Source organism: Diadema antillarum, unplaced genomic scaffold (assembly GCF_040938485.1).
Source record: "Diadema antillarum isolate AM-2024a unplaced genomic scaffold, OU_Dant_1.0 scf00000068, whole genome shotgun sequence".
Classification (NCBI taxonomy): Eukaryota; Metazoa; Echinodermata; class Echinoidea; order Diadematoida; family Diadematidae; genus Diadema; species Diadema antillarum.
Genome location: NW_027270957.1, coordinates 417551 through 489639, shown reverse-complemented (window position 1 = coordinate 489639; position 72089 = coordinate 417551). Strand labels below are relative to the sequence as shown.

The 72089-nt window shown below is 37.0% G+C and overlaps 1 protein-coding gene across 1 annotated transcript; it reads right to left on the bottom strand.

Moving 5' to 3' along the window:
* Positions 1–39925: 39925 nt before the first annotated feature.
* Positions 39926–60750, bottom strand: LOC139716616 (metalloproteinase inhibitor 3-like). The gene is made up of 4 exons (XM_071628143.1): positions 60568–60750; positions 41991–42230; positions 41089–41216; positions 39926–40553 (listed from the first exon to the last, which is right to left on the bottom strand). The coding sequence occupies exons 1-4, from the start codon at positions 60719–60721 to the stop codon at positions 40326–40328; spliced, it is 750 nt and encodes a 249-aa protein (XP_071484244.1). The 5' UTR covers positions 60722–60750; the 3' UTR covers positions 39926–40325.
* Positions 60751–72089: the final 11339 nt, after the last annotated feature.

Genomic DNA, 72089 nt, shown 5'->3' with positions numbered 1-72089 from the left:
ACTACATGTAAAGGTAAATTTTTGAAGTTATGGTCAAAAGAAGCAACATTTTTCTTATCATTCTTTTTGTTTTTCTTGACCTTTAATCGCAAATATCTCCATTTGGCAAATATGGACTTATCGGTTTTTGCAAACAAACTCTTCATATGTAGTGACCAATATATTATTTAATAGGTATTATTTTGTGCTTTATGACAGAAACCGTACTTCAAAATCTTCAAAAATGGACTTATTGGTTTTTGCGAACAAGCTCTTCATATCAAGTGTCTATTTTTTCAACTGCCTGTTGTGACTGATTATTCAATAGTCCTAGTTGAAATTGGAGCATTATTTTTTTTTTGTTTCCAAATCAATACTTTTGGAGATTTTGCTGCTTTTCAAGTATTTGAAATCCAAAATAAGAATACACAAACTAGTCCCATTTTGCACAGAAACAGCCCAAATCATGTAACGTGTTCTCCACAAGCTTATTCGTTACAGAAGGTGTTTACTGTGAACGTCACATTTTATGGATCTGCGCCCGATTTTATAGTCAAGGTTTATTGTCAAGATACAGGATGGAGTCCACATTTTTTACATTGTTCTGTCATTTTTCCTTTCCTTTCTGATGTTATATTCTTCAAGATCATGTACATTCCAATCTGATTGAATAGTCTCCAGTATCCTTGATGTTAGTGGTGGGGGAAGTGTTTGTGAAACAGATTCTCTTTGAACAAAGAGAAAATGGAGCTGCAGCTTCCATAATTTCCTTGTCCAGTGATACTTGCGCACTCGTGCAGTCGTGCACGTTTTCACTGGAAATTCGTCCACATTCTTTCAAAGGAATTTTTATGAGGTTCATTTCGTCTGCCCCTGACATACTTGAAATAATTTGGAGTTTCAGCCAGTGCCTGATAGACGTAAATACCATTAATTACTCCGTCTGAAATACACTCTTATTTCCATGGCAACCATTCTGTTTAGCAATCTTGAAGAAGGAGGTTTGTTCACTGTTGCGTCCCACCCCGGCCTCCAACGGTAAATGGGAGGATTTCTGGCATTATCCATAAATCAAACATGTGCACAGTTGTTGAACAATGACCTTGATGCTTCAAGGTGGTGATCTGACCCCTTGGGGGTGGGACAAAATTTACTCAAAAAAATGACATAAAAGAACAAAAAGTGCCAGACTTGCTAAGGCCTAAAGTAGTGAAAAAGTACCCCTGCCTGCTCGAGAGGGCAAAGATAAGATGTAAACACAAGTTTTTAGTCTCTCTCCTGACTCTCGATATGGTTGCATAGTAGACAATCACAATTTTAACAGTGACAAATGGGAGAGATGTGAAGGTAGGTTACCAAAAAAAAGGAAAATATGTAAGATTTCTGTATTAAAGCAAAATATCATGCTTCATTTTAACTAAATTACATCACAAGTTTCTATTGAGAATTCTGACGATGAGAAAGTGATGGATATGGAATCTGACCGCAATAGTCGGATTAAATTTGTTGCGTATTCTATCGCCAGGAAAGGGGTATAAAAAGTTACCATGCAACCAAAGTGCTTTTCCACGTGTCTGTTTGATGCCATTGCACTTAACCCATAAACTGGTATGTTTATACCTTTTTGATAATATCAGCTGGCATCTGGTGAAAATTCATGATATTTTACTTGAACATATTTATTTTCATCAAGGCAATGTAGAAGACATGAGTTTAATCATGAGAATTAAGTTTCACTGCTACAAATGATTTCCAAATATGCATATATTGTACAAAGTACCTCAGGAAAAAAATATCATATGGGACTACACGGACAGTGCAGACATGCTTCACAATTACACAAACATTTTAGCAATGAGAAGAGACAAATACCTAGAAATTTCTGTATTGGCTTCCCAAGATACCAATCTACACAATTTGGTAGAAAATGTGAAAAACTAAACAACAGTAAAATTAGAAAAATATAATTTTTCGTATTTTGTAAAAAAAAAATATGGTATTTTCAACAGGAAATCTTGAGTTTGGCATAAGATATTGTAATAATAGTTGAAATTCATCAATATGAAATTTTATTTGTTTAAAAAAATCAATCTGTCCTCTTCAAAATCATATGTAACATGACATAAATAATAGACATATTATATTTTGGAATAATTTCCACAAATTTGAATCGCGGAGAAACCAGAAATGCTTAAAAGAATATGGTTGTAGGTGTAAAAACATAATGGATGGCAAAAAGACTCATCAAGGTGTGGCATATTGTGATTGTTAGGATGGTGGGGGTGGTTGGAAAATAGACACCACTCATTCCTGCAATATGTATCGTTTGTAATGGGAATGTTAGTCATGTAAATGAGGAAAAGAGCACTCGGATGATTAGTTCCTGTCCCAAGCCGGTCACTAAACTTGATCCAGCGCATGCAGGAAACTGACTTGGTGTCTGTCCTTCTGTGCCAAGATTTCTGACCCCTCTCTCTCTCTCTCTTTCTTATTCCTCACTCTATCTTTAGCTCTTGCTCTCTCTCTCTCTCTCCTGCCACCCCCTTCTTTTCTTTTTATTTCTCTATCTCTCTTCATTGGTTCATTGTCTCAAAAAACAAGCCCGCACTGCCAGCGGGCTGTCAACTACTTTTAGCCAGTGTAAGACAACAGCTCCAAACCACATTGCTCTGAGGGGACAGTCCGTCCGTGCCAGCTCTTCCTGTCTGTCTGTCTGTCTGTCTGTACCTCTTTGTGCTTGATACTAGAACTTTCTCTCTCACTCACTTTCCTGCTCTGTCTGACCAAAGACACGCGATGTCCACCTTTTCCCCCCTTGCTGTGCCAAAAAGTTTTGATTTTCTGCTAAAAGGGGTTAGCTGACCAAACTGGCGCTTGTGGTATGTTGAGTGCATGCCTCGAGAAACATCTTGCAGTGAATGATATGTTGAGGAGTGGGTGTCCTCTGCAGACTTGTGGTTTAGGGTGCATGGGATTTTGTTTCATCACAAATTGTGATAAACACCCCACCAGAAAAGCCACAAGATCGTGCCTGATAACTTGTCTTCTTTTGTTTTTTTTTACTTTGTTTACTGAAGAAGACAGTTGCACTTCATTCCAATTGAACTCTAATTGGGAGTCATGTGGTGTGTTCACAGTGGGACAGCATTCTTCTCTCATATTTGTGGCAAAGACATCATCCAAATATTCCAGATAAACAGGCTTTAATCTCATTTTGTTCTCTATGTTAAAAGTAAGGTGTATATAATCTTTTTTTTTAAATGTGCATGCACACACACAACAATTAAACAGTTTCCATGTTCATACACAAAGAAAAAAATGTATACACACCTTTAGCCTGTAATTGCTGTGATATACTTGCCATTGATCAAGTTTTTGAAAAATTGTTCCTTGTTGATATCAATTTCATGTTTCTCATTATTTTTTCCCCTGTATTTCTTACAAATCATTTTTGACTAGTTTCTTAAGCTATTGTCTTACTGTCAAATTTCAGTAATCGTATCGCATCAGAAAGGTTGTGTTTCATTACCAAAAAATAGTATCTGTAAATTTAGAAATAGCCACTGCAATTTAGCTATCCATGGGAATCATTTTCATTTGTTTGAACATTCACGATGTCATGTTGGGCCACAAACCACAGAAGGAATGTGTTCAAGCTGCTGGCAATCCAGCCTGCAACTCAAAGAGGATGAAAACAAAAATGACAGGGACACAAAATTCTCCCGCTAGTCAAAGTTCACCATGCATGTCCTCTCAAATGCATTTCTAATTAATGTCCGTTTTAGGGGCCTGATGCTATACAAGGCTCAGCGTGACCACTTCGATGATGTCACGCAAACTGTCACCATGGCAGCAAGTCACATCATCTTTTTTTAATGAGAAACACCTGTTGAGTGAGTATGTTGCATTCTGATAAGACCCTTTCGCTTTTGCCCTGCGAAAATGATTCTTCGAGTGATCCTTAAATGCTACATGTATATTTTTGGTGGGTAATGAATGCACTTTACGACACCTAGGTCATGGTGGATGTGAAAGTGTTTGCAAGTCATTCTCAATCAGTGTCTATGAGTTGTTGTTGTTTTTTTTTCCTTTTAAGGATATCTCTTGACATTGTAAGCATTCTGAATGTCAGGAAAAGAAAAGAAGAGTATAATGTTAGCATTCTGAGGTGATTTCTTGGTCACAAACAAAACATTAAAAAATGTCAACCCATAGTTGCTGGAGCTGAGGACACTACCCATCACCCTTATGGAGAATTACAATGTCTTGCAGACAGTGACACGCGAGCAGTAAAAAGAAAGAAAGAAAAAAAAAAAACTTCTTCCAGGCCTGCACACGATATACTTGTCTTGAAAGTATTTTTAATGAAATCAAAATGAAGGACCTGCTGATGGAGATCCACAGTCTGCCAAACCCCCTGTTCAAAGGCAATCCAGTTTATACCAAAACTCGATAAAGAAATGACATATAGAGAATTATCGTATAGCCGACAGATCGTTCAGATGCTAATCTCGACCGTTCTGGAAAACGTTATATAGACGTGCGGTTTCTCACTGCGCGTGCTGTTATGTTTATGAGTGACAGCTATGAGGTCACCTTTCGTGCCTGCTCCCAGCCCCGCCCAGTTATACCATTCTATGGTTGCCATACGTTCAGATGCACAATGGACATGATGGAACGCTTAATCATTATTGAGTTTTAGTTCAAAACGATGCTCTGACCCTCGTTTCGTTATACGTCGTTTCGTTATACGTCATTTCATTATATATCGTGTCGTTATACGTCCTTTCATTAGTCAACGTTCAGACGTATAAATTCATCGTAAATCTTTACCATTTTGGTATAGCTATACCGTTCTGGTATATTTTTTTTTTGCGTCTGAACACTCTGAAAGATGAGAATGGATAGACTATGAAAGATGAGACATGGGACTATAAGAAACTTGATGGTTGTTTGTATGAATTGGTTTCATACCATAAATATCCTGTGAAATTCCTGAAAGCTTGGTGATAAGAAGAAAAAAAAATCTCTGGTCTATATTCAACAGGTTTATAAATAGATTCTTCAGTGTTCGGGATCTTTCGAAATCTTCCGCATCATTATCAACCCGTTTTGTATCTGAAAATGTGATTTACAAGGCGCCAGTGCCACCAAAGTTTGCCTATGTTTGACCCAAGCTTCCTGACAAACTTCTGCTAGAAATCATTGCCGTTTATGGCATGGAAAGGGAAAAAAAAAATCCCCTCAATAAAAAGAAAAGTGACAGAGAACTATAAGTAGGTATCAGACAAGGATATTTCACAAACAGTTTTAACCCCTTCCGTGTTTATATGAACATTGCGGTCCAGTATCTTTCTTTCTCAGGCAGTCCTAATGACATTATACATCACAAATTGGCAATACCAGGATACAGAAACCTTCCTTGTCTTATATATTTCCTTGTTATTTATTATGTGTTTTAAATCATTTTCTTCCTTTTTTTTTTCTTTACTCCAGCATTGCAAAATCAGAAACACAGATTGGAACATGGTTTAAACAAATAGGTTTTTGTCATTGTCTTATAATTTTGATCATTTAAATGAAATTGAAAGTAAAAATAAAAAGAAATGGTCGGGTTTGTGGAAAGGAGATATAAAACGGTGAAACAAATCTTATCAGTAGTGAAATTAGAAATAGTAAAAGAAGGGCAATGTTTTATTATTCGAAACTACACTAGGCTATACCAGAAATCTGGTTGACATGAATACCCATTGACAGAGAACAGAATGTTTTATCAAGAACTGCTCCAAACTTTAAGAAATGGGAAAAATGTAAAGAGATTGTGTGATACAACAAACAGATATTTTTTATAACCAACTGATAAACCAAGGAGTAATCATACCCAGTATTGTTTCTTTTGGATAATGTATCTGGAATGACGATAACTTGGAATTAAAATGTTTTAACTTGGAATTAAAATGTTTTGTAGGCAACTTGGTCAAAATAAAGGATGACAAATTGAAAGAATTTTAAAGTGTTATATAATTTGTTACTGGTGAAGATGAATTTTGTTCACATGGAAAATAAGTAATAATCCCAAATGTGATATTTGTCAAATAGATGGAGATATAACACGCGCCCTCATTACATATAAACTGAGTTTTTGGAATTATATCTCCTGGCTAATCCAAAAAGGTGTCTCATATTCATGGCAATATCAATATTGCACTTTAATTCAAGAGCAATAAAGAGGAGGAAGTAGACAATTTTCTTTAATATAGCATTTTGGTGTGTTCATGGATTGATAATATTAGGCAACAGTTACAAAGGTGTTGATTATAGAGAATGTAGATTGAGATTTATGTTTCAATCAGAAGTAGGGAAAAAGGCTTGAGGTAGATAAATCATGTTTTGGCAGACCTTTTTTAAATCTTCCATATGATTTAGTTGATTTTGTTTAATGCTTCACTTTCCTGCTTTGAATATGCGTGCATTAGATAAAAATTTTGATGTTATCATTGTCACTTGGAGTATGAATAAATGGAATTTGGAAGAAAAAAAGTCACATATATTAATCACCTATGTATGGTTGCAGCCATGACAATATACCTCATAATTGTATTCTATATGGTTGCATTGCTAAACATTCAATTTTGGTAAACATAAATGACTTTGTTTAATCATGTTAAGTAGTGGTTTAACTGTTACAGTGTGCAATTTTCATTCAGTAACTGTTATGTAATAAAGGTGAACTAATGCAGTTAACATTAAGATAGGAATAAGCTCTATGTTCATGTTTTAAGGTACAATACATGTTAGTCCTCATGTATTTTCTTTTCTTTTTTTTTACATTCAACCTTGAGCAATGAGACCATGGCATGAATATTTTTGATTGAAACAGTAATTTACAAAAGGACAAAGTAAAGGACATTTCAAATCTTCAACTCTTATTGGGCCATGTTGTGAATTGATGGTGGTTATAGAGATTTAAAAAAAACATGACTTCATTAACAGAAAACAGGCATCAAAATGCAAGTTAGTAAATATGCACATTTTGTCTGTCTCTGTATTTAGATTTGATTGCTGTCACTAGCTTTGGAGCATTTTGTTGAAAAATCACAAATGGAAGGAAATGGATTTGTTGCTTATTGAGGAAAAGGATATTTGTTGAACAGGGTGGTATATAGTCTATAGTATTGGCTTTTCTCTCTTTCAACTGTCTACCTCTGTATCTCTATCTTTCTGTCTTTATCTATCTATCTTTCTATTTGTCTATCTCTTCCATTCTCTCTCACTTCCGAGCACCGATTTCCTGAAAATTTACCATCGGACAAGCGTCACTGGATAGTGGTCTGACCTTGAACGAAAACTTGGAAAAGCAAAGATCTGCCTGCTGGACACTGCCACAGTCAGGATCAACCTGGTATTTCTTTCAGAATCTTGGGGGGGGGGGGGAGGGGAAGGAGGGTGAGGGTGGTGTTTAGTAAGGTTAGACGGGTTGGACGGAGGTGAAACTCAACCGTCCAGCCAGCAGGCAGGCCGCTGTGTGTGTTTATACGTAGTTTTGGTCTGTACGTGACGTCAAATGGGTCCTGGCTATATTTGGACATGGGACTGCCAAAAGTTCAGAGGAAGAGGGAAAGTGTATATGTGTTCACCGGAGCCAAATTAACCTCGTGCTTGCAGGTTCATGGTAGACTTGGGATGCAGTCAAACTCTCCATTGCTTCACCCCCAGTTTTCCTCACTTCTCGGAAAAGAGCTATATTTTTTTTTCTTTTCTGTTGATTTCTTCCGGAGGCAAATATGTAGAGGACAGACATCAATACCCAGAAATCTGTGCATGTTATGATTTTTTTCTTTCAAAGTTATTAAAAAAGGAATTTCTGACTGAATGCATATAGGTTATGAGACTTTTGCTGTTGTATTTTGAACAGAATAATTAGAACCTATATGTCTAATTTGTGATGCTTCTACACTGTTTATTTAAACACAGCACATCTGGCATTACATGCATGGAATGATTAGATAACCAGTGAAATGTCACTTTGATGATCTGTAAGGAAACAGTACAAAATATAGTGACAATTATTTTTATTTTATAATTGTGAGGCTAAAGCATTTCCACTTCTTCGATTACTACTATTTTTTCTGAACTGCCATACATCTTTTTTAATATGTTTCTTCGTAGGTGCCCATAATGTCATTCATGATAATGTATGTTATGTAAGCCACCATCAACACCCAGCAAGAGATTGATATGACGATCTTCTTCCATTTTTTCAATATCCCACTACAAGATTTCAACATGAATTAATGCAAATATCATATGGCATTATGTTTTGATGCTATAAGCAAGAATGTTGGACTATGTTGTATATTTTTCCCCAAAACAATGCATATAAGCATATATGTCTTTATGTTTGTTTGTTTTTTACGTGCAGAATTCAAATAAATCAAAAATGAGCAATAATCTTCTTCTTCTTTTTTTGTTGAAGGTTGCCACAAACACATGCCTGAACCAGACACACATTCTGTGATTATTTTTGTCACAAAGTAGATGAAAAGTTCGAGAGAAAATGCCTCTTCAAAATGATTATGAAAATGATTATGGAAGTTGACAACCCATTTGCAGGTTTCAGAAAAAATCATTACGTGTCCTATTGAAGGGCGGATTATAATATGGTTAACCCAGGGCGCTAGTGACTAGTGAGTGCAATATGATATGTACCTTGTGGCCAGACTCAGCATTCCTGGTGACCTGTAGCTACCAAGAATTTAGAATGACCATGGGCAAAATAGAAAGGTCAAAGTGTCCAAGTTATTCCTGCTGCAATTAAAGCTGCAATACACTTGTATATAAACAAAATCCTTTTGTTATTTCTGTTGTCATCATAAGTACAATTACCAGTAAGTAAACTTGTGTTTGCAGCAATTTCCAAAATTGATGTGAATGATACTGCTTTGTTTAAGTGTGTTCTCTCATTTCTTAGATTATTATTTTTATTACAATAAAACAAACTTTAAAAGAAAAATGCCGATCAAGTTTGTTTGTTTGTTTGTTTGTCTTTTTGTTCTTTTTTTTCACATGCCTAATACGTAGCAAAATGGATGGAAAAAAAAAACTCCACTGGGCATTGAATCAGGGTCCCACTCATTCATACAAAACACCCATTCCTCAACCACTCTCACTGTGTGTTCATAGGATATCCAAATGCACATAGTTTATATATCCAAGTAAATGTTAAATCTTCTGATTGAAGATAGAAATGCACAAGAAGGCAGACAATTGATTTTATCATAGGTTGCATTTTCCCTTTGAGGAAATGCTAGGAATGGATGGCAGTTTTGAAGTATTAGATATCAAAAGTTAAGTTGCTTTACTTTTTGAGACCACCAAGAACTCCATGGAATTTCATGATTAAAGAATGAAATGTCAAATATTTGTGATGAGTTCATCAGTCAATGAGAAATTGTATACAGAAAACAGCAGTGATATGGGAAGGGGGACAGGGCAGTTGAAGAAAGCTGTGGTATGAAATAACAAAAAATATTTGTTACTTACACTCGGGCCTTAAGAGCAAAAACACTGATCTTATGCATTGCAAATAGTCCCCCAAATTACTTCTCATTCTTTATTTAAACGTGCCTCTGCCCTGACAGGTAATTCTCACAGAAGTTCAGTGTAGACAGAAATTTCATTAACTCTTAGCTTGCCAAAGTTGTAAGTTTGCACCATATGATACACAGAAATCCCATAATAGCAGCAATTTGTATGGTATGTAAAGACTTATGTTCCACTTACAGGAGTTCGGTGTATGGCAGTTCTTGTAGATACCTTTTGATTTAGTAACAAATTGTTAGTCCACTGTCGATCAAAATCAATTCCCACATTCATTTTCATACTTCATATTCATGGCACTATGTGCAATGCGCTTTCAAATGATATGCAAATTAGATTAAAACTACCCTAAAGTCATTACTGAATCCAGATTAGGGTTCTTTTCCACTTGATATAGAAGGTCATCAATTTAAGTCATCAGAAACTTTCAGTGTTCAATCAAAGTTCTTTAGCAAAGTTGAGTAAGTTTGTGCCTTCATAGTGGACTGCAGGTGAACTAGATGAGTGCCTTATGATGCATGGGCAGTCAGGAATTATTAAGACTGACTGAGCTGCAGTTTTCAGGAAAATTCTGCCCACTCTGGTTAAAGTCATGCAGTTTCCCCGTTTCAGACCCAGCAGGATTTGCAGAAAACAGAGATCCATGCTCTCTTCTGACCGAGCCCCAAGTAATGCTGTATTCCTCTTTATCTTACTTGTAATTGACAAAGTATGTCTTGAAATTGCATCCATAGGGTTGCAAACCACTCAGACAGACCTACGCATTCTGTGGTGGAAGTCCAGACTCCCCTGGTCGATGTCACCCAGAGTCTTCAATGTGCTCTCAACATGCCTTGTTATCAAAGACAGTCAGCTCGGAGAAGTCATGGGTGATACACAGGAAGCCGTAACAGCAATGATATGTAGGCTGCTCTTGACACTGAGATCTTGGTTTTTTTTTAAAAAGGAAAAAAAGGAAAAAGAGAGGAACTTGAATTTGCGTCAACAGTGTGAGCCCTAGTAGAGTAGGAAGACATGTGAAAGGAAATATCTGAGTTCTTGCAGCGAAGATGTGTAGTCAATCAGCTTTCATTTCACTTCATCTTAGTGCTTTACAGGAAGGTCAAAAGTAGGTCTATTCAAGTTATCCTTTAAAGTAATCAAAGTCGCTCCTGTACAGTTACCTAGTAGAGATATCCAAGTTACCCATTTAAAGTTACCCACTTAGCCTGTCGAGGATGGTTTGATCTTGCTACAGTACAACACGCAATTCCCATAGACACTTGCCTGTGTATACTCGGGACTCGTTCTCAATGGGTTAAAAGTAGATATGATTTCAGTTAGACCGTGCATCCCTTTGGATTTTAATCTACATAACTGGCAGCTCAGCTTTGGATAGGAGGTGAGGTATCTCCATTCTACTGGTTGTTGACAACATTAAGAGAGTATCGGCCCGCCAAGATTGCCTAACACCCAAATAAATCTGGTGACATAGTTATGCTGGATCAGCAAAAGATTAACTAAATTGGATTGATTGTAAGCTAGGCAAGACTGGTAACCCATTGAAAAACTAGCCCCAATTATACTTGGGTCGCTTTCTTTTGCAAATGCGTGTTACAGCAAAAATCAGTTCGTCTTCAAGAAGTTCGAAGACCTCCAAAACATACAGACACCAGAGACAAATAATATGCCTTTTGCAGGCAACACAAAGGATGTATATGTGGCTGTGACATTCTTACACCGTGTTGAATGTCTTTGTAGATTCTTCATAAAGCAAACACTAAATGAAATAATATTTTACTGATATTGAGTGTCAATAGCACAAATAAACAAAAAACAAAACAAAACTAAAAAGAGAATGAGTACATGCTTCCAAATTTGTCAATACTCTCCTTTGTCATTTGTAGAAATATCTTTCAAGTTAAACGATGTTCCTTTGCCATGTCACAAGTCGCCAACTTATACAACCACCGAGTCCTTGAGTGGTCTAATTCTGACTGACCTGGTCCTGTCTAAACACGGCCTTTATTCCGGTACAAAAACAAAGAAAAGACCATTTACTGAAATAGTTACCTATTCCGGTCATCATAATAGCCTTATTCCATTTGGGAGCTCAAGTTCCGCACAAGATGTAGACTACATCTGCGCAGCTCTTCAGTCACAGTTCAGGTCCAGTGAATGCCGCAGTGGCATATGGACGTGTAGACAGGATATTTGTGGAAAAGGTGGACAATACAACTCCCCCAAGGATATCTACATCTGTTGTTTTCATAAACCTGATTAATTTTTTAAAGGTTTGGGATGTGTACTTTACCCTGGTTGATAATACCGGATACCTTTATCAGCATAACCCAAGGAAAAAAGCAAAAGAAGAAGAAAAAAAACATAAAAGTGTGATTTGATTGGGGATGATGATTTGATACTTAAGTAAGATACTAGAGGCAGAGACAGAAAGAAATGTAGAGAAACATACCAAGGAGGTATCACGCAAGGGATATACCTTTCACTACCACTTATCTTGAAGAGTTTGCCACAATAGAGGATATAGACAAAAAATGAAAAATAGAAAATATACACATGCATATATATAAGTACATCATATGTTTACAGAAATGAGCTGTTGGTTTGAAAATAGAATGTAGCAATTGATTAATTGCAAAGTAGAAAAAGAAGAAACCATCACCTTGAAGAAAGGCTAAATAAGTTGTTAAGATTTAAAAAAAAAATGATCTTTCCAACTAAAGTGTTTCAGTTTTCTATCAAGATTTAACACTTCACATATGTTTGACATGCTTACAATCACAAACATGCATAAAGGAAATAAAAATAGCTGATACCATTTATGGCTAACTACAAAAGTTTAAAGGGGAAAAAAAGTATATTTCGGGGAGGGTAGGATTACCATTAAGAAAAAAAAAAAGTTTTGAAACCAGATACAAAACAGAATTATCTGGACAGATGATGGATGGCTTGTCTGATACTTCTCAAATGCCTTTCAGACATCGAAACTAGGTGAGAAATATACAGCTGTGACAGCCCGAGAGAGATTACCCCCAAACCCTTTAACCGCCAAACAGCAGGAACTGTGCAACAATACTCTCACTCTCAGCTAGCTTGCTGCGAGGCTCTGACGTCATTAGGTATCTTTCATTCATTTGAGCTATTTGTTCAGGATGAAATACTACTCAAACAAAATTCAAAAAGTGGATATTGATTGCTTAACAGGTTGGTGTGATGATAATCTGTATCTTCAATTCAATCATAATGCATGCAGAAGAAAGTATTATTGAATCAAATCTTACAGAGTCATACAGTGGAGGGTATCAAGCATTAAAGCAGGCCTAGATTTTGTTGATAACTGTCATTGATCCTGTGAGAAAAAAATATTCATTCTGTTCAAATTCATGATCCATGTATGGCTTGAAGTATGAAAATTTTCAATTCTTTGAGGCATGTTGCCGTGCTGTTTTTTTTTCTTTTAATTTGATATCTTTCAAATGCCTAATTTCTTACATGCTCGATTGCATCTAAACTTTGAAGTCAATTTCCTGAAAACTGCATTTTTCTTATGGTCACATTTCTATTTTTCAGGCATGGTAAGTCATTAGAAGCTTACATTTTTGTTTTAATGGGAAATTGTGAAATCAGAACATTTTATGAGAGGTGATGTTATCAACCTTTGATCCAGACATTTCAGTTCTTTGTGAAATGGTGTAGATTTGATTATGAATTTGCCTTGAATTCCTGAGCTGTCTCCCTGTCACCTTAAGATTTAAGAAATTACCTTTTTTGGTAAATCTTATATAAAGGTCATGTGCTGAATGGTGAAATTTGCCATCAGTTTGAGAACAGATTATGAACTTATCGATGATGAACCTTTGCATTGCATTGCATGGTTAAGATTATTCAAAATGAAGCATTTTCCTCGAAAAGTCGATAATGTTTGATTTCCAAAGTAAAAAGGAAATTTAAGGGAAATGAGAGCTAAGTTGCCTTTCAGGAGCTGGAGCTGGTATCATTGCGTAACCTTATTTCCTTATGTCGTGCTACATGCCACTTCTACGGATGGGTTTCCCTCACAGTGACGTAATACCCATGCTTGTCCCTTTTTTCCCCTTTATCATTACATAATCACGTCAATGGTCTGAGGACATCACAACACGTGAATTCCGATATTACTGGAAAAGCGTCTCTATCAAGGTAGCGTTTGACCCTTACTCTGCAAGTTTCAGAACAAACATGTTGACAAACTAGTGTCTAGACACTCTGTGTTTCTCTACAGGTCTGAGTAATTGACCAATGGGAAGATTAGGGGACAATATCGGTCTCTATTAAAAGTATCTGTTGCATGAGTCTGACAAAATATTGTCAAACATTCAATTTTATGAAGGGAGCTTAATTCATACATAGGCTGTCTTGTTATTTCCAGGGGGGCATTTCATGAAGCGTTTTGTCAGATATTTTGTCTGACAAACTGTTAAAAGCTACTGAAATCCTTGCCTCTGATTGGCTGAGAGCAATTTGTCTGACAAAGTTGTCGAACAAAATGCTTCATGAAATGCCCCCCAGGACTCTTGAATATTTTCAGGAGGTTGTTTTACACTGTAAACATCATACACTATTTTATTCAGCATTTTTCGAGTCTTGAATTTTCTTGAAAGTTTGAAATGGTGGATGTTTTAAATCACTTGTTAACGGCCATGTTTGTGTCATCCTTCTTATCTGTGACAAAGTCACTGACCCGCCGCCAAATGACACAAGACGAGCCAGAATCGAACAGGAAACAAAACAAGAACTGCTTTCCAAAGTCAAGGACAGTGGAAGACCCACTCACAGATACCAGTCTGCCCAATCAGACAACAGCGGAGGAACATTAGCGATTGTCAGGACAACGACCGGCATGAGAATGGCGGTTGAAGGAAGTGGTTGACTGAAAAGCATCTTAAAGTATTTGTTGCGGGTCAGACCATGTCTTCCCTTTGCAGATAAGCAAATTGGGATTTCAGCCTTGTTGCCCTAAAATAATCTTCCTGTCATTGATTCTAAGCGAAACATTTCGCTCGAATCAGCTTAATGGATGAATCCTGGAAGGACATTGTGTCGAATGGTTCATGCTAGTACAGTCGACTCCCGTTATAATGAAGTCCTCGAGACCAGTAGTTTTCTTTTGTCATATCAAAATTTTGTTATTAACCAAACAAATAAACAGTGAAAAATTTGGAGCAGATAATGTTTTTTACTGAATTTTTACTTTGTTGTTAATACCAGAATTTCATTATACCAGGTAACCGGTTTTTATTTATCTATTTATTTTTTAATTTATTCGTGTTGTTTTCACAGGGTGGCTCCATCAGTGAGTTAAACACTGTTGTTTGTGGAGGCCCTGCATGGACAGCAAACACATGTATTCATAGATATCAAAACTGTGTTCATTATAACAGGAAATGCACTGTATCTAACCTCTTGCTTACTGGAGTTGAGTGGCTGCTGTGAAAGGTCTATGGATAAATCTGCTTCTGAGAGAGAATTGGTTAATCACATGTCAAGCTCTGTCTTGGGAAATCACTTGACATGTTTTATGTGACTTCCAGTAAATTACACATTAGTTTTAAGGCATTCACAGTTCCACAAACTGTGTCATTCAGATGCCATATCATACTGATTATGACATTTCTCATTGTGCATTGTATAATCATGATCTTGTAAGAATTCCAGGTCTGTTTTTTGTGTGTTGTTTCAGGGAGCTAAAGAGGGAATGGTGCTTTAGGAAGGAATCAGTTTGCTTTAGCAGCATATAAGAAGAGTACACCCTTATTATACCTTTTGAATTAAAAGTCCTCGTTTTTATCAATTGTTCTCTGAATTTTAGTTTTGATAATGCTAGAGTTTATCACAGTTTTGTGTAATACACTCTTTGCTAACTTGAATATGAGGAATTCTAATATGTTTGCTCAGCAAACTGTTATGTTTTCCTTGATTCTGAGAAAAAAAAGTTAGTTCTCACGTAAATGCTACATGGCCTCCAAACAAGTGTTGTAAAATTTCTGCTCTTGAGGTTACAGTTCTCATGGTCACTGATGTGCCTATGTCATGTGGGAAAGTGTGACGCCCGTTAATTTTCAAAGTCATTTCCTTGAAAGGTAATTACACTTATGCCAGTTTTTGTGTCTTTACCTGTCTATTCAAAAGACACTGCTGATGTTGTTTTTCTGATTTGATCCATTTGTATGGATTATCATTTCCAGTGACATCACTGTAGATGTAAGAAAGTGGAACCCTCTTAGATCTTAAATGAAAATGATTTTAATTATTCTCACTTGTCAGGACAATCAACACAAAATCCTGACAGGAAATAGAAAACCATGAATGTAACATTGAGAATGCTGATAAGATATCATTTCATGGTTAGAGCTTAATTGTAATTCATAATTTCACAATAATACCTTGCAATAATATTGACACAGCTGTCAATGTTTTTTTTTTTCCTTCTTCTTCTTCTTTTTGACTGATATTCATAGAGCCTTCATACATGGGAACGCTGTTGTGCAACAAGTAAGAAGATGCCGATATCAAAGATGTGCAAATCAGCACATACTAGCAAGATTTGGGTCAATACCATATATAATAAAAAACAAAACACAGAAAAACAAAACAAATCAGAAAAAGTACAAACAAAAGCAACAACAGCCAGGATGTATACCTCTTGTTTTCTGCCTTGCACCAAGGCAAAATAGGGAGCCTAAATGTGCTAATGCCTCAATTATGAAGGACAATGCCAAAACAGGAAGGCGCCCAAACAGGAATTTGGAAGCTCACTTTACACAGGGAAATTCCTCCTTGTTTGAATGAAATTTTCAACTCCATAAAAGGGAATACTTCTTATTTTGTTTACGGATGTATAATGATGTATCAAGTGTACACAGGATCCTGTGAAGGACAAATGTAAAAGTTGAACTGCCGCCATTTTCACGACAATTTCCCCAATTGCACCATACCCATATCTCTGCAAAGACCAAATGCACTTTTTTGGTACTGAACTGAAGCCTATTATACCAACAAAACAGAAAAATATTTAAGATTTATGAGCAGTTTTGAACTATTTATCATTATGTTCTGCAGCAAATATGAATTGCATATCCATTGTTTATTTCATCGTTCACTGGAAAAACTGGACTAGCTCTCCAGTCACTAATGTCAAACCCATCCATCCCCTACTTAGATAAGTGTATTAATTAATCTAGTAATAGACCCATCAGCGTGGACAAAACTAAATGTTTAAACACAAGGGGTCTGTTCTTTGCTCCCCATTTGCACTGTCAGAAAAATAGTGGGAATTTGCCTGCCTGCAAAACTTTCATTTTGTGGGGACAAGTGGTGTGCATTTCTCACTCCTCATTATAAGATGTGTGAACTTCCCAAATGGGTGCACAATGTATGGGAAAGTAACCATTCATATCACCAACATGCTTGCACACAAACAGGAGAATCATGAGTTCAAATCTAGGCCCAGGAAATTGTGGTACCAAAAATGAGAATACAACTACTTTCATACTGCTGTAGTCCCCTTGTACCTGCTTTAGAATATATCTGTGGCAAGTATCAGTATGATTATCTTGGTATTGTACCAATCAGGGAGAGTATGTGCGCCCTCTGTAGACAAAATGTTGCCAAGGATGGACAAGATGTGGGATTGTGCATCAGTACTCTTGATAACTGCGCTTTCATTATTTTGATCAATGTCAATACCTGTTGTAATCCTTCAATCCTTCATTGCAGGATTAATAAAAGTTTTCAGGAAGGATGGGCCTCACTTGTGAGAAACATCAAAAGCGATCATGTAAAGGTTACTTTGTGATGCCGGCATGTGTGTGATGAAATTACATGTAGTTGTGTGTCAAATGCCGAGCATTTCAGTAGTGCTTCTGTGATTTGTTAGGAACTGTTGAGGAGTGATTCATTAAAGAAATGACAGAAACTCTTAAGAGGTAGAAGAAAAACAAAGACATGAGCATAACATATGGAAGGGAGTATTCCAAGAAAAGAGAGCCACAGGTATGGGTACAAAGTCTTTGACGAACAACAGGGTGATGAGTAACAGCCTAGTGTCTGGTGCACATTCACCCCATGTCTTGGAAATATTAACAAGAGATTAAAAAAGAGAAAGTTGGGGGGAGGGGGGGAGAGTGCCATTGAGGTTGGAGAGGGAGAGAGGATGTGATATGATGCACCAAATATTAGACATGACGTTTGGCATATTGGAGTGCACAACCCTGTCACTCTTCTTTGCCCCGTTTCATGCAAATGTGCACAACATGTGAGCAGAAAGGGTTAGAGAAATACATGAGTTTCAGTAGATAAATGGAGGAAAAGAGAGAGAGAGAGCAGAAAAAGGGAGAAATTAAAAGCTGGACAGGATAACAGGAGGACAGATTTTTTTGATCGATAAACAGGAGGGGGGAAGAGCCAGGAGTGGAGGAAGAGGTGAGGGAGGGAGGAATCTGATGCAATCACGCTGTCAACTGCTTTCGATGTGCATAGGTGTCAGTTGCTCACGTTTTGTGGATGAGTTTACATCCTTGGGACATTCTTTGTCCTCATCCTTGAAAACAGAAAGAAAATTAGACAACACATGATATTGTGACATATTGCAACACATGTGATCAAAGATATGTAGATGTAGAGATATCCAGAGAAACAAAAAGACAGTTGGAAAGATAAGTGCTAGACATATTTGATGAATAAACACCCAAGAGGGGGGGGGGGGGGGAGATGGAGAGAAATATGGGGTGCATTCATGACTGTTGAGTTATCTAAATCGCCCTGTCTTGAAAATGCAGAGAACATATGAAAGAAAAAATATATATAAATCTGTATACTGTAGAACATGATATATTCAAGGCATGAAATGTTTGCGAATTGGAGCTGACGGCCTTTTTCATGGCACGAAATTTTCACGAATTGCCAATGGTGTTCATTACGTATAGTGTAGATGAGAACTTCTGTGTGCATTCTAATTTCGCGAATCTTGGCACTCGCAAAATTCACAAAATTAAGATGCATGAGAGCATTCCTCGTTTTACAGTATTTATAGTTAGATTGATAGATAGAGAAAGGTAATGAGAGAGAGATTTTTAGGTATGGACAGAAAAGTAGGAGGGGTAGAGATAGGGGAAAGCTGGGGGAGATTCATGATGTCAGCTGTTTAATTCATACGGATTAGATAAGTGTGCACACCTCTCACACATCTTCGCCCATTCATAGGAAATGAAAACTGTACAAAGCATATAAAGAAAATCAAAGGTATATGGAAGTGTAAATATATTACATAGCAAGGTAGCTAGATAGATATATCTAAAAAGAGAGAAACGAGAATGGGAGAGAATGGATCAGTGGGTAGCGATGTTGGAGATAATATGGATAGATGGGTAGATATGTATATAAAGATGTAATATATGTGACGCATTCGTTTTTGTCAATTGGCAATGTATGTCATGAGATGAGCGTACACCCCTTCAGACTTACTCGCCCCATGTCTGGAAAACATAGACCACTTGAACTGAAAAGGTTAGAGAAATATATGTATACATAGATTGATAGTTTAATTGATCACTTGATAGCTATAGACATTTATTGATTTAATAGGCATGTAGGAGAGGTAGAGATGAGGAAATTGGGAGAAAGAGAGACAGACTGACAGACAGACCGAAAGAGAGAGAGAGAGAGAGAGAGAGAGAGAGAGAGAGAGAGACTAGATATGTGATGTATTCAAAATGTCATCCCTGCTTGCCCTATTTCTGGCAGACATAGACAACAAGTGAACTTTAAAAAGATAACTAAGTAAAAAAGGGAGAGAAACATATATGCCAATGAATAGAAGGGTGGGTATATGAGATATATATTAAATGGAAATATATATGTATATATTTCTATATATTACACATATATATGAGAGAGAGAGAGAAAGGGAGGGAGGGAGAGATATGCATTTATAAGAAAGTTAGAAGGGTAGTGATAGGGAGGAAGGTGAGGGATAAGAAGAGAAAGGCAGAGAGAAGGGCAGATGGGTTGAAGGACTTTGCCAGTGATAATAGGACAGCCAGTGATTGTATGTGATATCCAGGGACCAGCAAGGATATGGTCCATTATGGCTGGCTGCCACCAATCACAGACAGGCAGCAGTTGCCCAAGTTTAGATTTTTTTTTTCATCTGCAATTTTTATTTTCTTCATGTGTGTGTGTGTGTGTGTCCGTGAATCTTCACCAGAATGTGGTAATGCAAGCCACAGTACTGTCTGTCTGTCTGTCTACGTGATGCTTTGACTTACAAGAAATGAAAGAGAGTAAAAGAGTAACAGAGAAATAAACACTGGTTGAAATCATTCCAACTGCCAGCAGTTGCCCAAGTTCAGATTTTTTTTTTCATTTGTGTTTTTATTTTCTTCATGTGTTTGTGTGTGCGCATGTGTGTGTGTGTTTGTAAATCTTAACCTGAATGTGATCATGCAAACCACTGTCTGTCTGTCTGTCTATGTAATGCTCTGACTTACAAGAAGTGAAAGACAGTAAGATAGTAACAGAGAAATAAACCCTGGTTGAAATCAATCCAACATCAAAGAAGGCACGTACACATTTAATTGTGCAGCATCCCAGATCAGCAACAACCACCCCTAACCCCTCCCCAGCAAATCAAAGCAAATATGAAATGGGATTATACCTGTCAGACGTATTTCACAACTGTTTAAAAAAAAACAAAAACAAATAAAAGATATGGCTCAAGGTTCATATTAACCTGTTGAAGACAGATTGATTTTGCTATAACACACATTTCCCATAGACACCCGCCCGAGTATGCTCGGGACTTGTCACCAGCAGGTTAAAATCTTTTTATTTTCATCAGCACTGGGGCATTTGTTGCAAATAAACATTATACATTCAGAGGTGTGCAGTGGACACGTGGGGAAAAAAATTCAACTGCAATACACTGACATTAAGATATGTACTAGTAATTCGTAGTAAACTTTGGTCTCTATGATGTAGTATAAGAAACATCAAGGAATATTACAATATTATCTTTTATATTTCATGTCAGCTTCAATTGTCTTTCATACTTCTCTTGTAACTCTTTGTGTACCATTGTATAACCCCCCTGTGTACTATATTATTCTGAGACTGCAATACATTTTTGGAAAACATGTTTTTCAAAGTTATATAACCTTTTGATAGAAGCATTTGTCATAGAAATGCAGTACTGCAAAGTTATAGCGAAAATTGCACAAAGTGAGTACTCCAGGAAAATTCAACAGTGTTTGCCACCTTTTTATACATTGGGATGCTGCAAAAACACATAACAAGAGAAATTGTTATTATTGTTAAACTGTCCTGAATGCATGATTGGGTGCTCATGGAAGTAAAACAAAAAAAAGAAAAGCATGCATAAATGTTACACACGTGAACTTGTTAAGCAAGTGGTATGCATTGCTACATTACTGGAATATATAAGCCTCTTATGTCATCACCCTTGTTCAGTGTAATTTGTGTTGGGTTTTCCAGAATATTGGTTTATGTGCTCAAGAACCACAATAAATGCTACAAATCTATGCATTGCACTATCAATTAATGGGAAATTATGAAAATTGTCTGGAATTCTTGCCATGCACTGCAAAAAAAAAAAAATGCTAATCCGTAATTTCTTTGTATAATTTGTAACTTTTTGCTCTCTCGATAGGCATCACAATGTAAAAATCATTATAGATTTTTTTTTTCAACTCTCTCAAAAATTTGCCCTGCATGGTGGGGTATATAAACGATGGCACTGAATAAGATTGATTTTTTGTATCATGATGCAAAAACTGATTTAACTCCTGTGTGTGAATGCAGCTGTTAGATCTAAGGAAACTTTTTAAATCTCACAGGCAGGAATTTAGCACAAAGAGAAACACCAGGACAAGGTCAATTTTTGTTTTCTAAGCACAGTGTATTCTATCGAAAGGAAGGAAACAAATTTAAGCTCAGAGGACAGGGCAGAAAGATTTGTATTTTTGCATGGATGAGTAAATTCGGTTTCTTTTTGCATATTTCTGGGTGGAAGTGATGTAAAATACAAGGCTATTTATGCTGTCCCACAAGTTAATCTTGTTATATTCTTGTGTGTATTTCTATCTTTGCCTTCTTTTCCTTGTGTCCTCTCTTTGTCAACCAATTTCCCCTATCCTGACATGTCCAATAGGGAGATGATGAGAAGACAGGTGGTATAGGAAGTTACAGAATCGATGTGGAGTTTGTTACTTTGCAGAAGAAAGACTCAACTGGAAAATTTTAAGTAGTAAATAGTAGAGACTTTGTATTCTTGATTTTAAGAGCTGCCACTCTGACAAAAAAAATAAAGAATGTAAAGAAAAATAATAAAAAAATGCTGGTCTAAGAAATAATGTTTGGAAGTGCAGGTCTATCTAAATGATGTAAATATTTCTATCTTAATTCAATCTTTTTTTCTGTTTTTTATAAGTTATCACATATTTGTGAATGTTATGCTTGTTTTGTCATTCTCATATTGCTGCACTGGACGAGGTTTGCAGTCCTCAGGGGAAAAATGTAGCGGAAAAAATATGCACAATACAGAATTATGTATTTAAGATTGCGTAATTTAATCTCTCCAGATTTTATTACAAATTTGCGATGGAAAAATATATCGCAAGTCATTTTCTGTGTGGAAATTGATTCACAAGATGCTGAATCACTTAATCTAATTTACCTGCACAATCCCCTTATACAACCATGAAAGTTACAATTTTGTAGATTTCATTAAAAACTTGCTCTTGACAGATGTAAGTTGAATCTATCAAAATTTGTCATTTCCTTTCCTCCCTTCCTCCCCTTTTCCTACTGAAACATTTTGTTAATTCTTTCTTTTCTCTCTCTTTCTTTTATTTCTCATTTTTGCCGTGTCTTTATCATATTTCACCTTCCACCCTTTCCTACTTCTAATGCAACCTATTGACATTCTGTAATCTCTACCTTTCTCCTTTTCTTTCTCTTTGTATCTCACTTGACAGTAAAATTTCAAAAAATCTTGTGGAGGAACATACAGTTTAGGATATGTATTCACAATATACTTTTTTTTTACTTTAACCTGACTGCATGTGTGTGTGTACTTTTTGTTTTGATTCATGTATGTTTTCTTTCTCCTCCCTCTCTTTATCTATCTATCTATCTATCTATCTATCTATTTATCTTTTTATCGTCTAGCAGTTTTGATTAAGCGTATGAATCCTTTCATTGTTATTACGTGCCAAACACACATTTTCATTATTCTTACACACACACACACACAAGGTGGCAGTTTAACTTATCTTTTTTTTGTTTCCATTTCTCTTTCTCCTTCCATCCACACAGTTTATAGATGCAAGTATAACACAAGCACAATAGCTTCCTCATTCATATATAATGAAAGTCATTTTTTAACCCCCTACTACTACTCGCTTTCTCTTCTTTGGTTGCCAGTCAGTCAATATGCACTTGTCAGGATAGAGCTATTGTAATTCCATTGACCATCTGTTGAGCTGGGACTGTTTAGCCTCCAAGAGGCTAGCGGAAAGAGTCCATTTAAAGTCAGTGTCCATTTCAATAAAGACAGTGGGATGGGTCATCCTCCTATCCTCAAGACCCAGTGGGGGGAAGAAGACAGGAAGCCGTGGACAATGGAAAATATTGGGCGGTTGGTATTTTAGGGAGAGGAAAGGGGGCATTGATTCATATTCCTCAGGAAGCATGACCGGACAATATCATCAATTCCAGACCTATTGACCTGCAACTATTGGTCATGGAGACTTGATACTAAAAATTCTTTGGACAATTCTTGCCATTCTTTTCACTCAGTTTAATCTCCACTGTGCACGTAAGTCACTAATTGTTTTATCATAACTTAGGGATGTTGTTGGGTCGATTTTAGCTGTGGAGATGTCACAAATTGGAACCAATAATGGAATAAAAGCACAACTTTGAAGCACCGTTTCCATATTGAATGAGATGGTCCTATGCATCGGTGGCATAGTGTCAGTCACCATCATGAATTGTTTAGTTGGTATATCAATTTTGGACTTTTGTGTGTCAAAGATGCAAACTTTCTTCTGATGTCTTCCTTTCCTTTTTTATACATCCTGGATTTATAAGAAAAAATATCAATGTGATTATAGTGTTGCTGGATTTTCATCCAAAAGTTTTTTGATTTGTTTTTTTAAATGTCCTCGATATCCTACACATCTTGCAGTCTTTTTGTTCTAATCTATTAAAGAAAATAACATGTTTCACTGCTGTTGTTTTTATGTGGTTTTTGTTTTTTGTATTTGTGGTTATGCTGTTTATTGTAATTCTATTTTTTATTGTTGCGGTGATGTTCTTGGAAGAGGCACCTTGCGTGAACTTTCCGCAACTTTGGTTTGGGCCGACTATCTTGGTTTGGGCTGACTATCTTGGTCCCACCTCCGCACAGGAAGTGTTGGCCATAGACTGCCAATTAAACCCGCTGATTGGCCACTCACTCCGCAGTGGAGTGGGGAACACAGACGGGCGATACCGCAGGGATATCGGAAAGCGTGTGAGAGTGAACGAAGCCAAGATGGAAGCTTCTAACAGGAATACTCATTCATAGGGAGGAAGCATTGGATGAATTAAAGGAAAGATGAGTGAGAGTTATTACGGTCTATCAGGAATATTTCAGTTTTACTTTGTTAGCTATTGCAGACATAGCTAAGATTACAGATGATATTACTTTAACAAGATATTATGTCCTGAAAGTATAGTACCCTTTGAAAAATAAAGAAAACAATGACAGCTTATATGTATATATAAAAATATACAAATATCTAAAGATGGAATTTGCCATCATCCCAGCCATTACACATTTCAATAAGAACAAGAATGGATTTAGAGGAAATTGCGAACATTTGTGAGCAAAATATTTTGACCTTTGTTATTTGTAAAACGTTATTGCTCATCCAGTAAAATTGACAGCAGAATTTTACATCTGCAAGGAGTATGAAGTGTCACACAATAATGCAACTTTTGATTGTCAAAAGTAATGAAATGAAACTAAAATTGAAGTAGTGTCTCTTCTCATGATCATTGCACATTTTTAATGTCATGCACTTTATACCCACAACCCTCATCCATTTGTATCTGACATTTGCCTTACAGTCAGACAATGGATATATGATTCTGGAATCACAGGGGTTATTTCTATCTGACATTTCCCTTAGTATATTCAGACAATAGAAACGACATTTTAGAATCAGATGGGTTATTTGTATCTGACATTTTCATTATTATTCAGACAATAGAGACATGATTCTGGATTGACATGGGGCCATTTGTATCTGATTTCCCTTATACTCAGACAATAGAAACATTATTTTGAAATCACATGGGACATTGCGTTCTGTGTCTGTCATACTTGGCATATAGCAAAAAATTATCATTATGGTATTGAGATCCTGAAAAAGATCATGTAAATAAGAGAAAATTGTTTTCCTTTCTTCAAAAGCAAAACAAACAAACAAATAAACAAAAAACAAAACAAAGCAACAACATCAGCCTGATGAAAGTTTTGGTTTTGTGTACATCTGTTGTAGTCATTTTCTTTTCACTTCATTTTCATTTCATTTAACGAGTTTTCCACACAAATTGCCTTTGTAACATACATCTACAGATCAATGAATAGTACTCTAGTAGAATTTTAAAAGTCAGTGAGTACCGACTGAACTTTAAATATTTCACGATACAGTATGGATTTAGTTCAGTAGGAGTATGTCATATTCATGTAGTAATGAAACGAAAACCAAGTTTGTGTGTTGAAGTCAGTTGAAACCTTATTTTTCCTTTTCATGTTAAGTAACCTCAAAGAGCATGCCTGGTTTGTGTTTACAAGCACAAGGCATGGTGCCAAGTATATGACATTGTTTATCAGCTAAAAACACAGTCGACACAGTAAGAGTTAACAATTAAGGATTTGTTACAAGTGTAAACACACTGATGGCATGAAAGCAATATTGAAGACTAATGTCGTCATTTCACTTTCTGTTGAGAGATTATTGGAAAAAAAAACAGTTTCCTTTGTACAGTGAAATTAGTTGTGATTAATAAATTTATGGGATAAAATGTTTGAGAGAGATTAATAAAATCCTGCTCACATCCAGTCCATCCAATGGAATATTAGAACTGACAATCTGAAAAGAGGGGGAAAAAAGGAAAATCTTAGAACTGAAAATGTAGGCAGGTCTGATTCAGTTAAAGATGTCTAGACAGAAGATAATCTGAAGGAAAAGCTATAAGAGGGAATCCTACACTAACTGAATGTTGACAGTCCCAATCGGGCACCACTGAGGTGGGTGATGGATCGTCATGCGACTTTCCCAGTAAGGAGTGACTAAACTTCTCTGATTAAACATCCAATGTTCTCTTTCGCGCCAATCGTGCCAGATTTCGGGGGCCCCAGAAATCTCTTGAGGAATTAATTTGTCGAGAAGAATCATCTCAGAGCATGATTAATGAGCCTGGGCTTAATCTTTGGGGCAGATGAACCAGAGATGAGTATGGAATGGATTTCATTTAATGGGGAATTTGACCCATTCCACACTGAATTTTGAAATCCCCATAGACTTAATACATAGGCCACCAGGTTCCCATATGGAATGGGTTAAGTGAATGGGTGATGAATTACTCATTTTGAATGAAATACACCAAATGCTGAATTTCCACTATTGTGATCGCACCTATATAGTGCACCCAATTTGAGACTGTGCAATATATATATATATATTTTTTTTTTTTTTTGGGGGGGGGACTTTTGTTTTCACAACACCTGTATAACAATATCATAAATCCAAAGTTTAAGCAGTATCCTTATGAGCTTGCCTAAATTGTACATGAAGCTGTCATTGATTTGATAGGCAAGTGGCCTTAAAAATAAGATGAGCAGTAATTGTAGGCACTAGAACAATCAACACAATTCCTTATGTTCATGCCCTTGATTAGAAATTAAACACCTGTGTATTACAAAATCGTATTGCATATACATAGGGGACAGAATAAAGGGCTTTGTTCCTTGTCCATAAAAAAAAAAAAACATATGAAGGAAAGACATTGATTTATAATCATCATTTTACAGGACAGTATAATCTGGGTCAAATCACTTTGGAATTAAAAGTTTTGTTCAGATATAAAAAAAAAACAGGTTCTTCATTTGTTATACAGTATGTCCCAAAATAAATTACAACGCAGCCCTCCGCAATGATATCTTTGAAAATAGTGAATCAATCTAAATACAAATTCAGGGTATGAAACTATAACTCATTGCCCACATTTTACAGAAAACCCAATTCGATTTGCTTCAGTGGTCGAAGAGAAATACGGAATTTTGTAGAGGATGTCGGGAATCTCTTCTGTCCAAATTCTGTCTATTATTCACACACAAGAGCATTGAATTGCTAAAATTGGAAGAATCAGACTCATGACATGCTTTACAACAATCCACATTTCTCTGTGACCGCTAAACCAAATTGAATGGGGTTTTCTGCAAAATAGAGCTAAGATGTTATATTTTTAGACCCTGAAGTAGCACTTAGACAGGTTGATCATATCAGGTGTTATCAATTCGAAAATCTGATTGTAATTTTTGGGGCGACTTACTGCAGTATGTCCCTCAAAAAATTACAATCAGATTTTCGTATTGATAATGCCCAATATGATAAAATTTTTTAAATGCTACTTAAGGGTCTTAAAATATAACATTTTAGCTCTATTTAGCAGAAATCCCCGTTCGATTTGGTTAAGCGGTCACAGAGAAATGTGGATTGTTTTAAAGCATGTCATGAATTGGATTCTTCCGAGTTTAGCATTTTGATGATCTTGTGTGTGAATAATAGACGGAACTTGGACAGAAGATATTCCCAACATCCTCTACAAAATTCCGTATTTCTCTTTGACCACTGAAGCAAATCAGGTGGGGTTTTCTGTAAGATGTGGGCAATGAGTTATAGTTTAATACCCTGAATTTGTATTTAGATTGATTCATTATTTTCAAAGATATCATTGCGGAGGGCCCCGTTGTAATTTTTTGGGGGACATACTGTATAGTATCATTACCTGCTTGAAAAGCTTTTCAAAATCACTTTGAGAGATCATACACAGTGAACAAAATATCAATGTTCTGCTGTTTTCGGGGGGGGGGGGGGGGGGGGGGGGCAAAATTGCAATCTGGGTCAAAATCACTTCAGACCCGCCCCCTTTCCCCCCTGTGGCCCTTCTGAGAGATAGATTTCTAAAGATTCAGGAAGGGGCATATTTTATATTTCCTGCTTTGGGAGATCAAATTCCTATTTTTCTTCAAAATTTCTATATTTCTGGCAGTTCCAGTATATTTGTTTTCCTACCTGTCTTTCAGTCTCAATTTTCTCTCCCTTCCCCTCTTCTCTTTCTCTCTCTCTCTCTCGCCCTCTTTCTCTCCCTCTCTTTCTCTCCTTCTCTCTCTCTTTCTCTGTCTTTTGCTCTCCATCTTTTCTCTATCTATTCATCTACTGTAAAAGTGGAAATTTTCACGGTGTTGAAATTTTCGCACATTTCTCACAACCCAAAACGGGCACGAAAATTAAAGCATGTGAATATTTTTGTTTGTCACTATGTTCCAGCAGTTGATGACTTGATTCCGTGGATTAAAACACGCGAAACTCTTCTTACCCTGCCTAGCGCGAAAAATTAGTCGTGCAAAAAAAAACTGCAAAATGCTTTTACAGTATCTATCTACATTGTATAGAGAGGTCTATATACAGTTGTAAAACCAGAAATTTTTGTGTGCATGAACTTTTTGCAAATTTCTCAAGGAACCGGATTTTGCAAAAGTAAAAATGCACAGAAAGCGTTTGTTGACACAATGCATTGAATGCCTGTGGCGGTTCACAAAATTTTCATGCCATGAAAAAAAAAGCCATCCGCTCCAATTTGTGTATATTTCTGGTTTTACGCTATTTATCTAATCTATTTGAAGTGCACCTGTGTACTGGTATCTGTAATCTATCCACTACGTATGTTTATAGTGTCTTTGCAAACTAACAGGATAGTGTTAAACCTGGTTTGAGAATGAGCCCAATCCGACATATTGACACCCCTCAACAACAAAAAAGTATAAATGTACTGTAAAACGAGGAATATTCATGTGCTTTTTAATTTCGCGAATTTCGCGAGAGCCAAGATATGCAAAATTAAGATGCACATGAAAGTTCTTGTCTACACTATACGCATTGAATGTTAGACTCACAAAAATTTCATGCCGCAAAAATATCCTGTTTTACAGTAGTCTTTTTAGCCTCTTTTTATAATACAGGACTAGATAATGCTTAACAATTGAGGGTCTACCTGTTATTGCATTTTGTGGTATATTATAGTGCACGTTGCCCATTTCTTGTGGTTTGATGAGTAGAATTCCAAAACAGATTCAGGATATGAACAAAAGTTAACCAAACACATCTCGTGCTTTCATGCACCAGGGTGGGGCAGAGTGGAATTTGTGGATACTGTAAAACCACAAATTTTCACTTGCATGACTTTCACAATTTTCGTGAGGAGCCAAGATTCCGTAAAGTAAAATGAGCACCAAAGATTTTGTCTACACAGTGTATTGAATGACAGTGGCAATTCATGAAAGCTTTAAGCTGCAAATGTTTCTATTGCTACAGTAATGTCACAAGACCAAAGAAAGTAAATGAATTTAAAACACTGTGTACATTTCAGACATACTTTCCTGCTTTATTTTCTTTGGGAGGTTTTCTGAGAGTATGCTAGAACTCACTTATCAACTTTTGGTAAGAAATCAGAATGTAAGAAAATCTTGATGTTTCCCTTAAAATGTTTAGTACCTCTTATACTAAATAAGACGTGTGCGGCATGAAGAGCACTAAGTATAGCTGATTTCTGCTTTCTTGAATCCCAAGCACCAGAGGAAATGGTGCATGATACTTTACAAGTAAAGAAGGATAGATTAATTGCCACTTTAATTCAATCACCGAAGGTAGGAACAAGATATCCTGTATTACGTAGACTCCCTCAAATTCCACAGAATGCACTCCACTGCAAATTGCGTCGAAACTACTCCGTGACTAGCAAGCACGTGAGCAAATGATTGGTCAAGAGAGGGAGTCAAGAGGACGTTTCTCCATGATAAAGGTCTAAATCGAGCTGGCTGCAGCATTTTGCAAGTCACTTGTCATCAGCTGGAATGGACATTGAGGAGTACATGGAAATTTGACCGGGTCTTTTTTACGACTTCCCCTTGGCTCTTGTCAGATCATGAAGCTAGTAACTCCATAGTCAGATGAAGGACCTTTCTGATGACGTCTGCTAGGTGACCTTCAGTGACCCCCCCCCCCCCAAAGTAAAAGTAAAGAAGAAAGTGAATCAAAACAGAACTAAAAAGAAAAAAATAAGAGGAGTAAAAGAAAATACTCCCTGTAGCTAGCAAGACAGAAACTTGTGTATTGTTATTGGTCCTGTTTGTGTTCGCGGTCAGTGACATTTTGACATTGCATTCCTCAAAGGGTTAGAAATCATTAGCTCGTTGAAGACAGGCTGATTTTTCTGCAACATGCATCTCCCACTTACCCCAGCCCGAGAATACTCAGGACTAGTCTTCAATGGGGTAATATTGGGACTGAAAATTTTTTCTCTCTCTCTGCATTTGACATACATTTACAAGCTGTCATGACTCAATGTTGTTGTTTTGTGTACATGTTTTCTTCTCTGTCATCTTTCTAGGAAACTGTAATTTCTTCTTTAGAGAAATAAAGAGAATATTTTCCTGCACCCTCTAGGCATATGAGTGCATGCATGCCAACAGGATGATGTGATCATTTTGGTCAAGGCTAGCCATCTAGAGTGAATATAAATCCTTCGTCAAGGCTCACTCTGATGAGTAGGGAAGATCAAAACAAGCAGAACCATAGAAGTTTAGATAAGCCATGCATGAAAACTTAAGCTCTCTGATTAAAAAAATAATAATGATAATAATAACCTGTTGAGGATTACCCTATTTTTGCTATATATACTAGCACACATTTCATGTAGACACCTTCTTGAGCACACCCAGGACCATTGTTCAGTGGGTTAACATGTTTTCAGGAAATATTAACATTGATCACCAAAGCATATGTGACCGTGCACCTCAAAACGAACATAAAGTCGCACACACAAATTTTGCGTGAGGACTGAAAATAAGTGAAATGGGTCAACCTAGCCGAACTTGACGATAGTGCTACTGCTTTGAAAGTTGGCATTAATTATGGACAGAATGTGTTAATGAGGCATGCTTAATTTCAGTTTAATCTGATAATCCCTTCATTGTTGTTACTCTGGTGGTTTACTTCCTGTTTTTTGTCCCATTCATCGCACAGCCAGCACGGTTTGGTAAAGATTAAGCGTGTGAATAGACACTGTACTTCAGAGCCTCTTTTCTCAGTTCACACTTTTCCTGAGTTTGTGCTTTCTTTCCAATATTTAGATAGGTTAGGAGAGTCCATTTGATTTGAATTATACATCATTTTAAAGCTTAAAGTCTGCTCTTTCAGAATATGTCTTAACTAAAAATTCATGTCTGGCGACTTTTTGTTTGTTTTGAGGTGCAGAGTCACATATACAAATATGATAATGACATCACCTCAAAACTCTTCCATTGGTTTTTGGAGTATAGGGACATTATCATAAATGGTACATCTGCCTATCTGTAGCAATGGTGTCCAGTGTTTTGATATGGCACAATGACTTATGTGGTCTGCCCTCTATAGTTTAAAGTTATACATCTTTCCATGTTCGTCACTTTTACACATTGTTCAAGTGTCTCAACTTTCAGGCAAGTGAGGTAACATTGGCAATTCATAGACAAAAGGGGGCGCTACTTGCTCTGTATACACAGTCACATTGAACATTGATCATTTGCTTATTCTGTGAACTCACAATTTTGTGCATCATCTTGTTGCTTGGTTTTCTGAAAGACACATTTGAAATGAGGCAACCTGACAATAAATTTCTTATATGCTGTATATTTGTCCAGGGACGTTTGTCAAATTGTCAGTGGATAGTTCCTTTTCTACTAGAGTCAAGAGATGTAGAATGAGAAAAAAAAATGGCCATCATTGGCAAAGTGTGAGAGTTAAGTCCCCCAGAAATTCATGTGGAAACAAAATTGTTTCTAAATCACTCAGTCTGAATTATGTGTGTACTATTGGATGTGTGATGAATTCTGTATAAAATTTTCATTTGTAGTCTGCAAAGAGGGAACAATATTATGTTAATTGATAATGATGCCCACCAATCATTTTAGAAACTTTTATTATGTGTTGTCTGTGGAAAGTGTATCCTTAAAATGTTCATTTTTCGTCCAAATGAATTAAAATTTAATTGCAAGAGCTGTGATTGAAGATGGTAAAGCAAGACTTCTAGCTGTCTCCAGCAACTCTTATGATTGTATCTGATGGTTTCCAAAAAAAAAAAATATATATATATACCTAGGGTTTAGAATACAATGCCCAACTCTCATTTGATTGCAGTGATGATTATGATTAAGACAATTATAACTAGAGAAGCACTCTGAGAGTGCAGACCTCCGCCAAACATGCAGCTCATTTCCACCACTGATCTTGTTCTTCCATAGAGATACATGTATCAGTGATTTCCACCCATACATACTTATAGCATTGTGTGCTGAAAGTCACCCGATTTCCTGATATAGAAGCCTTTGTTACGTCATAAACCCTCAGCTGCACGGCGCACCTCACCCTAGCAGAAACTAGAGCACGCACTTTAGTGCGCGCATGCAAACCTCAATACGCACAGCCTGAACTCCCAAGTTCATTGACCCTACCTGCCAAAATGTCAAAAATCCTTCATAAATTCCCCAAAAATTCTCGGATCGCTACTGAAATTTGATCATCTGTTACTTGTATCATTCTAAACCTTTCCTGCAAGTTTCATCCAAATCCGTTAACTACTTTTTGAGTTATTTTGCACACGGACAAACTAACTAACTAACTAACAAATGAACACACAAACCAACGGTAACGAAAACATAACCTCCTCCCTTGGCGGAGGTAATAATGACAATGTTGATGAACAACAACAACAACCACAATACTGATATGAACAAACAATTGGGGTTTTTTTAAGTTTAAGAGGGAAAATTAAATTTGACTTTCATTCTGTCATCTGTATGTAGCTCTGTAGATGCCATTTAGTCATCCTTGCTTAATCTTATTATCTAAATCACACCTGATTTACTATAAAAATGAAAATATGATTGTTAATAAGCAGATAGACTTTGCACATGGCTTAGAGGGTGTGTACAGTTCTGGTTGAGGTGAGGATTTAGCTTTTAACGTTTTGCGAGATATTCAAAAACCACTCTATGAGATGTCAAAGAACATGCAATTCTAAGGGGTATCAAAAGTTCATTTGATGAAAATAGGTTTTGAAATGGCTGAGATATCCAAAAACACGGTGAACCAAAGAGATCCTAATAAAAGGCGTGGCCTGTCGCCTTTTATTATTATCACTTTTTTTGATATCTCAGCCATTTGAAAACCAATTTTCATCAAATAAACGTTGAATCCTTCTTAAAATTACATTTTCTTTCATATTTCATAAGAGGTTTCTCATTATCTCACTTAGGAATGTTCAAAACATGAATCCCTACCTCAACCAGTACTGTACAGTCCCTTTAAGTCAAGCAACATGACATTTTGTTTAGGTCAGCCATAAGCAGAAGCAGAGTTACACTAAGGAAAGCATTATTACAGTGTTTATAGCCTATGTGTTCCACTTTGGCATGTGACATAAAACTTAATTGATATTTTCCATGGCAGCAGTATAGCACCATCACTTGATGATTAGGCTGATGTATTTGTGACCCTGCACCACAAAACAAACAAAAAGTCGCCAGACATGGATTTTTGGTTAAGCTCAGATTCTGAAAAAGCAGACTCTAAGCTTTAAAATGATGTATGAGTCAATTTAAATGGATTCTTCAAACCTATAAATATATTGTAAAGAAAGCCCACACTCTACAAAAGTTGGAAATGAGAAAAGAGGCTCTGAAGTACAGGGTCTATTCAAGTGCTTAATCTTTACTAAGCCGTGCTACCTGTGCTATGAATGGGAAAAAAGAAACATGATGCACACCACTGGAGCAACAACAATGGAGGGATTATCGGATTAAGCTGAAATTGAGCATGTTCTATTAACACATTCTGTCCATGATTAATGTTGACTTTCAAAGCAGTAGCATCATCCTTTTAAAAGTTATTAGAGTTGAAAGTGAAGAGTGTGCAGAGGATTTTCAAGAAATGAAAAGCGACCTCTAAGAAAAACCTGATCACACTTCTCTACCAAAAAAGGGGTTGTAGAAAAACTACTGAAAACCCACTTTCCCATTCAATTTATGATCCCAAACTCAAGAATAATGTGGCAGGAGAATATCTCTTTCTGAAAATGTAGAAAACTCAAAATTGATTAGGTTGACCCGTATCACCTTTCTTGAGTCCTCACGTAATATCAAGGGGTGCGACTTTTTGTTTGTTTTGTGATGCACGGTCACATTTACTCACTAGCATCGAGAGTTTTTCCATCACAACTTGAAAGAGAACATTGGGTTTTGCAAAGGATAATGGAACATCTGAAGTATTTGTATGTCAAGGTTGTACATTTGTTCGCATGTTCTCACAAATGTAGCCCATTGTGCACAACTGTGATAATATGGATGTGTGAAAGACTTGTATCATGCTGTCATCACAAATTTGTATTTTCAATACTTGATCATCCGTCAGAGCAATAGTGTTCTAGCGCCCTCGTATGGAACAATCATGCCATTCTCACTGTGGAAATAGCCATCACGAGGTCCCTCTGTGTAAGCTGCATTCATGCCAGAATACTTTCAAGTATTAAAGCAATTCAATTAATTCTTTACTTCCTTATCTATTTGCAAAGATTCAGAGTTTTTGTCCAAAGGAAGTCTGTAGATTAGGAAATTTAAACAAACCAATTAGGGACAAAATGTTAATACCAGTACAGATCTCAAAACATTTTAAATTGTGCATTGTGTTATTTGCAGAAGACATGAATAAGATTGAGTATGTACACCATGATTTCTTTGAAACTGTGTTGCAAAATATTGCAACTTTTGTGACAAGAATAGTGTGTCTAATCTTCATGATATTGATATGCCTCTATGTTTGTATGTTTGTGTCTTCATGTAGCTGAGACTATTCTCATCCAACCCTCCCTTTCTTTCTCCCCCCCCCCCTTCTCTCTCTCCCTCTCTCTCTCCCTCTCTCTCTCCCTCTCTCCTTGTCTGTCTGACTGTCTGTCTGTCTCTCTGTCTCTTTCTTCCACTCTTTCTCTCTTTCTCTCTCTATTTCTGTCTTTCTCATTTTTTCTACATTTCTCCATACTTGGTTAATTTGCATTGTATTAAGAAAAAAAAAAAGCTTTCTTCATCAATTTATCCGAATACTTTTATTAGTAGTACTGCCTATATTTTGTCTTTTGTTTATTGATTATTAATGTCCATGTTTGAGGGTGAGTGCTACATTTGTTTCACCTAATTTAGCGTGATTCTTCTTCTCTGACAGAATATGAACTCTTCCATCACCATGAGTCGGGAAAATTTGACAAACACAAGAGCACAAATTTTGGGAAAATTGGCAAATAAAGCCAATTTGTGTAATAGATGTTGATCTTCACATGAACAGTGGGTTGAATGCAAGGCTTGAGATCCAGTATATGTGAGGATGCAAATTTAAAGTGCCTGAACTATGATATAAAGGGGTACCCCAGGAGTTTGATATAGTTTATGATCACACCTTTGATATGCAAAAGTGATCTGCCTGTCAACTTCTTCCTTTTTGGTTATATGTAAAAATTTTATTGCAATACTTTTCAGTTATTCAGTCCATATGAAAATAACTCTCCCATTATATCTTCTTCTTTGATTTAAATCAGAATAGGGCATGTAGTGGAGATTTTCGTACAAGCATACTTTAATGGGAGTCATTTGAAGCAACAATATTTTGATGTCGCCTTTTTTGCTTAAAGGTGCATAGTCCTGGTAGTGTAGAGGGCGCTGTTGATGATACTGCCGATCACCGTTAGCATTGATACAAAGATTACCGAAGTTGAGCTGTCATCAAGAGTAAAGTGCGTAGGTATTGCTAAGTAACGTTGCCTTCGTTGTCTTCTCTGCACGTCGCGCAGTCTGTAGTAATGCCAGGGTGCGTGCATATGTGCTTGTTATTATGACATCACAAAAGAAGTTTGCTAAAGCTGTCATCCCCCTCAGCCGAATCATGAGCCAAACTGTGATCGGACCACTGACTACAGTGGATCGGACTTCTACGGACTCGGGGAAGTGGGCCAAAGTGTAAGCGCTAAAGAGGAGTTGATAGCGTAGGTCTCTATACGAAACTTGCGCCGTTTTGACTAAAACACCGGGACCATGCACCTTCAAATAGCTGAGACCAACTCTGGTAGTCTATAACAAAATTGAGGACTTGTGGACTTAGCAATTTCACAACTCTAACTTTTGATTTGTAGTCATGTGTGTATTGAAACTTCTTCTGGTTACTTTAGATGATTTCCTTCTGATTTTTCTCAATTTGTTAGGATACAGATCCTGCTTCATTCATTCAAACTGGACCTCATCGATGACCAGTTAGTGCAGCTGAATATATAGGCTATCCAGCCATCTTGTCAGATGGAAAATGAAAACTACAATAGAATGTATTGCCAGTATTTGTTTAACTTGTTAAACTGCTAAAGCTGGTAATAGTGCATTACAATTATATATATATATATATATATATATATATATGTATATATATATATATATATATATATATATATATATATATATATATATATATATATATATATCATTATTATTATCATTTATTGTTATTATTATTATTATTATTATGTACTAGAATTGCTTGGCTCACATTAGTGGAGTGCATACTTATGACAGATTATAAGTAATACTGTATATTGTTGTGGCAGGGGAATTTGTTCCCATCTTATGTCATGCAAATCATGGAAATATTGTATAGTGATTTTTTTTCCTCTCTCATTCAGTACAAGAATAACCAATGTTATACATAAGAGTTTGTCTCTATTGTTTGTATCAAAAAAGTATCAAAATGTCTTATCCACAGACTGAGATATTACTGTTGCATGCCTAATGTATTGTAGTTATTAACTTTTGTTGCTTCATCTTTTCAGCAAATAACATGTCCTGCTGTGAAGTATAACTGCTTTGAAACATAAACATAAAGTGCCACAGAAATGTTACAGATACTGGATACTATATTGATTTTATATTCACACAACAGAGGAAACAAAATGAGAGTATATTGATAATGATGTTGATATATGAATCAACCATTTATTTACAAAATATATAAACATTGCCACCATAGGCAACAGTAGGCAGGTATATGTACATATTTACAATGTATGTTTTATCTGTACAGGAATTGAGTAAAGAAAAATATGATTTAGTACAGTATTTACACATGATTGCAATACAAAAGCCAAAATAATACACAACAGTAGTGATACAATGACACTGCAATTACTGGCTGCACATACAGATATAGCTAGCATAGATTATGCACACATTTTTATAATACTGCTGTTATTGCAGTAAAACTTTTTATATATATATATACAATATTGGACAAAAGCATCACACAGTTTTGTCCCCCCCCCCCCCCCCCCCCCGAGATTCCATAAAATCCTAATCATGCTGCTTACATAACATTCGCATCAGCATGTAACTCTTAGGCATTATCAAGCAAGCAAAAAGATACATGTGTATAGAAAGATTGCCACACAATATTAGGATCAATTAAAGATTGTTTCATGTCTTTCTAACTTGTAAAAAATCTATGCTATGTCTAATAGGAAGTATTGTAGGAATATCTAACCTTCATCACTATATTTTTTTCATCTTGAATGTTTTTGTACGCTTGGAAATCTATACACTACCAACCTGTATTCTTTTGGTTTTTAAATCTATTTTGCTTTTTACAGAGAAAGACATTTAATTGTTCACATAGTCAGTAATAATCTACTTTAGATTTACGCACAAAACATGTGTGTATATCCACTATAATGATGTGAATTTTTGCCACATTTAGGGCAAAGAGGGGCATGTAAAAACACACATTTGTACTGATTCAATAATCATGATCATTTAGCAAATCTCACAAAACTGCTTAAAGGATACTTTCCATCGTACTGTATTGAAATATGTATTTTGTGAGTTGACACTGGAAATCTATCAATTGAAATCATATAAAACAATTTTCAGCAACAGATTTGAGTCAGACTTTGCTAATGATCATAGTCTAAGAAGGATAGTTCATGTTTCAGACCCCTAACAATGGATCAGGCATTATTTCTTTCACATCTTGATCAATCAGCCTTTTCCCTTACATCTGCCATATTCAAGAAATTTCACCACATTTGGAAGAAAAATTAATCACACTTGCTTTCCAGGCAGTGTGATATTGACAGTTTATATTAACAAATTGACACATAATAATTGGCATAGTACCTCATTTGATTTCCAATTCTTGTCTTTTTTTTCTTTTTCTATCATCACATTTTTGTCACAGATAAGAAATCTGCATAAGAAAAAATAGGGACAAGAATATAAAGCACTATATATATGGCTGTATGTTACAAGCATGGTTTCAGTTTTAAAGCTTATAGTAAAGCTTAACCCCCTTACTATTACCTTACTATTAGGAGCATCTAGGATCCTGTAGAAAGTCTGTGGGGGTTTCAGACTGTGCAGGAAACGGCTTAATTCAACCCTTACTATGCTTTCTTCACTAACTGGTGTGGATGTCTTGAAATTAATTGCCAGTGAATAGAGATGACCCAATTACTGTGGCCTTCTTGTTTAACTGAGACACATTGTTATGCCTGAGTGAGCTAGCTAATTCACAGATAGGTCAAGTTTTAAAGGAATTATCTGAATGCTGCTGAAAAAGCATGGCAAGTTAAAGCTCAGTTCCTGGGCACATACATTGTGTAAACATTTACACATATTAAAGGATGAAAGCTTGTGCACTGTTTAGGATATTGCCTTTTCATAGGTTGTTAATATGCATTTGTCTCAGCATTTTATTTTTCTACAGGAGCATCTAAATATAATGATGAAATAAGATATTGGCGGATCAGCTTTGGGAATCTTTCTAACGTTAGCAAGAATATACTCTATGATAGGACCTACTTCTACAAGGATATAAGAAACATAGTTTGAAATACAGTTACAGTAATGTAATGGGGCAGACTTTATTTCAGTTTCTTAAGTGGAATGGTAGGCTTAGAAGTTTCATAATTTCATAGTTTGGTTTGCGCTTCAGAGTAAAACAATCTAAATGAATCCAAAAATTGTAAGGTTTCATCTTCAAACTACTAATCACTGTAAAACACTGGTAAACTATTCTGGACATACAATATATCTACAAAGTATTGAAGTGATGCTACTAAAATAATTTTGAAAAACTGATATCCGTATACAGATTATTTTACGAAGAAGAAAAATCTAATTACAAATCAAAGGGAAACAAAGGTCTTTCATAATCACACACTTGTAAGGATAAAACTCTTCATTTCATGTTTTCACTAAGTTGATGCGATAGGTTACAAATGGTTCTCAAGGAATGAAAACTAGTTTATACCTTTATTGAAACTGCCTCTATGACCAATCATACAGACACATTTTCAATATAGAAGAAATTTGGTACTCTATATTCATGTCGTTAAATATAGATCAGTTGGATCGATTACTCTAATATTTGTCTTATCAATATTTGGGAGAACACAGGTCTTCAAGTAAATCTAGAAGTATAAATCTTTGAATCAAAATTCGTAAATGTTTTAAAGCATTTGGCATAGGAATTGTAAGAGATTTGCATACTGAATACCATTTCTTTTGTGCTAATGCACTACCTTATCCGTCAGTAAGTTAATTGACCACTGACATTGACTCACAGTCAAAAGACAAATCCATTCCACCACCAGGGGAGGGGGTATTCAAATTCAACGTGAATTGCATTCCCCAGCCATGCCATTTGCTCTTTTTTTCCTATTCAAATCATGTTGCATTAAGCATTCATTCCTTCAAGCGTATGGCACAATGTGCCTAGTTGATACCATTTGCTGACTACTGCTAGTCACCCTCCTTGGGCTGTAGTCAGGACTTGGTCGCCTTCTGTTGCACATAGCAAATATCGCATGGTTGCTCTCATCATTGTCTCAGTTGCCATGACAACTATTAAAACAAAGCAAATCAAACATTCTCTTGCACATGTATATTGTCTACGTTGCTCAAGTTGGTACCACTTCTTGGGCTGTTAGGACTCGGCCGCCGTCTGTTGCATATAGCAAAAATCGCGTGGTTGCTCTCGTCATTGTCTCAGTTGCCATGACAACTATTAAACAAAACAAATCAAATGTTCTCATGCGCGTGTGTATTGTCCTCATTGCTCAAGTAGGTACCACTTCTTGGGTTGTTAGAACTTGGCCGCCTTCTGTTGCATGTAGCAAATATCGCATGGTTGTTCTCACCATTGTCTCAGTTGCCTTGACAACTATTAAAACAAAACAAATCAAATGTTCTCTTGCATATGTGTATATTGTCCATGTTGCTCAAGTTGATTGGGCTGTTAGGACTTGGCTGCCTTCTTGACTCTGTTCTGCCGCATCAGCATGCGATTCCGGTAGCAACCCTTGAGGTTGAATGACCGGTACCAGCCGCAGTTGCCGTTGCCGAAGCGGATGCAGCGCGAGTGCTTGGCTTCGCAGTCATCGTCATCGTAGCGCAGCCCAGAGAGATCCCAGTGGCACATGCTGGTGCTTTGCTGCTTGCAGTTGCCGCTGAAGCATAGGCTGATCTGTGTTCAGAGACAAAGATAAAGATAAAAGTTAAGGAGATTACATTAATGGTGTCGAAGGTTCTAAGTCGGTATAAGCATCCTGTGAGCAAATGTACCATGTCCCTTGAAATTATGTATGTACAAATATGACCCTGTTGCACTCAGGCACTTCTTTGCTGCATTGTTCCTTAAATGCTTTTGAAGTATAGGTTAAGAAGTTACATTAGCATATCACAATCACTGACCTTTGTTTGAACCTATTTTGTTTTTAAAATTAAGAAAGATCTGTACTTTAAAACAAAAAACTACTACAGTAAATTCTTCGGAACAAAATGGCCTTAATTCCCCTTTTGTACCCTTCCACATGGGCGATACCAAGAACTAGGAGCGTTTCAGCAAGCATTAGTCAGATATTTTTTCTGACAAATTTGCTCTTAGCCAATCAGATACAAGGATTTCAGTCGCTTATAACAGTTTGTCAGAAAAAAAAAGATATCTGACATAACGCTTGATGAAATGCCCCTTGCATTGCACAATAATTCTGAAATCCTACCTGACAAGTATCACAGTACTGTCTGTACAGATATCGCACTCCTTGTTTTTGCATCTTGGTCAAATCTGCATACTCGATCACCCAGTCGCAAGCTCCAACATTATAGCGGCCTGTCTCATCCCACGTTCCTGAATGAGATGATAATGAAAGATGGAATGAAGGATTAAGATAATTCTTCAGATCAAAAACATGCAAAAACACCATGTGATTTCATTCCAGTTTGTATTAGATACTGTATACTTTCTTTAAGCCATTGCATACCAGAGTGGGATGTCCATTGTCTTTTCTATGGAGAATTGCAAGAATTTGGATGCAACAGCTTGGATACCTCTAATGTTATTCAGATTGTTCTCTTCAGTTTGTAGACTGCAAACCAAGAATTTGAAGAAGGAGCTAATTGTTAATGTATTTTGCAAAAGTCAGATAATGATCATTGCTCTTATCAATATCTCCATTTCCATGGCAACTACGAAATAAATTGTGATTTCTAGGAAAGGGAATGGGATATGTGTTTCCTTCTTTTTAAAACAGACATTGAGTGATGAGTTTAATACCTGAGTACTAGATAACTCATCCATAGGCCTATGTTAACAGAGGGAAGAAGTTAAGGGACAGAATAACTTTTCCTTTTCTGATTGTAAATACTGAGACTGGTTTACAAATCTGCATAGCATGTAGTATATATTGACAGCAAATGCCAGCTGATTTCTCCCCAACCCCACCCCAAATACAATATAATAATAGTGAAATAAGGGAGAAAAGAGTGGGAGGAGAAATAGGAGAAAGAGAAGAAGGTTAATGTTCACAGTGTATAAGGGATCATAACTGCCAGTGATGTCAAGCATGGGCTCATCAGGGGGGATTACCGTTTGCAGACATGACACAGGTCAAAACCAACTCACCTGTGATGATGTAGACATGTCCCTTCCTGAGGCGCGGGAGGCCACACCCTTTATCGTGTCTCAGCATCATCGCCTCCACATGCCGGTGGAGCCCCATCTCACCGTCTCCCTTATAGATGCGCTCCACCTTGACGATGTAAGCAGTCACCCCATCCTCAATGTCCAGGGGAGCAATATCGTGCCCTCCCTCATCCACCCGGTCAGACATGCTTAGCCTCCCGAGGATCTTTCCGCGCACAACTGCAGACACAAAAGAGATAAAGCACAAAAACAATAACAAATTAAACTGTTACTTTATTACAAAATGCAGCACTGGATAGTGAATTTCTATGCAGATTGGATGTCATAGGATAAGAAAATGTAGTTTTGTAAAAGTTTGAGTTTAAAATTGTCTGCAAAAAAAAAAATTACTTCATTGTCTGTAAGAATTGTAACCCAAAGCATGATAAAGAATATGTGTCAGAAATGTAATTATAAAGCAGAAATCTTTTGCAGTCTGAAATTCATCAAAGTGTTCGGGAACTGAATCCGACCTCACAAGGAATGAAATATTACAGTAAGGATGAAAGACACTTTTCTGTTTTATTCTATCAAATGTTCTATTTTTGGATTAAGATGATAATTCTGAAGAGGTCACACTACGACACAGTTTTGTAACTTTGGAAGGACTTCAGTCTTTTGGGATTAGACACGTTTTGAAGCCCGTCAAAATCTCTGCTACTATTTTGACTCATCATCGCTGCAATCTGGATAACGTTCTTCCCTCTCCGATGGTATCAAGGGTGGAAAATTGTCAGCCGGCGTAGATGGATGGGTGATATGCGAGGCGATGGGAATGATAATGGATGTTGTGATTAAAGAACTCTATGGGAGTACATGAATGGGAAATCCCACAGATACTAAGTGGATGATGTTTAAATTAACCCCTTCCTCCTCTCCTCTTATACCTCACTCCAATCAAAAAACTCATTCCTGTATGTCTTCTCGTCTCTTTGAGAGAGCGCTCGCCACAGAACCATGGAATAGATGTGACCATGCCTCACTAAACCCACAGAAGACATGGAGATACAAGTCATGGATCAATAGATAATGGGTCAAAGTTTTGGCGTTTTCTGAATGAGTAATCCCTACATATATACCTTAAATTTAGGCCACACACACACACACGGCAAAAAAAAAAATGAAAAGAAGAAGAATGAGTTAGTGTAATGGGAGTTTTGCACAGTTCTGTATACCCATGTTTCCTAGTCCTAACATAACTCTTCTATATTTTCTGCCCATGAACCATGATGAAAGTAAACTTGAAAACTCTGTAACGATGGACCTGCAACACTTGCATAATTTATGTTGTAGCTTCGTGCTATAACTTTTGAAAATAAGGACCCTGTGAATTTGTAAACAGGCAACAATTGTACTGATCTTTGATGTAAACATGTATAGAGTGTGCTATTAAGCGAGTATACTCTAAACTTTCAGAGTAATCTGATAGTCCAGCAGTATCATAGTGGTTGCTGTCAAGTTTGAATCTCTACACTCCAGTAGACTTTAAAAACCCAACAACTTTAAAGTTCTTTTTCACAAACCTGATGCTCCTTAAAAGTGAGATTTTCTGACACATATTTCAGCTGGTTGGAAACATCCAATTTTGATGACTTCTACATCACGTTATTAGAGTTGGGAGCCTCTTAATGTGAAATACTACCTGCAGTCAAATTTTGATTCAGTGCTTTTTGTTGTATTATTGATGCAAAGTCACATCTGATAAAGCACACGCCTGATCTGAAATTGATGGTCAAGGGTAGGTGACCTAATTTGTCACTTTGTAGCCTAGCCTTGGTACATGTCTGTGCTATTTTTGATGATTTTGATTTCCCTCATGTATTGCTGTGGATATTGTTGATGGTCACACTGTTGAGATTCTTGAGATTAAGGAAGCATATTCCCCCATGAAATATCAGCTTGGGATGTTCATGTTGAGATCTTGAGATCATCAGACTTGACCTTGTTACTCTCCTCATGGTCCAGGGTACCCTCCCGACCCTTTGACCTTTTGTGAATACTTGATGCATATCCCCTCGGGTGGATGTCTAGGTCAGCTGTGTGAAGGGTGCTAGACAATGTGCCTGCCCCTTCCCACTCCCCACCCCCCTGCTGCCCACCCACCCGCCCCAACTCCACTTTCCATTAGCCAGTCGTATCAGTACCCACATGTTGCAGCTTCCATTAGGGACGTCCTGTCCTACCAAGGCGGAGCCACCATGTGTCCTGGCCTCACAATTAAGTCTAATTCTACAGTTCCTGTATCATGGTCTTGGACCAGACCAAGTATATTTTTACTCCCCTACCCAACCACCCACCCCCCCCCCCCTCCCCAGCACACACCCCAGCTCCTCCTCATCTCATTCTATCTCCAGTAGAGTTTATGCCACCATATAGATGAACAAATGATAACAAAGAAAGTAGCTAATGTGAAACTATAGTCAACAGATCATAGAGATGACTCCTCTATGTGGTAATGGTGAAGACACATCAAGGAGAATGCACATGGCAGTTTGATAAAATACAATAATCATATTTCTTTTGTTCATCTTTCAAGAGCTAATATCCATGTGCACGCCTTTTCATTATCAAAGTAACATAATGTGCATGTTACTCTTTGAAGTGATTATTCAAAAACTGTATTTCATTTTAATACAAGTGTAACCCCCCCCCCCCCCCCCCATCATCCCAGGTCCCAAGACCTGCAAAGAACACCTTCACCTGTGTTCAGGTTATATGGAGCAGGTATGGAGGAACACCTGTTACCCAGTCATTGTTACCCCCTGGAGGTGCTACTCATTTAACCCATCAAGTCCTGGGCAATTTTTTTTTGCAGCAGCAATCTTATCATTAAATTGGCAACTCTGAATTCTGCTTCATTCCTGTTCTATATTGGAATGATGAGATGGAATTAACTGAATTTCTTTTTAAAAAATATAAAAATAAGACGGAAATTTTACAGAATTTACCAAAAGCAGAGATGATGCAAATGAGGCCATCACTTATGCATAAACAACAGATGACTGTATTGAATATTTCATTCAACCTTTAACCTGTAGAGTTCCGAGTATACTCGCGCAAGTGTCTATGGGAAATGCGTGTTGTAGCAAAATCAGCCTTTCCTCAGCGGGTTAAAAGACTCAAATAAACTTATATTCTACCTCATGAAACAATAATACTGAATAGTAAAAAAAAAAAAAAAAAAATGATTGATGGGTTAAAATGAGAGTCCCAACTTGTCACTAGGGTGAAACTTTGATGAACAGAATAAAATCAAGCAAACAGAACAGTAATTAAGGCAAGACCAATTATGATGTGGATTTTTTTTTTTTTTGTCACATAATTGTGTCATCAGTGGCAGTCACATGATCATGTAATATGAGGCGATACTGTCATCGCCCTGCAAGACTTCCATTTAGTTGCATACATGTCTTTTCATTGGAATATCTCTTTTTTCTGCACATGAAATTTTTTTTTTTAATTATTTTCATGAAATTGTTCTTGGGCATTATATACTGAATAATGATTTCATAACTTTAAAGAGAAGAAGAAGAAAATGAAAATTTAATGACATTTTCATATAGAAAATAATGGGAGATTTGTGAGGCAATGACATCATCAAGTTGAATATGCGTGCGCATTTGTTAGCAATATCTGTGCCGTGATCCGTTGACTCTCCATCACACGTACTGACTCTATAGGAGGGATTGTGTTTACAAGTAATTCACATGTCTGTTTGGCTGTGGATGACTTTCCTTCTGTTTACATCATGTCAGCACTTATCACCTTCTTCATGCGTCATCAGACAACCTGCCGTCTGAATGTCATGGTCTTCAGTGCGAACAGAGAGTGCTTTTTCCCTTCACCTCCCTGCCACCTTTGGCATCTATGCGCTTACTCAACTTTCAGAAACACAGGAGAGAAGAGCACATTTGAAACTTAAAGCTATTAGTCTTAAGAATGAAAGGGAATTGTAGCTATCTCTACCTGCCATTTACAGACAGCATTCCTAAAAAGTGCTGCGTTGCCCATGACAACCACTAGCATAGAAAGGGCGGTTTGGGTACAAGCGTGAGTCAGCAAGGGGTACCTTCAGGGGAGCACTTCCTCCAGTGCTTAAACTTTTTTTTTTTGCAACAGAAGACAGAATTGGCCTTAATCTGTTCCCCTATCGTAGTATCTTTGTGGGGGTGGGCACTCTTTTTTCCTCCAGTGTCCGATGAAACTTGTCTGTGTTTTAATCTATTGAATGTGATCCATGCTTTTCGATTGCTACAAAGTAGGTGACGCAAAGCTTGAAGTACATCCGTTTTCAGATGTAAATCAAGATATTTGGTTCCTTTTTATCTATGTCTCTTTGACATTTATGTCTTGAGATGGTTTGATAAAAAGAAAGGGGTGGAAAAGTCGAGGTTATCTCCTGCCTGTTAACTGAAATCGAAAGTAATGCGATGTGTCGCATGATGTCATCATATTAGATTCATGGCACGCCTCCAAAGCATGAAGCATTTTTAAAGAAAAAAAAAATGTGATTCTGTTCACCTATCTTGTATCATACAAGGATGATACATGATACTTGAACAAGTTTCTTTCTTTACGCTTGCTGCATAGCGTCGTAGATATTATTTTTCTCTCATTTTTGTGAAGATTGAGAACAGGAAGGAGTAACAAAAGATGACATTTTCATTGTCAGCCACATTCATTTGTGTGGATTCAATTTTTGCTTGTCATTCCAAATATCACAGTGCACAGATATATCCCTTTTATGTGACGTATCATCACCGCAATAATCGTTTCTGAACTGATGGCAGATACGTGGGGATGCAGCACCAAGCACGCAGCTTCTTTCCTGTAGCGTCATGGAAACTGCCATACGCCCTTGACGAGACAATCTTCACATGCGAATTATTTCAGGACAGTCTGACGAGCAACACGTGTTGGATAATCTGGTTATGTCACGTCTGAACATCGTGATTTTTTTTTTGCGAACAACTTTTTGATATTGGGATACAGCTAGGAAAAGATCAAGCCCACATTATGTGCCCCTTAATATAAACTCGACATCCTATAGATCCAAAGTGAAATAAAAACGGCACTATTGTGATTATCTTATCTTTACACTAGCCCATTACCCCAGCCAAAATAAAAAAAAAGAAATAAAAAATAAGTAGAGAAAAGTCCTAGTAGATATGCTGTTGATTTTCTTGTATCAAATAAGTGATATGGTCACTCAGGAAGGAAGGAATTTTGTGATGACATTGAAAGCAAAACTACCCAAAATACACATAAAACCTCACAGATTAAAAGACTAGATATCAAACTGGTAATCCAGCTGAAGTCTGTAGATTTGTATCTTTACTTTCTTTCTTTTTTGTTACAACTAGAGAGATTTTTTTTTTTCAAGAGTATACCAGATCATGTACGAGTTGTATAAAGCATGAATTTGTTTGTGTTTATATGTGCAGGCAAACTTGAATTGGCAACCACCTGTCTATAGTGGCCACCTGCCATATTCAGCCACTAAAAACATCCTCCCCCCCCCTCCCAAAAAAAAGAGCCATTTTAATGACTCTTTCTATAGCAGTCATCTGTCTATAATGGCCTTTTTTTTTTGCCTCCCTTAGACCAGGCGTCCACTAGGGCGCGGACAAGACGCGGACAAGCCCCGGAATGCAAATTTGGTATTCCGCACTCCTTCGGGAACCTGTCCGCACGTTCCTGAACGTGTCCGCTCACTGTCCTAAACATGTCCGGGCGTTTCCGCACCTTCGGGAGAGAGAAAAATTTCCGCGTCCAAATTTTGATCGAGACCAAAATTTGGACGCGGAAATGAACTTCCTGACACCTTCGGCGACTTGTCCTGACGATGTCCTGAGGATGTCCCGCTTGTCCGGAACCCTTCCGCTCCTTCCGCACACGCTCCGGAAAGAATCCCGCGGTGTGGGGAAGCTTCCCGAATGAAAGCGGAAGACACCAGGAATGTTTTAGGACAGCGCGGAGCCGATGCGGATCTATATATGCAAGTGTCCGGAACCTATGCGGAAATTTTGTGATCGAGACACGAAAATGTCGACACTTTCCGCGACCGTCATGCCAATGAAACGCAAAATGAGCAAGAAGGGAGGCGAGGCCCCCATGCAAATATCTCCATCACAGGCACACCTTTCGTCTGGTGATGAAGAACAGGTATATCTAAAGAATTTCCGGTCCCAGAAGGCAAAGAAGAAGGTAGTAGAGACTGTGCCAAAAGCAACCAGAAAGAAGTGAAATCAGCCCCCTAATTTCCTAGTAAGTTTGTTTTGATTTGATCTTTTCAGAAATTATTTTTCATCTGAGTGACTTTCCTGGTTCCTATTACTTACTATAGTACATTTTCCTTTATGTGGTTTTCGTATTTTATTTGCAAACGAACTATGTTGTCCCATGTGACAGCCCAGCTGAAAATCACAAAAGTAGGTGGAAGTGCACTCAGAAAAAGAAAGCATAGAATTTTTGGCTAAATGTTAATGTATTATATAAACATGAACAAGTTGTTATTCATACGTAAATGCTTTCTAATGATACAACATATTAGAACAAAAGACAAATTCATCACACTAAAAAGCATGAATTCAATTGCAAAGATATACCTGTGGTCTCATTACAATGTAATATTTTTGAAGCCCAAAATAACAATGAAAGCTAAAGATGATGGAGGAAAATGAAGAATTTTCTGTCACTTCAAAATTCAAGTGAAATGAGAGAAAAAGCAATAAATCATGAACTCGAAAAAGTGTTAAATTTCTGTCTTTCTTTTGTTTTTGCTGAGTGTATATATTTAAGTGCACATTAAGCATCACAAATCATTTCAGAAATATTCTTTACCTGAATGATTTTCGTAGTTGTTATTACCTAATAATTTTTCTTCTCTATTTGTTTTAGTTGCAAATAAACTCGATCGTCCAATTTGACAGCCCAGCTGAACCCCCCCTAAAAAAAAAGTAAATTGAAGTAGGTTAAAAGTATTTCCCCATTTTTACACTTCACTGACAATAGGCTAGTAAGCTCTAAGCAGTTTTGTTACTTATCTTTTTATCTTGCCCAAACGTGGACTACCTCATCAACATGATTACATATACATATATATATATATATATATATATATATATATATATATGATATACATAAATATATATGGTTCAAAAAGTTTGCGAATATTATCCATGTGACTGTAGGCAGAGAAAAAATTGTTCTCCCAGATGAGACAAATCAAAAAAAAAAAAATGAGTCGTCAGCCGACATGCAGACAATCCTATTCTTCGACTATCGGTGGTCACATTCTATTATCAAATAATATTGACCAATCATATTAATATAATATCAGCCGCTACTGCGGAAGCACAACAAGGAGCATCAATGACGGCTAGCAGTCAAATGAGGAAAAGTCAAAGTCAGCGCCAAATTTATACCTTTCCATTTTCCTGGTATTGTCCGCAGTTTGTCCGCACGCCTAACTTGTGTTGTCCGGAAGGCATCCTGATTGTCCGCGTTCATTCCTGGTGTAATCCTAGATGTTTCCGCGCTGCCCGGCTACGATTAGCATATTCCGAGGTATTTCGCGCTCTTCCGGAGTGATTCCTAGGAATGTCCGCAGTCAGTCCGCGGACAGTCCGCGGACAGTCCGCGGACAGTCCTAGGAATGTCCCAGGACAAGCCGATTCACAAAGTTATTCCGCGTCTGTCGCGGACAGGATGCCGAAATAACAAAATTTGCTTCCGCAACCCTTCCGGAGCCTGTCCGCGCCCAAGTGGACGTCCGCCCTTAAGTGGCCATTATAGAAAGGTTTTACAATATATCAAAATTCCTGTGGTAGCATAACAATAATAGAAACAAGTTAGCAGGTAGTGTTCACAGCTAAACCACAAGCATGTGATTGTCTTCGATATCAATCTTTTGTATTATGTGTGTTGAAAATGTGCACTCATCCTGTCCAGCATTTTATCTGAAGGTGACAGAAAACAAAAAAATAACACCTGCTATTCTCACAAACAATCAGAAATTGAAACATTGGAACAGGTGTTTTAAATGATGTTTAATTCATGTGGACACCATCCTCAACTGAAAGGGGTCTGTAGCCATGACAGCTGTTTACTTTTACATTCAGAAACAGTGGCAAAGATTCAAAAAAGAGCAGACACTTCCAACAATACAGAGAGTACTCTGGTTGACTTTTGGAAGAGGAACAACTTTCTTATTTTGAAAATTAGAGTGCACAGCCATGGTCAAAACAGGTCTGCTAAGAGTTAAGTCTAATTTGTATGATTTCCACTCCACCATCATACAGTATACACAGTGCAACCTCCGGCCCACGGAGCATATGTGACCCTGCACCTCAAAACAAACAAAAAGTCACCAGACATGAATTTTTAGTTAAGACCATATTCTGAAAGAGCAGACTTTAAGCTTTAAAATGATGTATAACTCAAATCAAATGGACTCTCCTAACCTATCTAAATGATGGAAAGAAAGCACAAACTCAGGAAAAGTGTGAACTGAGAAAAGAGGCTCTGAAGTACAGTGTCTATTCGAGCGCTTAATCTTTACCAAACCGTGCTGGCTGTGCGATGAATGGGACAAAAAACAGGAAGTAAACCACCAGAGTAAAAACAATGAAGGAATTATCAGATTAAACTGAAATTAAGCATGCTTCATTAACACATTCTCTCCGTAATTGATGCCAACTTTCAAAGCAGTAGCACTATCCTTTCAAAAGTTATTAGAGTTGAAGGTGAAGAGTGTGGACAAGGTTTTTCAGAAATGAAAAAGGGATTCTAAAGACACACCTAATCACACTATTCTACCAAAAATGTTCGAGATAAACTGCTAAAAAACACACTTTCCTGCCCGTTTTATGATACCAAATTTTAGCATAATGTAAAAGACGACCCGCTCTTTCAGAAAATATGAAAAAGTCAAGTTCGGCTAAGTTGACCCATTTCACTTATTTTCAGTCCTCACGCAAAATTAGTGTGTGCGACTTTATGTTCGTTTTGAGGTGCACGGTCACATATGCTCGAAGCTCCGAAGCTAGAAGCCTCAACTCTGACAATTGGAGAAGATACACAATCATTGTTTCCTAACCCCTTTTCCTAATCCTTTAGGTATAATATCAAAACATTATAAAATACTTTGTAGTCTAACAGTATTTAAAGCTTTCATTTCTTGTAGATAAAAACAAACTTTAAACACACTCCCTTCACCAGTTATAACTATTTTGTGCTCTAGAACTGTCAATAAATGAGAAATTACACATTTTCCTTTGTGCATATTGTAGCTTCAAGGTTAAATATATTCCCAAATTTATGTTCTGTCCTCTGAAGAGTCTCAGGTGCTCTTGGGTATATAACAGTACACCAAAAGAACTTCCTGGTATTTTTTTGTCTATTTTTTGTCAGTCCATTTGTTCTGAATTGTGTAGGTAAGAAACAAGATCTGATCAAAAGTTTGAAATGTGAGATTACCAAAACTCCTCAGGTGTGAAATTATGAAATCCGTATAGAAGGAATAAAGAAAGATGAATTTTCTACACCTGCAAAATTATCATTGATTTTTTGGCAAAAAAAATATCAGAAGCAACTCCATCTTTTTCTTTTGATAGACCTCAAGCATTGCTGTAGTTGAGTTTAGCGGCTATTGAAAAAAAGACAAATTTGTCATCTTAATTATTTTAACTTCATACTTCTACCTGTTTTCAACCAAATCAAAAAGAATATATATGCTTAAAAAGGATCTCTTGAGTAAAAGAAGGTTTCGTATTTACAGTCATCCTCTAGAGTTTGGGATCAGTTGAACCAAGGCATGCCACAATTTCTGACCCGGTCCGTCATATTTTGGGGGAGATATGGCGATAAATTGACTTGTTTCAGTTTTGATAAGTTGTTCTTGTTGGATTGTGGAGAGAACAGGACACTAGATCCTAGCCGCAAGTGGCAACCTAATTCAGGTAATTTCCTCTTGCCCGTAATAAGTTTCAAGTTTAGCTTGTCATAGCCAGCATTTGAAGTCTCCAAAATGATATATTTCTCTGCTGCAGATTACAATTGTAAGTACTTGGATCCATGTTCAGTAATGAACGTAATCTGTTTCTTGTGAAAACGGAAAGAGTAACTCCTAGGTTTAATTTTTTTTTTTGGGGGGGGGGGGAATCTCTAGTGCACCATGAGGCATTTTTTTTTTATTATGGACAAGAATAATTATTGTTACTATCTAGACTAAATGTAATCAGTTTAATATACAAAAAAACATTCTTCAATTGCTTGACAAATTTTCATTGATAAAATTCTTCTTTAGCAGATTTATTTGTTTCACCTGTAGATTCTTCATGTCATCAGTAGGGAATGCCATGACTTTCTTTTTGGCAACTGTTTGCCAACTCCGATGATAAAAGAATGACAAACATTTATAATACAACCCTTGACAAATAACTGTACATTGATTTTAGAAATGTACAGAGCCATAATTTATGTTTCAGTATAAGAAGTTGCTAAGATAGCAAGATTTGCTGCAGTGGGAAGTGTTATTGTAACGTCAAGAATCCTGCTTCTTGTTTGGCTGTTGCTACGAAAACTTGCTCTTCTATTAAGAGTTGCTATCCTAACATCATCTATAAATTGAAACTTTGAGCTTTTCATGGTTATCTCCCTTATTTGCATGCATCATTGTGTCCAGTATCACTCTTTGGTGAAAAATATGTGAAAGTATAAAATTTGTCAACATTCATATACAAAGTTATTTCTACCTGTTATTTAAAAAAAAAAAATCTCTTTCTTTCTGTTTGTTTGTTTTTACTCATTTAAAGTTAACTTTAACATGGTGCGAAAATACACTTTGATCTGTCAGTGGCAAATAAGTTGGTCTTGGATGAGTTGATTCCATATAGCAATGAATTCTATAGAACCCATCGATTAACCCTTGTTTTGCTGTGATTGATGCAAAGTTCAAAAGTCTTTATCATTCACCTCACATATGTTGTCATGTGGAAGATGCAAGAGAGTGAGACACAGCTAAGTTAGTGTAATGGATGGCCCAGTACACTTGTACTTGCACATCTCTGATATTGTCTGATCTCAAGCAATGATGCTCAAGACCACATCGTCCCTGATACTTGATATAGTGTTGGGTTCTGGTAATCCATTGTGAAGTATAGCAGAGATATGGCAGGGGAGAGGGAAGTTCACAGGAAAGACATGCCTTTGTCAGCAGACATATTTCAGATGAAAGAGAAGCATGCCAGACTGGGGAGGAATGATCATGCTTGATCTCTTTTGAATGATATTAATGCAGTTCAAACCGGTTGGGATTGCACATCAAATATTGCAATATTTCATGAACGTTTAGGGCATTCCTAGAAATATTGAATGAAACAACTACTTTTGAAGGCTTTTAATTGTTATTTCATCAAATGATTGATCTTATCAAAAGGAGAATTGTGATTACTATTGGTAAGATTACAATATATCATATACTCTGACAAGAGATATATAATCACATTCTGAAAAATACAATGATAATTGTTCTTGATCCATTTTGGGCCAATTTTTAGCCCTCTGTTCTGTTTGTCATCAAGTCAAATAGTGTCAATATTGCACATCAGTGTGTCAGTATTAATTTGGTTTCTGTGACCACGCAAGCTAAATGGGAAACATGACAGTATATCTAAACCAATTGATTTTTCCCAAACCTAAATGTGGACTCTTTGTAAAATTGCAAAGTGTGTAATCTAAACCAACATCACTATTTATACTTAAATTGTTTTGCCCGAACCTAAATATGGACGTTATCTTCTTGTAAGGATTACAAATTTCGTCATCATAACCAATATTGCTTTTTGTGCTTTAACGGTTTTGCTTGAAACTAAATATGGACTCGTTGTAAGAATTACATATTTCATCATCTTAACCACCATCACTATTTATGCTTTTAATGGTTTTACCCAAATCTAAATATGGACTTCTTATAAGGATTACAAATTTCATCATCTAAACCAACATTGCTATTCATGCTTTAATGGTTTTGCCCGAACCTAAATATGGACTTCTTATAAGGATTACAAATTTCATCATCTAAACCAACATTGCTATTCATGCTTTAATGGTTTTGCCCAAACCTAAATATGGACTCCTTATAAGGATTACAAATTTCATCATCTTAACCAACATCACTATTCATGCTTTAATGGTTTTACCCAAACCTAAATATGAACTCCTTGTAAGGATTACAAATTTTGTCATCTTAAACAACATCGCTATTCATACGTTAATGGTTTTGCCCGAACCTAAATATGAACTCCTTGTAAGGATTACAAATTTCATCATCTTAACCAACATCGCTTTTTGTACTTTAATGGTTTTGCCTGAACCTAAATATGGGCTCCTTGTAAGGATTACAAATTTCATCATCCTAACCAACATTGTTTTTTGTGCTTTAATGGTTTTGCCTGAACCTAAATATGGAGTCCTTGTAAGAATTGCAATTTTCATCATCCTAACCGACATCACTATTTATGCTTAAATGGTTGTGCCCTAACCATAGTATGAACTATTTGTAAGAATTACAACTTGCGTAAACTTAACCAACTTTGCTAGTTATGCTTTAAATATCTCTGACTAAGTCACTGGTACACCAATAAACACGTAATGTTCTCAATCTCTCCAGAATATTCGTTTCATTCACCTAGTGGGTGAGTCTCAAAACGAACATTCACTCCATCAATCGGCAAGGATATTTTTCACCCTGGGAAGAAGATTGACGCTGTTTTGATTTCAGATTACCGCGCAGAACAAGAAAGGTGTTTTGAAGTCATTCACATTCAACCCAACCCCCCCCCCCCCCCACCAGTTTCTTGGTTCTATGCTCTGTTCACATTTATCTGTGAATCACGCCTTGTAATCTGGCTTGTGTTTCGCGGTAAAATCAACAACTTCCTGGCATCTGTTGCGATGCTTTCCCTCCAGCTCTCCAACCATGTCTCATTCCAAACAATGCTAATCAGCAGAAATTTGAGGGTTGTTGTGTATAGTGTCTGTCTTCCAAATGGCAAATTTTCTGATTACGAGACAAAATGATGAAAATTTCATTTTTTTGGCCCAGGAATTGTGGCTCATTAATGGAATGGAATTTTATACCTAATAAATAAGGAACAAAAAAGCTGTTTAAAGTAAACTAGTTTCCATTTTCTTTTTTAGTGATATTTGATTTTGAGATTAAACTGTTACATCTGAAAGTACTGACTTTTCAAATCTGATAATTTTACATCATAGCACTGCAAACATTGACATTTGTGTGGTATAGTATGACTTTAAGTTTTTATTGAAAATTATGTGATTTTCAGAAACCATTAACAACTATCTGGGGTGAGTTCTCCCTGAGTATATCTCAGTGTCACTAGTATTGCTCAACAAGAAATAAAATGCTTGAATATTAATTCAAACCTTAGGACCAGTAAAGGATACAACCAACAATTCAAGTTTTCATTGATGTTTCAAAGTGTAGAAAATTCATTGCTATCAATGTAAACATTGCTACTAGAATGAGCAAAGGAAAAACAAATTTATACATTAGGCATACCTTTTTTTATACAAAAGAAGTTGTCATTGAAAAAAGAAGACAATATTTTTCACTTAAGTGTTATAACAAAGGTTTACATGAATTACATATGACAACCAATATTTTCATAATATAACATTATCATAAATATTGTAAAGTGGTCTTCGGGTCAGCTGATGGTACACCCACAAATGACTGAGAATCTAGACACCAGTACATAAATGGATGGGACTTCTGTGAAATTCTATGTGGTCCTAACCCAAGTCATATCCACTAAGCCTAATGCACAACTAAATAAGAAGAAACGATAAATCTTCACCAGTACCTTTATGCTCTGGATCTGGTCACATAACCCTTTCTGTGGCAGGGACTTTGGACAGTGTGTACAATGCTATGAGGTTTTCTGTGTCAACCGGTACTCAAGGCAAATAAAGGGTTAATGTCACTGACTTCTCATAACTTTCTGGCTTCCTGCCCATTATTGACAGGCATTGGATTTGATTTCACCAATAGCTTTATATTCAATTCAGAATTATCCATATATCTGATACTATGTCATTTATCTTATTTACTGTATTTCTTCTTTTTTTTTCAATACTGTTGAATGAAAATTGGTCATACAAGAGGAGAATATATACAATTTTTATTCTTACCAGAAAATGTAATATCGTTTGATGAGCCAAATCAAATTGAAGTACAAGTGAGTGATTTAATTCATAAAAGTGCACTTGGCCTTATGTAAGAGTGTGTGCTGAGTGTGCATGTGTGTGTGTTTGTGTGTAGACACACATGCTATGCCAGGAAGATAGTTATAAAGCCCAGAAGGTCAAATATATTACAGAGTATGGTCTATGAAACAGACTTGGCTAAGATATGAGGCTGGGAAAAAAAGAAATAGACCCCACCCCCACCCCCACCCCTCCCCATAGCAACAAAAAAAAAAAAAATCTGTTTATTCCACATTGCAACTTGGCCTTCCTTCCTTAAATTCATGGTAAATGCACAGTGAATGCACACCCACTTAGACTCCATACTCCCTGGATAACTCAGCCCTTTCCTGCCCCGCCACCAGTAGGTAGCTGGATTAAGTAGTCTTCAGAGATAGAATAAACCAAATGAACTGCTGACAAAATCTCAAAGCCCTAGACTTTCTAACATTTCATTTATCCTACTATAGCAAAAACACACCATGAAAAATTTACAATATCACATTTGTGTGTGTGTGTGTGTGTGTGTGAATATCAATTAAAGGATGGGATGTGGTCAGTAGCAGTGTGCCTAAAATCTAAACTGAACAGGTCAGATCACAACACTATGTTCATATATTTCTTATAGAACATCTTAAAAAAGAATTATTTCAATACATTTTATGATTCTGCAAGTCAAATTTTAAGACAATTATCATATGAGTTGATAACAGATACCAAATTTCTGATCACTTGTTCACAGAACAGTTTTGTCAACTTATATGTGTATGACTTTATCATGGTAACTTGTCAATGGGTCACATTTAACTTGTCATGCCTTACTTGAATACCAAAATTAGACAGTGGTCTGTGGTTGTTAACTACTAATGTTTCTATAACAGCTATAACTATATCAGCAACTATATAAATCTACTATCAATGGACTTCAAAGACAATGACCTTTCTCTCTTTTTCATGTATCATTGAATTATCTTGAATAGCCAAACCAACACATGCTTCAAACAAGTACAAGGAAGTTTTGATTTTTTTTTTCAGTCACAAAGTTTTAACCCTTTGAGAAGGGACTGATTTTGCTGCAACACGCATTTCCCATAGACACCTGCCAGAGTATACTCGGGGCTCATCCTCAATGGGTTGTCCAAAAGTAGGCTTTTAGCAACAATAATATATTTAATCAAAGTGAGTGCATGTAAAAATATCTAAGGTAGTAGAGAATCCTCATACTGGCAGTATAATGATTTTCTCATTGTTAAAAAGAAAGAAAGAAACAAGAATTTAAAGCATATTATGCAACACAGGTTATTTGCATGACAAACAGATCATAAACCTGCAAGATATGTGTGTCAGATACTCGAGTAACATTTCAGCTAAAAGTAGTGTTTACTTCTTGATACCAATTTTCATACTTAAGTAATTTTCATACTTAAGTAATTTACTTACTTGAAATCATATGTCATTGGTCAGGAAACACACTTCACAGCACCATTTTACAAGGGGGTTACATTTATTATAAGCACAGTAATTACAACTTCTACTGCAAGCTGATTATTATTCATTTCACTTCTTTTCTTTTCTTTTTCTCAACTGTCATAGTTGAGGCTTCAGTTATTTGTAAGGCAATATGATTTTAAGCTGCCATTGGAAACAAAATCTAGCAATGACAACTAATTTTATGTGTGCGTGTATGTGTGTGCATGTGTTCATCATTATACACGTATAATGTATGCATGATTATTTGATGAGCAGTGGTAGATGCTGCCTATATTTTTTAGTTCAGTTTACTTTGAAATTTGCTTTTAAAAAACCAAATTAGAAATCATTGAGTGAATTTTAACCCATTGAGGACGGGTCCCGAGTATATATTTCTTAAGAGTTTGTGGGATTTTTTATGTCCAATATTCTATGGCATATGTAAAATAGATAAGGGAAACCTACATCTAATGTATCAGATATTAGAATAGTAAGTATTTTCAAATAAAAGAAGTTCCTGTTTGTCATTACCAATTTCCATTAGATCTGTATGTATAGAGTTTGTGGGAAGTTTTTTTTTATTTTTAATTTCCCAAATTCTCTGATAGATGTGAGATAGTCAGATACAGGGGAAACCTATACCTCATGTGTCAGATAGATATTAGAAAAATATCAAAGTATTTTCAAATAAAAGTAGTTCTCCTTCCTCATTACCAATTTCCATACATCTGTATAGAGTTTATGTGTATGTGTGCATTTTTTTTATGTCCCAAATTCTCTGGTATACGTGAAATAGTTAGATGGGGAAACCTACACCTCACGTGTCAGATATTAGAATAGCCTTAAAGTATTTTCAAATAAAAGTAGTTCTCATTTCTCAGTACCAATTTCCATAAGTCTGTATAATACCAGAGTTTGTGTGTGTGTGTGTGTGTGCATTTTCTTGATGTCCCAAATTCTCTGGTATATGTGAAATAGTCAGATAGGGAAAACTTACACCTCATACTATCTCCATGATGTGTTTCCTTCCATTGACTGAGTGCTATACCCACAAACATGATTGCCTCCGACAGGGTGCTTAATTCGGGGCCCTAAATACCAGCAAGATGCTAATTGGTGGTTAGGGAGCAAAGGGGGTGGGGGGTATTCAATGTTCTGTCTTGTTTAAGCCCCAACGTGCTTCCAACTTGGAGCCGGGATGGATGGCAGGAAATCATCGCTTTGTAGAAATTATCAGCAAGAACACTGCCACTCAGTGGACGAAAGAATGAAATTGAATAATTAGCAAGGGGAAAATTTGTTTTCGGGGACCTTCTGTTTTCGTTTCGAATTTGCTCTGAGCTTGAATAAGGTAATAGTGATAAGGCTGCTGAGATGTTTGAGTTGCCGTGATAAGTATAGCTTCTCCAAATCAGGTGCTATCAAGAATTCTTATCCATCTACTGAAATGATACGAGGTCTTTTATGAAAATTAATACATTTTGTAGTGGCTTACTTCCTTGGAATCACATGCCATAGGTAAGGAAACACACTTCACAGCACCATTTTACAAAGGGGGTGTCATTTATTATAAGCACAGTAATTACAGCTTTTACTACAAGCTGATTATTATCTATTTCACTTCTTTTTTCTTTGTTTCTTCCCAGCTGTCATAGTTGAGGTGTCAATCATTTGTAAGGCACATGATTGTGAGCTGCCATATGAAACAGAATCTAGCAGTGACAGCTCATTTTGTGTGTGCGTGTATGTGTGTGCATGTGCTCGTCATTATACGTGTATGCATGATTATTTGATGAGCAGTGGTAAATCTATGCAGTTCCAAAACCGTATCTGTAGATGCTGCCCATATTTTTAGCTCGGTTTACTTTGAAATTTGTTTTGAAAAACCAAGTAAAAATCATTGAGTGAATTTTAACCCATTGAGGACGAGTCCTGAGTATACTCGGGCAGGTGTCTTTGGGAAATGCATGTTGTGGCAAAATCAGCCCACCTTCAACGGGTTAGTAAGTGTCAGCTCACAATGTGTAGTAATATTTATATCTCCATTTTGAACAAACTGGAACCAAATGTTGCTAAGAATCTATGTCATAATTTTCACTCTTTGTGCTGCAGCATACTTGCACAATTTGGAGTTTTTTGACAAGGTAAATAGATGTCAAAATAGATGTAATTTTTAAAATGAAACTGAGTAAGTGACCATTAGATTCAGCTATTTTGAATGTAAAGACAAATAAACTTAGAACAACCTTTTTCATTGCACAGGAATTTATGATCATCTCATTGCAACATTTTCTCTGCTGATTTTATGACAAAATACTGAACATAATGATTTATATGGTAAGGGACTTTGGTCATAGTAATTCAGTGTGAATTGTTACATATTTGTGAAACAATCCAGACATGTTAAACACTGTAAAGGCAAAGCTGATAAAATGCATACTTAGCAAACTTGACAGGAACATGTGAGAATAGATTAAGGTAAAGTTTATAATAGAAGATTGATCTCAAAAAGTACATAAAGACGCAATATGAAAATAACTCAACTTTCCTGAACAAATAACATCTCTTTGAAATGTATACCCATTAGTCATTAAAAGTAAGAGAAAACTCAATTGTTATAACTGATATCCATATAAGCTATTATCAAGAAATTTGACACTGATATTTTCTGGCAATTGTATTAGGAGCAATCCACTTTATAATATGGCTGATGAGATTACCATGGAAATATGATACATCCACAAAAATGGCAGAACAATAATTCCAAGCCACTCACCAAAATCTGATCGGCAAAATTGCTGCTGGGGATGCTCCGGCATACATAGGCGCTGCGCCGCAATCTTGGCATCCTCCCCACAGACCGCAAAGACCAAGAACCAGAAGACTGTCACTGACCATGCCATCACCGTGCTAGAAATCCTCAATTCCATCCCGAGAAAAACAGCCACCAGCCCAAGATCCTTTCCTTTCGTCACTCTTACCAAAAAAAAAAAAAGATCTTGTTTGTTGTGTTTGTGCGCGTTTATTCCTTTCCAATCCCAGGGAGCTCAAAAGTTGTAAATATCCAGTGTGTCTTTTCTTTTTTTGATATCTCTTTTTCTCTTTCCCTCTTTCTCGCTCGCTCCTTTTTAACCCCTTCCTTCCGTCAGAGCAAATTGCATCTAGTGGCGCGGTCTACTAACTTCTGCCAGGCATACTTCGTTCCCGTTCCGCGTGATAATCCAGCTCAGCTGTTTATGTTCAGGGCATAGTACTGGGTGGTGTTATGTCGGGGAGTGTCAGTGGATGTAGCTCCGAACAGTGGATGGTTTCGCTTGTACTTCTCCTCACTTTGACTCCCCCTATTGGCAATGACTGGAACAGGTCGTTATGGCTCCCCCAGTATTTATACCCACTTCCCCAGCAGGAAATACTTCAATTGGTCTTTACTCCCCCTGGAAATATAGGATATGAAAGTTTGTATACATTTTTTTTTCTTCTTTTTTTTTTTGTGTGTGGTGGTAGTGGTGGTAGTGGTTTGGGAAGGGGGAATGGTGTTGTGTGTGTCTATTAAAAAGCCTAAAAAGACAGAAATAAACTTTCACATCAAGTGGTTAACCAAATTGTAAAGTTGTTCATGATGCATAAATTGAGTATGGGGAAAAAATCAGTCCTTTTGTCTCTGATTTTGTTGTTGTTGTTGTTGTTGCTTCGTTTTGGATTGAATACTTTTTAACCTGTTGAGGATGGGCTGATTTTTGCTATAGCATGCATTTCCCACGGACACCTGCCCGAGTATACTCGGGACTAGTCTTCAACGGGTTAAATGAATCCAAAGTTGAGATTTCATGCATGATCCTTCAGAAATATCACAAAACTCCTTCCATGCTTGTCAATTGTCATGGTAGCAAAAAGTATAATAATATTAGGCAGGGGAAATAGGTGATGATTATATGTAGAATTATAACAATGTAAATTTAATCACTTTTGAATATGTAGTTTTCCTTTCTGTTTCATTTTTCTTTTTGATAAACAGTTTGGTCACTTTGGTTTTGGAGAAGGTCCGTAATGCAGTTAAAACTACATTGATAAACCTGGCAGTAATGATTTGAAAAGCTAGTGACATATTGTTATTTAGCAAGGTCACTAGAGTGTTTTATTACTTTGTGATGCATATGAAAGTACTAGAATGGGGGGAAAATAGAAAACAACAAATCCAGACAAGTAATCAAAGTGTAATGTGGCATTTTTATGTGTCTTTGAGTGACATGGGAGAGAGAGAAAAAAAAAAACACACTCAAGAATACAAAGTTAAGGTGGCATCAAACTAATTCTTGGTTTCATAATCTTACATCTAGTCCTGCTTGCCTCTCTATCTCTCTCTCTCTCTCTCTCTCTCTCTCTCTCTCTCTCTCTCTCTCTCTCTCTCCAGTATCTCCATGTCCCATGTACATTGTTTGTTACTTTTTGGGCTATTTTCTCCCAAGAATGGACAGGTGGTAACTCTGTGTCTTTGTTTAACCCACTGCCTTTTGTAACTGAGTGTGTCACGTGTATACCCTATGGGGGAATTCTGATATCTTAGAGGCAGAGTTAGATCCAATGATGGGGATTAATTGCACTGTAGAAATAAAACCAAACAAAACAAAACAAAACAAAACAAAACAAACAAACAAAAAGGCGGGAAAGCATGCAGCACACTTATGGAGAATAATTTGGCCAACTGGGAAATCATATCACAAAAAAAACATTCAAACATTCGTAGGAAGATTCAAATTAGATGATGGTAATCATGATTCTTCTGTACCTCCTCCCCTTCCTTGATAAAAATGTTCAGTTCCTCCCTCCTCCCCCCCCCCCCCCCCCCACCCTAACCCGCACCTCTCTCCCAGAACTGCCCTCAACCAGAATGACTTTTATCTGGCACCCAAGTCACAAACATTTGTCAGGAAGTGATGTTATCCAGTATAAAAGAATCCAATATGAAATGTTTCCCTCGGCTTCCTCTCCCATTTCCTGTTTCAGTGTTTATGTCCAATTGTCGAGTCCCAAACATAGACCTCCTCTTTCTCCTCCCTCCTCTTCTCTTAGATTTGTTTTTAATGACTTTCACCTACGTCATACTCTTACGACTGAAATATTTAGCCCTAGTTTAAAAAAAGAAAAAGAAAAAAGTGGCCCAGTCGGAAGAGGAAGTTGTTGAATGGCAATTAAGGAGATGGAATCAAGAGGCTTGAATGCAGGGTTCACATTTCCTGGGACCTTTAGTTTGTACAAGTTCTGGCTGTGGTTTCCTTATTTGTATTTTGTTGCTATTGGTGTCATTTAATTTGCCTATCTGACTCTTCTTTTATTCATTCTGTTTCTCCCTTTCCCCTTTCTCTCAAATATTTGTATATTCTTAAACCAGTCTAGATCAATTCTCTGCATCTGTTTGGCACCTCCTTTTTTTCATTATTTGTTCCTTTTCTTTGTTTCAGTCTTCACCAACACTACAATGTATCTCTGTCTATCCATGAGTCTATATTTCTTTCAATATCTTATCTAGCTATATTTAAATCTATGTTACTCTTTATGTGTATCTCTTAACTTTATTGTTCTCTTTCTGTGCTTGTATCTCTTTTGTTCATCCTCTCTTATACTCATTCTCTCTTCCTATCTCTTTCAATTTGTAAGCCTCTCAATTACTTTCTCTATGGCAATCTATGTTTTTCCTATTCTATATTTGTCAAAGTTATCATTCTCTCTCAGTTCTTGTATTCCTTTTATTCATCTTTTCTTTACTCACACTCTCTCTCCTTCTCCTTCAATATTCAAGGCACTCATTCACCCTCCTTTTTTTCCTGTTTTATTTTCATGTACTGCCAACACTATTACAAGTTGCTTTCCACTTTATCGCTAACTGAAAATGCACATAAACATTTCTTGTTTTACAGTATTCTCCATCAGGTTATCAGACATAATTTCCAAATACATAGTGTTACTTCATTTGCTATTTATTTCAACTTGCTAACAGGCATGGCCTAGTGAAATTTAATCTTGCCAGCAATGTGTGAATGACTTGTACAGCTCTGAATCTAGTGGCATTTTGCCGGAGGCTCCTTGTCAACCAGCCTCCAAGGACTTTTTTCCATGAATCATAACAGTTACGTTCACATGATGTTTGTAATCCTCGAAGGTTTAACTTCAGTGATTAGCCTATAGATTTAAAGGGACTGTACAGTACTGGTTGAGGTGGGGATTCATGTTATGAACATTCCTAAGTGAGATAATGAGAAACCTCTTATGAAATATGAAAAAGCATGTAATTTTAAGAAGGATTCAACGTTTATTTGATGAAAATTGGTTTTCAAATGGCTGAGATATCAAAAAAAGTGATAATAATAAAAGGCGACAGGCCAAGCCTTTTATTAGGATCTCTTTGTTTCACCTTGTTTTTGGATGTCTCAGCCATTTCAAAACCAGTTTTCATCAAATAAACTTTTGATACCCTTGGAATTGCATGCTCTTTGACATCTCATAGAGTTGTTTCTGAATATCTCGCAAAACAAGAATTCCAGAGTACCACAGTGTACAACACGCACTAGAGGTTGACCCATAGGAGCTGAGGTTAGATAGGATTACACAGAAAGGTCACAATAACTTTCAAGTTCCTTGATTATCTTGTCCACATGACTTTAAACTATGAGTGCTGACCCCCTGCAGCTTGTGGATAGAGTGTAAACCCTAAGATGTCTTGCAGTTCTAATCGTCAACTACTGAGTAATCTTTAAGATTGCTAACTTCCTAGTGCCTCTATACACAGTACTAAACTACAGCTAATCATTACAGATTGAAACTCCAAGTTGGTCTTTAAGTCTGGGAACATTGTGTGAACACAACGAATTTCACCCATCTCCTTTGAGATTATCATATCCCTGTAGACATTGTTCAGGTTTTACCAGGTCCTCCTGTAGCTGATGGATTAACTTGTATAGTGTTTTGTTCACCGATTGGCGCACAGGCTGGGGTGTTTCCTTTGCCAATTGGCACAGACATCTGGAAACTAATTGTGAATGGGGTCTTGTTAATGAATAAAGATTATCTAATCCCCCTAATCCCTATTGTGACATCATGGCCTTCATGTTTGACTGAGACACATTACGACACTTGGAAAGGCTTGCTAAGCTACAGCTAGGTCAAGTTTGAATGGATTGCTGAATGCTAATGAAAAATGCTTGGCAAGTTAAAGGTGCATGGTCCCGGTGTTTTAGTCAAATGCGTACACGGGCGCATGTCACAAGTTTCCTATAGAGACCTACGTTATCGACTCCTCTTTAGCACTTACGCTGTGGCCCACTTCCCCGAGGCCGAAGAAGTCCGATTCACTGTAGTCAGTGGTTGGATCACAGTTCGGCTCATGATTCGGCTGAGGGGGATGACAGCTTTAGCAAACTTCTTTTGTGATGTCATAATAACAAGCACATATGCACGCACCCTGGCATTACTACAGACTGCGCAATGCGCAGAGAAGACAACGAAGGCAACGTAACTTAGCAACACCTACGCACTTTACTCTTGATGACAGCTCAACTTCGGCAATTTTCGTATCAACGCTAACGGTGATCGGCAGTATCATCAACAGCGCCCTCTACACTACCAGGACTAGGCACCTTTAAGATAAGTGACACATTAAGGGTTAAGCAGTGGGTTGTACTATAACCTAAAAGGTACCAAAGACTTTGCAAAGATGTGGTCAGACTGCATTGAAATTGAACATTGAAATGTACTACACACAAAGTGAGAGTATACAAAATTTGCTCCAACTGCATTGCAGCAAATTATAGTCTGGGGTTGCAATAATGAAACACTTCTTGTATGGGACTGCATTGTGCCATGGAATGATCAAATAATTTTTTATCACAGTCTGCTCGGTAAATTCCTTGTGATATGCAAGGAGAAAATATTGTGGAAGTATGACAGGTAGAATATCTACTTAAAACTTTAAATCCATTCAATGCAAGAAAGATAGATTGCAAAGATGAGAACTTGGCAAGGGTGTTTCATGAGTTAAATGTTTGTCTCAGGAATAGTCAGAGAGTATCATTTCAAATTCCAAAGTCAACGCAATGATGCTCTGTATAATGAAGCATGGTTTTCCATTTTAACCCGTTGAGGACAGGCTGATTTTGCTACAACATGCATTTCCCATAGACCCCTGCCCGAGTATACTCTGGACTCGTCCTAGATGGGTTAATACTAAAACAGGGTTGCACTAAAAATCATCATGTATGTTGTTGTTGAATGTTTGCAAGAACCATAGTGAAACCTAAAAGTATCATGCTGTCAGCAAAAACATACAATCTAGACTTGGGGAGGTGAAAAGCATAATTATACAAAGCTTCTTAGAACAGTTTTTTACCTTCACTCAAAATTCTCAGAATCCTTAGAAAGGTAACTCAAAATAGTGAACAAATTTCCATGTGCAACCAGGTGGTGGAAACTTGTTTCTATGCATGTACAACTTATGTGAACACCCTCTCCTACATGTAACCCCTCCCAATAAAGATATCTAGTGCTTTTAATGGCAAAAAAAAAATTGGTTATGATTATTGCTGCATATGTAGGCCAGTGCATGACCCATTTTGCAGAGAACAGCTCTCTGAGGAGGGATATTTTGAACAATGTAAACGATCCACTATTCTTGCCTTGTGTTCTCACTTCAATACCACATGATTACCTCAAGTTCTAGAGCTAGATTTTTTCCAACATTTTCTCATCTTATTTAAGGTTTTACACATTCACACTTAGTGGACATACTACCATTGGAATATTCGCTCAATATGCCAAACTTGATTGTTTTTGTTTTTTTATGTTGATATATACTTAGAGTAACTGATGAATGATTAAGTCATAACTTGCTGGAAGAATATGATACTGCAGTGCAGGATATTGCAGTGAGCCTTGAATAGTAGGAATTCTGAGGGTCGATGCTTAATGGTGGGAACAGCAGCAATAACAAGCCGATGATTCATCCACAACAATACTCTGCGAATCAACGCTCTGTTATTGTAAGTCCACTCCTTCCCTCTGCTCTTTATTCTGTTTTTTTTTTTCTTTCCCGCCAAGAACAAGAGCAAGGCTCCCGAAAGCTATCCTGGATATATTCATTAGCTAATCTGCCACTAATCATGCATTGGCCAGGTTAAACTGCTGTGCGGGAGAGTTTTCTCTACGTACAGGGGGTGGGCCTAGCGGCTCATGCCTCATCGCTGATCTGTCATTGGTCGAGGCACATTCCTAACATTCGCAAACTTCATGCTGCCAATCATGAAACATGCATGGTAGATTTGTCATCAAATCACAAGATAGTAGCAACAGAAAGTAAATCAGTTTGTTTGTTTGTTTTCATTAGCACTGTTTTTGTTGTTTTATTCATCAGGTTGTATGATAACACAAAGGTGGTGAGTGCCAGACAATATGTTTCTAGAAAATCTATCATAAGATATAGACATAAAGAAAAAAAGATCTGTGCAATTTCCACGTACTGAAAATGTTTGATGCTCTGGTTTCTTGTTTCTTTTAGTAAAATGACTCAGAAAAAGCATGTACAGCCAACACATCTTTTACTTGGCAGCATTTTAATTTAATTAATTTGAACATGATTGTGAATTTGATAAGGAATTTAGAAGTGCCCTCACAAAGATTTAATCAACAAGTAGTCATGCAGTTTTCAAAGTGACTTTTATCCACACTGTTTCCCTACCTTTGGGAGTACAACAACCCCCTCCCCCCCCCCCCCCCCATGGTGAGTATATATAGCTCTGTCACAGTCAATTTCTTTATAGTAGTCTGATGACAAATAAGGATAAATGTTTAAATGAAAATATGTATTACACGTACACACACTAGTAAGAAAAAAAGACAAAATCAAAAGGGGCATGAAGGTGATTTTTCTTTGTTTCTAACCTTGGTAGTGTTATTGTAGTTCAGAAGATGAAAGACAGGTTGTATATATAGCCAACATGCAGTGAGTCAAATGTGGTGCTGTACTACAATGAGTGTAAGAGCCACACAAACAGTCAGCCATGTCAACCACCCCTGCTGTAAGAATGTAGCATTCCAAAGTTAGCCTGTCCAGTCACATGATCTCATTATTCCTGCAGGACACTGTAAACAGATGCCACTTCCTGTGTCTTGATTGGGGCACTGTATTTTGGACTCCTACACTATTTATGTGGTGGTGGCAGTTATCACAATCTGAGGGACTGTGGGACACCACTGGTGTGTGGGATTTCCCCACAGGCATAAATGCTCATCACACACCTAGTCCTTTGATAAGCATTCTGCACAAGACAGATTAGGAAACAACTCTTTGATTAATTCAGGATGTTAGCTAGATTTGCCAGTGGTATTCAAAGCACATTTCACCCAGCAGAAAATAACATTATCCTGATTTATTTTTCCTCTCCTTTTGTCACATCCAATAAACAGATTGATATCGTGTAAGGGATAATGAGGATGTAATTAGTTTTCAATCCAGCTGTCCACCTGTATTTCCTTTTTCCCCCAATTCTCTCTGTTTACCTATGTATCTATACACACATGAATCGTCTGTTCATCTCAGTTCTTTTGTTTTTTGTTGTTTTGTTGTTTTTGGTTTTGGTTTTTTTTTTGTGTGGTTTTTTTTTTTTTTTTGGGGGGGGGGGTATTTTCCATGGAGGAATCCATCTCTCCAGCTCCATTTTCTCTCCTTCAATTTAAACGTCTGTGTGTTAATTTTGTTCAGTACATGTTTTGAACTTTTGGTGCTTATATCTTATTTATCTTGACGTTTTATTCAGCCTTAGTTTTGCAGTTTTGTAGATTTTTTTTTGTTTTTGGGGGGGGGTCAATAATACTCATATTCAATCACAATTCAAAATTTTGGATATGTATGAGAGGACTACTAGCTTTAGAACTACTGTGGGGGTAAAAGGTAATGAAAAGTTAACGTTTGAATCAGGGAAGAGTTGAGGAGTACAGTGATAAGTTAAAGGAGTTGTTTGAGACCCTTCATCACTATGAGGTGCTAATGGAGGGGGAGGGGATGGGTGGTTGTTAGGGGCAAGGTGCAAATGTTGATGTGACAGAACTTGCTTCAGCCTTAAAATCACATCCAGCACTTACTGTTCTAAGGCGTAGTCATTGTATTTAATTCTAAGACACCTGGATGACTGATTCGTACAGTCTGTATCAACGGCAAGTTATCGTGTTGGTGGCAAAGGGGCATAAAAATGAGTGACTTTGGACAGTGTCATACAGTACCCTTTTAATTTTTACTCTGCCAATATGATATTTTTCAAAGTGGGAGGAATCATTGCAAAGCCCAATATTCTGAGGGGAAACAGGTGCACTGCAGCACATATTGCTTATTCTTTTAACTTGTTACATCCTCGGCTGGTATCTATTTTTATATGTAATCTTTAAAATTCGTTTAATGATTGTTATAACTGTTAATTTGGATATACATGTCATATTGAAGTTATTGAAATGAAATAACATGAATGATAAACTTAGTTGTCCCAAATAAGTCATAAAAATGGTGGAAATCTATACTGAGGATCATTATATTGTCTACCGTTTCTGGTCCACTTCTAAATATCTGAAGTGGGAGTGATTTAAATGTGTTCTTTGTGTTTTGAATGTTTAAGTTTCACATAATAGCCTCTTATAAAAATCTAATGTCATATGCAGGTCAAAGGTCTAAGCGTCTGAGTGATTCATTGTTCTTCGTAATGGGTAAAAAAAGAAAGAAATAGAAACAGACCTTCAAAGTGATGAACCGAGACGATCTTCATTCTCACTATTATATAAAATGTCTGAAACTTAATAGCAACATTTGCCTTTTGGCAATGTTTCAGTGAACACTTCATTGTGTTTTTTATTAGGAAGTGGTTTATGGTTTGGCAGTATTTTGCCGACTTTCTCTGAAGTGAGCTGTTCTAATTCTCCACAGCCATGTCATTCATTATGATGTGATTTAACACATCTCTTACCAGCATGTGAAATACCAGCGGATTCCTATAGGTAAAAGGGTTAAGGAACTGCATCATATTATGACTATCTTTCACCACTGAAGTTTTCTGAGCAGGAATAACCTTTCCCCAGACTGTAACATTATTAGGACGTTGTTCACTGTATAGTCATACACTGTCTGGTTTCTCCGAAGGGGTGGGGGAAGGGGGCAGCATTTATCTGGCGTCATGTTTATTTATTTATTTTCCCTCCTTTTCATGGCATGCATGTGTTCTTTCATATCACATTGATTGAATGAATGTTTCAGTCTCCTGTCGTGTACCGCGCAGACAACATATTTTTGTCTTCCCTTTGTTTTCTTTAATTTGTTCACATGATAATAGATGACACACATTTTCTTGGTGAGGTTGTGTTATATTTTTGTTGTGTCTTTTCTTCTGTGGAAATGAGTCTTTAAGAAATATTTCAGGAGAAAAAAAAAACAGTGATTGTGTCATGATAATAAGTTATATCCCTAACTCATTCAATCCAGCATATGTCATTCTCAGTAGAAGCAATGACACATCAACTTTACATACAGGCAAAGAGTTAAAGGTTAATGCAACTGAAATATACACATGGTTTGAGTGAATGCAGTAATACTAGCAGAATACATCATTGAAGCTTGAGGAAAATCAAACAATTTGTTCAAAAGTTACAAATTTTCAAGGTTTTAACATCAACATCACTGGATGAGAAGACTGCAGCAGTCCATGACATCACTACAGAACAATGGTGTAAAGAAAATATAATTATTTCACAAAATGAATTTTTAAACAAGTATACATGTATGTATTCCCTTGACTTGTTACTGGCATATGTTAGGAGTATTATCATTTTCCCTGTTTTCTGAAAGTGGTATGAAAGTCAAGTGCTCTTCATTATACTAGAAGAATGAAAGTGTGTTGAATTATCCTATTTCTCAGTGTTTGCTGAACTACTCATACCTAAAATGGTGATATACTACGTGCCTCTAGGCTGTCCTCCACTGTTGGCTTTTTAGTCCACTTGGATCCCCCACTCCCTCTCTCTCTCTCTTTCTCATTGAGCGTGTTTCTACTGAGCGATGAAAATTCGAGGTGATGCGAGGCGATGCGAGATGATTCGCGGTGATACGCGGAGATGCGCGGTGACACCTCAAATTTTTCCTCAGTAAAAACAGATCAGGTAGTGGCCGATGCGCGGTGATGCGAGGTGCTCCGTCGTCTACCTTTTGAGGTTGTCGATGCACGGTGATGTGAGGGACGATTTTCAGTAGAATCGCACCGGGTAGCGAAATTCGCGGTGTACTGGAAGTCTCGAATTATTGGGAGAATTCGCCCGCGTTATTTGTATGGTCACACACCTGCTTTGCGTTCACAGTGGTGATGGATGACGTATCTTGTGTGTTGTAGTATCCTATACAATACATGCACTGTGCAGTCTACGCTGTACATTCACTTTGTACTGCATACTGTTACTTCTTGTTTCACGGCTTGCATGAACCACCAGATACACAAACTTTTTCTTGTAGTTTGAATAAATTGTATGTTGGAGAATATCGACTGGAGAATGGATCTGCAGCGATTTTTTATTTTCAAGTGACAGCATATGACAGAAGTAACAATAGTGAGGGGCATTTCATATTTGGACGCCAAAACAAAGCGGAATGCCGACAGAATGCGTTATGTAGCCTTGCATGCTTCTTCTTGTTTGAAACGTTGCATCTCCTGAAACATTCGGCCACTTTCTCCTTCTCCAAGCAGCAGATTGAACGTGACTCCTGACTCTCTGACTGGCAGTGAGAACAGCTAGTACAAAAGCGAAAATATAAATGCACATTTCACGTCCCGAACTAGTTTGTGCCATCTTGATCGTTTTGTTTCATACCTTCCCATACCGCGCGACCTGCGACCACATCTGTAAAATACGCGACTTCCAGTTCACAGCAAGTTCTCTCCCATCTTTCCACATCACCGCGTATCACCGCGTATTTATCGCTCAGTAGAGTTCTGGTAGTCGTAAAATACGAGGTGATGCGGGGGACAAAATTCGCGGTAATGCGAGGTGATGCGAGGTGTCCCCAGAATTAAAAACACGCTCTTTCTCTGTTCTAGTTTCCTGGAAAGTCAGATACTGTTCTCTCACAATGTTCTCCTTTGAAATGTCTCAAGTCAGTGGGACAGGTGGCTTTTCTGGGTGATTGTATTCTAATTCTGAGAAACTGTCAGGCTTCCATGAACTTGGATCTTCATCCCCATCCTCTTGTCTGTGATTAACTCTTTATGCGTCGTGCCAACTTCC

Excerpts from the sequence above, each read along its gene's own strand:
- LOC139716616 (XM_071628143.1), bottom strand. The coding sequence starts at position 60,721 with ATGGAATTGAGGATTTCTAGCACGGTGATGGCATGGTCAGTGACAGTC. Across the intron at positions 42,231-60,567 it reads ATTTTGCCGATCAGATTTTG|TTGTGCGCGGAAAGATCCTC; the intron begins GTGAGTGGCTTG and ends TTGTGTCTGCAG. Across the intron at positions 40,554-41,088 it reads AGTACTGTGATACTTGTCAG|ATCAGCCTATGCTTCAGCGG; the intron begins GTAGGATTTCAG and ends CTCTGAACACAG.